The following is a 72,089-nucleotide window of genomic DNA, read 5'->3' as shown; positions in this document are numbered from 1 at the left end:
AATTGTGCATATGGTAGACACCATATTACAAAGGTGTTCAGGAAATAGAAAATATAATGCCTTTACATATATGCAATTAGCAATTTATGTTAAATTATATAGATCGTCAATTTGGTTTTGTCTGATAAACTTCTTCCTTTAACAATAATAGATAATTTCAGTAAAATTGTGCACAGTCAACTCAGTGCTAACTTTACACTGGCAGCTAGCTACTACTGATACGGATTTACAGAGTGCAAAATCATGGCATTGTGTGCTCTTTACCCATGGCAGGTTAGATAAATGAAGACATTTATTACCCTCACATACAGCAATTACATAAGTAAATAAATCTGCATGGGTAACATGCAATTATCTCATCAGTAAATAAATAAGCGCAGTCACACAACACAGTTACATAAAATAAATGTGTGAAACTCATCCACTTTATTTATATAAGAAATAGAAATAGAATAAATGAGCATGAGAAACATAAGGCAATATTCAGCTATAAATAGAAAATACATAATATGGAACAATTAGAAATCTATGTAATGATATAAACGACGTATAAATCTCATATTCTCAGCTTGGTTCATCTGGTAGCACTCACAGCTGAATCATGAGATTGCAGGTTCAAGCCCCAGAAAAAGACTTGAGTACACAATGCAGGCTGACACTTGAGTGCAATACTGAGGGAGTGCTGCATTGTTGGAGGTGCCGTCTTTTGGGTTTTAAACTTAGGTCTTGTTCTGCTTGTTCAAGTGGATGTAAAAATCCACTGAGGAACCAAAGCAGGAGACATGGAGACTGAGACACAAAAAAACTGCCATTACTTTTCACCAACATGGTGGCACCTCTCTCCTCCCTCCAGTCGCAGTCTTCATGTCTCCTGCTCTCGTTCCTCAGTGGCTGTGACAATATAAGGAGGTGACTACCTTGGGTTATTGTGAGGAACAAGTCAGCCAGGGGAGTGCAGGCTGAGGCCAAAGCTCAGCTTTGGGTTGAGATCCGGTATTGGATCAAGGCAGGGGAGGAGATGGGATGAGGTTGGCTGCAGAGTTAGACTGGATGCAGTCACTTGAGGACACTGGTTGCAAGTTGGCAGGAGCATGGATGCTGGTGTGGGATCAAACATGGACACCTCATTTTTATATCTGTTGAACTGCCTGTCCTGACTAACTGCAGGCCTGATAATACTGAGTGGTTAGCATAGACAGCAAGGCCCAAGGATTTAAACAAAACTACATTGTACAAAGACACACAGATACAAGACTAAAGATAGGCAGACAGATAGATAAAAGGCTTATTTTAATTAAAAACTCTCTTAACTGCAAATCATATATTTAAATATACAGCCAGTCCTATGTGTGTTCTAGCAATCGGGTTGATCAATACCTAACTGTATGAAGTGCCCTTTGCATATTCTGCATTAACCTTTTTGGAAGTAATTTCTCCGTTCCGTTACCTTTTCTATTATGTAAGTTGTATCACTCTTTTCTTTGTCTTTTTTCCACACCTCTGTTTCTTTCTACCATCCATTTTTCTGAATTTCCTCAATCCTTCCTTTTTCATTCAATTTCTTTTCCTTCATTGTTTCTCAGATTTATTTTAAGTCTTCCGTCTGTCATGGTTCTCGTCTCCTGTCCTTTACTTCCCAATCCCACCCCCGTCCCCCTCTCCTCCATTTTCTTTTGCTTCCTTATGTTACTTTTCGATGCATTCCTTCCTGTTAACAAGTGGAATCTGAAGTGGCTGCAGCTTCTCTTGCTAGCAAACAACAGCAAAGGAGTGAAACTCTACTGCTGCCTGTTAATTGCAATGGCTCAGAGTGCACAGATTTACTCACAAAACAATAGGTCTTCTGAGCAGGTTGAAAATTGAAGAGGAGAGGATTGTGTGTTTACAAGGGAGTGGGGCACATACATTGCAAACTGTGAATAAACCAGATGGTTTGTCTCACTAACACGATGTGAAGTATGCTCACTCAAACACTAACAGATTTCTGTCAAGTTTCCCTCATGGTCATTTTATTTTTTGAAGTTATTATTATTTATGCTTTCCAGAAGTTAAAGTCCACAATTACAGCCAGAATGAATTCATGTTTATCTAGCAATGATAACACAAATCTTCTGGAGCAAAATCAAATCGTCCTTCCATTCTCGATTACAGATCACGGACATCAACAACCACAGCAACTGCAGCAAACAAACACCTTAGAAATGTGCAGCCTAGAATTCAGCAATCTTTAACATACTCCACTCAAACACCAGGGAAAGATTGTATTACAGAATTGACAAAGACTAATACTAATACTGAAACCAATAGTGTTTGTAGCTCCTGGATATATTTATAATAAATATATACAGCCACACTGATGTGTGGGCACTTCCAAAGAAGTAACCATTCATGAGTTGTGAATAGAAAAAAAAGTCTAAAATATAGTTTCACTTTTCCAATCCTCTCACATTTTGGATACCCTGAAATATTCCTTTGCAAACGAGTTCTAAATTCTCAAGCTAAGAAAGCCAAACAATCTGTACTTCCTTCCACTGAAATATGAGAGGTGTTTGAGAGCAAACATATCACTTCTTCCTAGCAGCAAGCCCTGTGTGTGTGCAATTAGCACAGAAGGAAAGTGAAACACACCGCAAAGCAAGTCAAGAAATGTCATCCGCAAAGTGCTTGTGGATTATTTAACAAATCGTACATTGGCCATCAGATCTGTTTAGGCATTAGCAGCAGATCTAACCACAGCACTACAGGTTTAAAGAGCAGAGGCTGACTTTGCAAAGACAGCACTTAAGTTACAATGAATTATAAATCAGCAAAGAAGTAAACCATGCAAGATTTAAAAACAAACAGAAATGTGCCAAATGCAGTCTCCTGCTCACAAACCTATCAGGCAATGCACCAAGCATCTGCTGTGACTGTGAGACTATGTAACAGGAGATGATGAGGAGACAGCAAATGGGAATGAAAAACCTCAACACAAAAGGTCTGCAATATCACCATATCCAGTGTCTTTAATTTCATTTCAAAGAAGTTAATTAAATCACATCTGATTCCCAATTGCCTTGTCCATGTCTGTCCCCTGCAGAACAAAGGGACATTAAAATCTGGAGCCTGGGAGGTGGGGAGACCTTTAAGCATGCTACACAGTTTTGATTTCAATATCCAAAGAGACAGGTATTCTACATTAAACTCATGACTGCTATGGGCTGAAGCGACACGAACTCAAATTGAGAAATGAAATATTCCCTCCTTAGTAGACAGATCTAAGGAATGATTCAAAACATATCTGCTTCAACATTGATTTGCTGTCATTTGCGTTCCTCCTGTCCATTTGTTACATCTTGATCATACAAGCAGTAATGTAATCTGTTGCTGGGTCTGACCAATGTAACTCTTTCTAAAAGGCTAACCGTATTACAGATGCAGGGAGGAACAGGCGCTTTCCTATCATGTCACAAAACCAGAAGCCTCCAGTCTTCTGACAAAGCTTGACCCTTCGCTGGGAGACAGAAGAGGTCAAGACCCCTGCAGTGAGCTGCTTGGTAAAACACTAACGTAGAGCGACGAGTAGATATTGAAAACATATTCTCAAGGCTCTGGTTGTAAAAATATTAGATGAACATGATCCATTTAGTCAGAATACTTTGACCTTTTTTTCCCCTTAAACTGTTCAGATAAATATGGAACCTCCTCAACAATAAAGAAAGAAGAAAGCCATGACAAATAAAACATAATCTCGTTAGCAGCCATGCATCAACGTACACAATATTTTACGTACAGAAATAGAGAAAGGTATGGTATTTTGAATACTTATTCCAAATCAGAATTTGTTCTTTGAATCCAGCTCAATACAGAAGCTTAAATAAGAAGTCACTGTGTTTATTACTATCCCCAACAAAATAATTTAAAACCATAAGTCTAGAGTCACAACTGAAGACAGAGAGATTCAAAATGTGAATCTGCCATCTCCTCTCTACACATGTTGATTGGCAGTTTCTGGCCAATTTCTATTTTTGTTTCATTTGCAGCTTTTTCTTTCTATTTGTTCTCCTGCCGTTTTGGGCAGGCAGCTGATCGGCGGCATGCAGATGAGGACCGAAAGTTAAAATCACCCGGGTCTCATGCTGCTGAGGTCTGGGGGAGCGGGGAGCGGGGGGCGGGGGGGTTTCATCCAGCCTCCGCCCACTCGAATCCCATTCCAAGTTAAAAATCGGGCTACAGTGTTCAAGGACAGGTCGCAGCAAATTTCCTTCAACAGCACTTGAAAGCTTTATACCTGTAATATCCTAGTGAAAATGGCAGTATAAGCACAAATTCACTAGAAACAACCCAAGCTGGCTTCTGTGTATGCAACAAATAACAGTCATAACAATATTGAGAAGCGACGTTGCCCAAAACATTTTAGTAATCCTGCATAAGAGCAAGAGATCAAAACTGAGAGATTTAGACTACTGAAACATCCTAGGAATTAAAAGGGATCTGAAAACAAAATGTAGGTCCATATCGATGGTGCTTTAGAAGGTGAGATCAGCATTTAATTCTCACACTGTTGGCACTTTACAATCTCAAAGTATGAACGCAGTGACTATCAGGCCATCCTCAACATTAATATATGTAACTTAAGTCATTGTCATTGGCGGCGGGAGCAGCCAAATCTGCTCTCCTATAACTATTTTGCAGCAACAGTATACTAAGTAACATTTTTATGTGGGGAACGCTTCTATAAAGGTCCTTAGGACTATTCATTATACCTTCCTGTCCATCTTTGGCAAGTCAAGCCAATTTTTGTAATTAGAGAAAGGTTCCATTCAGAAGCTACGTCAAGCAAAATGTGCTGTAACAAGTTAAGTCCAAGCATGACTGTTAAATTAGTGCCAATTCTGCTTTGGCTGAAAAAATTCAAGGCTCTTGTGATTGGCACATGTGGGAAAGAGATAGTTTTGCACTTAAATCCATTTTGGAAGCTATAACAAGCCAAACAACTGCTTTCTCCCTTTATATTTCAGGGGACAGTGACAGCAAAGGTGATTGAATTCTCGACACCTACCCATAAAGATATGATGAAGCACCATTTTCCTCATTTTTTGATTTAGATATATTTTGGCATCTTGAAGATGTGTTTCAAATGCTTGCTGGCATGCATCAATATAACCATGGAAAGTTTTGCCAGATCTTTGTAGCATAATGTGTGCTATGTCCTGTGGGATTTCGGGGAGATCTTGGGGAGGGTAAGAAGGTATAAATCTGAAGACAGAAGTGATTCAGATCCTATCTACTGATGAAACCTCTGTCAAAACTAGAAATAGAAGTGCAGATGGAGTAAATTACAAACCCTTTCCAATGAAGGTAACCATTACATGATTAACAAATTGAAACCTTCCCACTACAAAAATAATAAAAGGACTACAGGGTAAAAACATGACCCCTCAGATGAAGTCAAAAATGCAACTGGCCTGGAGCCAGGTGATGTGTTTTCCAGGAGACTAGTGCTGAGGAAGGTTGTGATCTCCCAGCTCCCATCAGCCTCTCGTTACCCATTATTCAGGGTTTCCAGTCTTGCTAAGTAAGATATTACTTTACAGCTAAGAGTCACTGATACATTCCTTCTCTTGCCCGCATCTTCACTGTGTTGAAATCAAGACTGATTTCCGACTTTAACCATTCTTTGCCCAGACCTCAGAACTGTTGAATTCTTTGCCTTTCCCAATCGTTCCTTCCTCCTACAATCCTCAAGAGTTAAAAATAAGCTTGAGATTAGCTGACCAACATTTCTTGTTTGATATTCCCTCTCAAACTTTTCCGACCTTTGTTTCCCGATTAAAAAGACTTGAGGTTCTTTGTTTTCAGTTTGTAACTAAATTTCTCTGATGGGGTTCTTGGATTTCAAATTGATTTCTAATCAGTTTTATAGAAATGTAAAGATTTGCTAATGCTTGCGATTTCTTGAAATCTGATTATTTTTTGTGAGTCTTCTGAGAGTTGGGTTTGTTTATCTTTCTCAGCTGAACATGAGAGATTGTATCTCAACTCATTGTTGCATTTTGCTTCTCTCCTCTCTGCTACACAACAAAAAAATACAAATATATCTACATATTTTTAAAAATCTACACAATAAATGAGAGAGACTCAGGGCTACATTTTTTCAATGTTTAATAATTTTAATGAAAAAAGTGGAAATGATTAAATTTTAGAACAATATAACTACCCTCCAAAAATAAATTAGTGAAAAGCTTTGAAAAATCTCCATGCTCAAATTCAAAAGTGAGTACACATTTCAGGCCAGACTTGAGGAGGAAGGGGTGATTTTAACACTACCCGCCTGGCAGAAGCCGAGTGGAAGGGCAGTTCAAATCGCCCATGTTCTTTCATGACCTCGAGTAGCTGAGATCCCACTGACCATGATTTTTACGCAGGCTTCTGGTTAGGCAGCTAAGCCACCTTCCCAATGTTGGCAGGGTCCTTCTTTAAATATGCAGGTCGGGGTCCGATGATGTCATCAGGCGCTGACTGCAATTTTAACTCAAGCCTGAGTGGAGGAGCCTGCAAATGGGGTGATAGTGGGATAAAAATGGCCAGAAAAAAAGACTCCACTGACTTACCACTGGAGGTCTGCCCATTCTGATCTTCAGGAAGACTTCGATTTAGGTGGCCAGTGCTCTTGTCAGAAACAGGTGGGAGCCTCATTAATATATGCGAAAAGGGGTCAACTGACATTGTCAGGTCCCCCAATGCCATTTCATCTCAACCAGCACTGCCACCACTACTTCCTCAACTAGCCCACACACCATGGGGGGGGGAGTACAAGCCAGGAGGTGGCCATTTACAGCAGGACATAAAGGGATCCTAAGCTGTAGTCAGGGAGCGATGGGAAGCAGATCTGGCACTCATTTTTTTCATCAGTCTCGTGAGTGTTTTGAGCCTTAAAGGCTTCTGTAATTTCATCTCCTTGCTGCTGTGGGTGCTGCTAAAATTTCCCTGCTGCTGAAATCTGTTTTTCCATTTCACTCCCAATGTTGGCCATTATTGCAAGGGGGTTGGAGTATAAGAGTAAGGAAGTATTGCTGCAATTGTACAGGGCTTTGGTGAGACCACACCTGGAGTACTGTGTGCAATTTTGGTCTCCTTACCTAAGGAAGGATATACTTGCCTTTTATGGTGCAACAAAGGTTCACTAGATTGATTCCTGGGATGAGAGGGTTGTCCTATGAGGAAAGATTGAATAGAATGGGTCTATACTCTCCGCAGTTTAGAAGTATGAGAGGTGATTTCATTGAAACATATAAGATTCTAAGAGGGCTTGACAGGGTAAATACTGAGGGTGTTTCCCCTGGCTGGAGAGTCTAGAACTAGGGGACATAGTCTCAGGATAAGGAGTCAGACATTTAGGACTGAGATGAGGATGAATTTCTTCACTCAGTAGGTCGTGAATATTTGGAATTCTCTACCCCACAGGGCTGTGGATGCTCAGTCGTTGAGTATATTCAAGACTGAGATCAATAGATTTTTGGACTCTAAGGGAATCAAGGGATATGAGGATCAGGCGGGAAAGTGGAGTTGGGGTTGAAGATCAGCCATGACCTTATTGAATGGCGGAGCAGGGTCAAGGGGCATATGGCCTACTCCTACTCCTATTTCTTATGTTCTTATGTTCTACCCCTCCCCTTTAAGGTGCCTGCCGCAGGTCCATGATAAATGTCTGCCCTGCAGGATTTCCTGCCCTCCAAAAAAGCAAGCTGCTTATAAGTGGCGCGATTAACGCTGGCAGCTCCCCTTTTGAATGTAAATGAGAACCGAACACCAAAATCAATGAGGCTTTCTACCGACTTCACCGGGCGGTCATCCTGCCCACCCCCCATTAAATGCCGCAGAGAAAAAAAATTAACTCTCTGTAGTTTGTAACTGTTTGAATTACACACAGTTCCTCTGGTTTTGGCATGATAACAAACCTTGGTTCATAGTGAAACTACAGGAAAGAAAGTATGACTGAACTTTGCTCATCGCTACAAAGTTTTACAGCATTGGTATTCGGATAGTACTTAATATTTAAGGCCAAGGTAAAGAAGAGAATTACATAGAGACCGGGCAAACATGAAGAAAAATTTAAATGGAAACAAGAAAGACAAAGTAAATCCGGATGAAAAATTATTAAAGAGATAAAAGAGTTTGTGCTGAGGATATCATATTTTAAGGGACAATAATTTGTATATTAAATAAAACACACTTCTGTACTCTTTCAATGATCATCCTGCTGCATTAATGTAGGCGATCAGTGGCACTCTTATATCATCTACAAAGATGAATCAGTTTAGTGACAGAAGTACGTTTTAGGTAGGATATATACAGGTATGAAGCTGAAGTTTGTTATGAATTCCTTACGAACCATCCAGACATGCAAAATTACCAACATATAGTGACTGGATTTATTCACAATGTTTCATGCAGAATATTAACTCAATGTGATCTTTGATAGGGTTTCATAAAAGCTTAAGAAAACTTCTGCACATCACTGCAAAAATTGGATGTACAAATACATTTAACAAGCCATTAAGCTATGGAAAACTAGTGGAATGAAAATATGGGTAGACTATCACTAATAGTTTGTATCAAATGATGTCCTACAATACTTTACACTTATTGGTTGCCAAACATGCCACTTTCTTATCAAGATAGCGCTCTGCATTCCACATTTCTTGATAAAATCATAATTAAAACTAGAAGAGAATCACATTACAGAGGTGGTGAGTTTGTGGGGATTACAGGAGGAGTGCATTGTTCATCATGAGGGTAGCTGAGAACTTTCATATCTGACTCATTTTATCAGACTGTGGACGTGGGCCTCCAAATGTAATGACCTCTGGGTAAATTGGGATTTTTCTCAATTTTAGTTCAGGCATGTCACACACCCTCTACACCTGAATTAACAAACTTTCCAACTTTTGTACCATTTAATTGGCTTGTTCACTACTTGAGAACTGTTAAATATTATTACTGCTGATGCATCATGAATGGCCAGTTTTCTTCATTGCAACATAAAAAAAATCAGTTTCAGGCAACGTACATTTCAAAACCACACATTACTGAGATTTTATTGGCAGGTCAAAAAAATGAATAAAAAGGGGACTTTTTTTTCCTGTTTTATTCAATAAAGAGAGGGAATTTTAAACCTCAGCGGAAAGGTGTACAAATGTTTTTGCTGCCATTTTTTGTGACATTTACAATTATTACATCCCCAATCACATTCATTTCTTTTGAGTAACATGCTGAGAGCAGATACCAGCGCCAGGAGATTGCAACCCTTCCTCTGCAGTTTCGACTTGATCTGCTGAAAAATGTGTTGCCTCGCTTCAGGCTAATCCCCCCTGGGGGAAATGGAATGGCGAGATGCAATAATATAACAGCTTTGCTTTATTATAAAGTAAGCAAACAATTTGAATGCAATTATAGTGAGCAATTTACACCTTGTTGTGACACGTTTTTGGAATTGATAATTTTACTCATAGTTAGACTTTGGGATAATTTTAGTGAGGACATTGCCCTGAAAACATTCTAATTTCGAGATGGCTGCCCTATTGTTTCAGTTGAACATATATTTGTATTTCATCCTTTCAGTAGTCCTAGTGCAAAGAATATTGTTTATTCTTTGGGAGGTAACCACCTATTTAGTAATATTAATCAATCATGATTCCTTAATATCTTAAAATAGATTGGTTCCATAAATACCTAAACAAAAAAAAATGGCTCACAACACAGACCATATTTTCTATTTAAGGAGCACAGAGCCATTGTAACCTTTAGAGCGGTGGAGGGTCAATTGTCATCAATGGTATGGGACCTTCTACTATAGGAATGAGTCTTTGACAAGGATTTCCTGGAAGAACAATAGGAGAATTGATCATCCTTTTGGATGAACTTTATAAGCTTTTTGCCAATTCTTACTAGATTGTCAGCAATTGTTTTCATAATCTCACCAATGTATGCTCCACTAGTTGTTTTGCTTCTCCCACAGGGAGAATTTTTTGAATCGTTATAGCAAAGGTTTCTTTTACATTCCTCCTTTTAAGCCTACAGCATCTTTTAGAAAGACACATTGGGGTTAATTTTAGCTTTGGGTGATGTTGTAAAACAGGCGAGATCGAATCGCCGTTCGTTGTACACCTCGCCCAATTTTCCCTTTCGTTGACTTCAATGGAAAGGGAAATCAGGCGGGGCATTTAATGGGCGGCTAATTTGACCTTGCCAAAGTTCAAATTACCCCCATTATCTTCAGCCACTCTTTTGGGAGGGAGTTGATTCTGCTAGGCAGTGGCTCTTGGTTTGGGCCTTATATCCTGTGTGGGTGGGTGGAATATCTTGTTGTGGGGTTTCGACTGATTTTTAGTTCTGAATCCATCTGAGATGCTCATGTGAACCTTCAGCCAAATAGATCGTGCTTTCCATGATTCATTGTCTTAAGATGGAGGAGGGTGATGGCTCTCTGAATCTGAATGTAAACTCCAATTCTCTTTTCTATGAGGTATTGTAAATCTTAAGATTTTCTTGTTGTAAGTCTTGTCAGAGTAGGAGGTTCTGGGGTTGCCCTTTATATCTGAAGCATTCAATTATGGATCTTCCTTGAATCAATTCTCCTTGATTTCCTTCCCATAACTCAACCTTGCTTGATATCTGCCCTTTGATTTAATACATCCTCTCGACTTAACCTTGAATGTTAATGGTTCTAATGAAGGTCTTTCCTTGTATCCCGCCATTCTTGGTTATGGGAGTGCCAATTTTTTTCAGAATGTCTTTTCAGAAGATCTCAGCTCTTTCACTGTGCATTGAACACTGACAATTCTACTTAACATGGAAATGAAATTTAAACCATGAATGCTGGTTAATCTGAAGTAGAAAACAGAAAATGATGAAAATACACAGCAGGTCTGTTGACACTTGATACAGAAAGAAAGGTCACCTTTCAGGTGGGACCTATCTTCCTCTTTCAGATGCTGACTGGCTTACTGTACATTTCCAGCATTTTCTTGTATCTTGAAAGTACCTGTCACATTTTGTCTCTAGCTTGGAAAATAAATCTTTTGTTAGAATAGTTTAATTTGCTAATCTTTTTTTTACTATCCAGGAGCTCCAACTCTTCTGGTGCTCAGTTTTCTATTCTTCTCTTGTATTACTGCCTTTGGTGACAAGACATAGTAGAAAGGAAACTACCAGAAAAATGCCAATGGAAAAATAATTTGCATGCAGATATTATTACTGCACACATCTCTGTGGCAAAAATAACATTTTTTAATATAGTTTTAAACAGTTAGGGTAACTTCATATTGAAAAAATGCCATCAGCCAGTAGTTTTTGTGAAACGGCCTTTGTTCTGTGGTAAAGTTAATCTGCGGTTGGCCAATTCACATAATTGGCTGCACAACAAACAACCTTTGTTAGATGAACACCTTGTATTAAATGTCCATCTGAGCCATCTGTCAATTGAATTCATCAACCCGTTAACTCATCAGCTTATTCAATGTGGATGTCTGATCTAAAATGTACTTTTGTTAATTCATACCTATATCAGACTGGCCAAAACATAACCTGTTGTTTGCTTCCATGGGATCCTCAGCAGAACTATTTTATGTGAATGCATCCTGGTGATGACAATCTCAATGTACAATTTACAACTGTTGTGTGTAGTTGAAATGTGTAAATGCCACTGAGAAGAGACATGATTCCCAGGCCATGGGATTCTGTTTCTCAAGGACATTCTTCAAAATGGCTGCTTCTACATCATAACAGTCCATCATATAAATGTCAGGCCTTGTAGCCATTTGTTAGTTTCTAATCATTATACCAGTATGAACAGCTGGAAATAGATCCATAGGTACCCCTAACAACCAGGCACTAGGGACTGTCAGTTCAACTTTAACCCTACCCAGCCAGTGGAAACCGGCCGGATGGGCAGTTAAAAACGAGCAGCTTACTTACCCGCTCAGGTCCTGACTGTTTGCAGTGTTAACCTGCAGGTTTTTGTAGGCAGATGAGGTGCCCACCTAAAGCAGGCGGGAGCCTCACAAATTTAAGCATATCGAGGTACTAATAGGTAAATAGGATACTGATGCGATTTTAACCGGGGCCTGAGCGGGGAAGAACCGTTCGGCAGAAGCAAGTCTGCAGCTGGTCAGGAGACAGAAGTGGCTCTTTGGGTAAGTCCAAAACGTTCCTATTCGGGGCCAGAAGGAGCAGGAGTTTGAAAACCAATCAAAAAGCAAAACTATATTCTGGTTTGAATGAAGTCAAGAACTTGGGTATTAAAAGCCTGTAGAGTGTTGGAGAAAGAAAAAAACTGATGGGGTGGAGAGAAGGGGGGGTGGGGAGGCTGGTGGTTGTGGAGTTAAATAATTTTGAATTCCTGGGCAAGAATGAGTTGCAGTAGGGGTTTTCAAACTGAAATTCGCAGGCCCTGAGAGTCTGAGAGGAGATCCCAGGAGGTCTGCTGGGTTATCAGATTTGAGTCTGGCAGAAGCTGAACATCCTATGTGTCATAAACACAGCCTCTCGAGAATTCTGGAATTGATATTTTTTCTGTATTTGTTGATGTACTTGCGTGCTTTTTTTTTTGCTCTATTGCTGTATCCTAATAAAAATGTTTGCTGGAATGATAGCTCTATTATCCTTTGACTAGTTGGCGCTGTCTTTCAAAAGCTAGGACAGGAAGTCCCTGGGGTGTGTCAATATTTGCAGAGGGAACCTCCGGCATAGAAAAGTTTCAAAACCACTGAGTTAGAGGAGCAGACAATGCAATGAGAGACATACATGTGGACCATACTGAGCTGAGGAGCTGCCAACTGACAATATGAACTGTGTCAACCACTCTAGGCTGCTGCATCTCTATTTAAAAATGTAATAACTGTGAAAACTAATGGAATTAGAAAATCACATGCACACTCCCACAGTTCATATCTCATCTCCGCTGGCTGTCTCTGAATGCTAATGGTGGGGATGATAAGATTACTTGGCTGCACATGACAGTCGGGTTTGAACCTTATATTACAGGCAATGAGAACACAACAGTTATTCCCAAACGTTAATGATTAAAATATATTACTAATAATATTTGACTGGTGGTCGGGGCAGAATATTCAACTTTTACTAAAAGTAGTGTAGACTACATTATTAAATTCGGTTTATTTTGCTGTTTAAAATAAAAAAGTGACAATTAGAATGTGCACACTACCGTTTTATGATGTAATAAAACATGCAGTTACTTTAATGGTTTCAATCGTCTGAACTAGTGTTTGTAATCTATTTGCACTATAGAAGAGAAATATTTTGTTGGTTATGCAGCTTTTGATGTCACTACGACTGAGATATCCCACAGTGCAAGTTGTATTAAAGCCAGAATTACTTTACCATATTTTTAAAAAACTATTGACGACGTACCTTAAAGTGAGGTGCAACAGCCTCGAACTGTCAAGCCTTTTTTGACTGTGGACTGGCAGCTCATTAGTTAAGTAAGGTCCATTATACATGGAACACCAGTGGGTCTCCGGTGATGTTGTTCTTCCTACTTTACAACAGTGGCTACACTTCTAAAGTACTTAATTGGCTGTAAAGTACTTTGGGACGTCCTGAGGTCATGAAAGGCGCTATGTAAATGCAAGCCTTTCTTTTTCTTTTTCATGAATCAAAATTGAAAAAAATGAGGCAGGATTCCCGCAATAATTCCAAGGAGGCCATCCAGGAAGACACTGGATGAGGAGTCAATGTACGGGTAGCTGTCCTTTTAAAAACTTTGCTCGCTTTTTTCCTTCTGTCTCTGACCTCTCACCTTTCCTTCTTTCTCCCTGCTTTCTCTTCTGGATTTACTGAGAAGCAAATAAAAAAACAACACCCAGGCCATTCATGCACGGAGATGTGCAAAACATTATGACCCAAGACATAGCTCAAGCCTTGAAGCTCCAGGAATAGAGCAGGGGTAGGCCCAACTCTCCTGAGAAAGGGGAGGTCTATGTGGGTGAAAGTTGTTGTGAGTATTGAAGGATGGTATAGTTGAGGTTATTGGTGAGTTCGATTTTGCTTCTTCACAAATGTTGAATTTTACATGTATGTTGGAAATATAATTTTTTCAGGTATTAGGTGGTGCAGTCTTCTTTGTTACACAGACGGTCCAAGAAAGACGACTGCGATGATTTGGGCACATTTCAAGAATGGAAACAGCTAGAACACCTTACGTGGCACTGAATATAGAGGTACATGGAACAAGAAGCCGAGGAAGACATCGGAAGTGCTGGATAGACAAAGTCAAGAGTGACTTGTCACAGAGAGGGATACAGATTACTGAAGTGACCAGGGTAGTCCAGAACCGACAACAATGGAGTGAATTCACTCGGCCCCATTGTCGCTGCTGAGCTGACGGACAGGAATTTAGAAGTTAGTAGTAGATGGTGCAGTGGGTTAGATACTGATCTTTCATGTCTGGGCCTGGGTTGAAATCGAACTCAGGCTGATGAATTGCAAGTCCCCTCCTTTTGGTGGCTCTAAGCGTCCTATCTAAAATGAAATGACTAAGACCAATCCTAATTCATTACCTAGTGAACAGGAGCCGACAGAACACTTTTGTCGTAATTGACAAACTCAGAGGCCAAAGGTCGGCTGAAAGGTTAATATATGCCACATTGGTGCAGTAAGAGGTGTTCTCTTTCTTGTCAATGGCAGATATTTTGAGAGAAAGTGTGAAATAAGGATTGAACATTTTTTTTGATTGCTTGCTTTATAGTGAATGTGAAATTTGAGCCATGCAGTTTTCTTTCTTCCCGATAAATATATTGTCCTACAGATATGTCATCCTATGGACACTTGTCAGACTCAATACTTTTAAATATATCTAGATATATTGATCTCATTTCACTTTCTTCTACTCCAAACTCATTCTTTCTAACCACAATAACAACTTGCATTTATATAGCGCCTTTAACATATTATAACGTCCCAAGGCACTTAATATCAAAATATCAAATATTTGACACCAAGCTACATAAAGAGATATTAGGACAGTTTGGTCAAAGAGATAGGTTTTAAGGAGCGTCTTAAAGGAGGAAAGAGGGGTAGAGAGGCAAAGAGGTTTAGGGAGGGAATTCCAGAACTTCGGGTCTAAGCAGCTGAAAACACAGCCGCCTATGGTGGGGCGAAGGAAATCGGGGCAAGAGACCAGAATTGGAGGAGTGCAGAGATCTCAGAGGGTTATAAGGCTGAAGAAGGCTACAGAGATAGGGACCTTAAACTGTAGAACCCAAGTCTGACATGATTTACCACATCGCCCCTCCCAAGGGAGTCAAACACTTGCAATTTCTGAGCCTTCCTCCAGTTCATGTCATTCCTTTGTATTATGTGCCTTCTTTTAATGCAAACAGAGAAATGGAAGCATTCTACTCTTGGGGACGGAGTTTCTGCAGGGTGAGACTTCCTCCTGCCTCAGCCCTGACCAGTTTTCCTGGGCCAGGAATCATTAAGCATGTATGGAGGGCACCCAGTGGGATTCCCATTGTCAAGAGGGAGCTGACATTACAAAGGAGCAAACTCCAATGGTCCACCTGCCGGGACGCTGTTGCAGCACTAGAAGATCTGCAAGTGACCTTACAGGGGCAGAAGCGCCCCAAAGATAGGGAACCAAGACCCACTGAAGGCCCGGGCAGAGACTGGGGCCTTCAACAGGTAGGTTGCTGGGGACAGAATGGAAGGTGAGCAGGCTGCTATAAGGTCCTCTCCCTCCATGGTAGCAGTTACCATCACTTCCCAGGTCCCACCGCCAGCTCTCCCATGGTGGCCCAAGGATGCAGCGATAACACGGGTAGAAAGAAGGAAAATCCACCTAGACCTGGGCCTCGCACCCTCCTCCCTGCCAAAAATTGACTGCAGTGGGTGGGGAAGGAGCAGGCAGCGATGGTCCTTGTAGGGACCGGAGGAGGGAAATCCCAGACAGGGAGGTGATTGAGTAGCAGGCCATAGCACCCAATTTTCCTGCCATTCTGTCCGCCTTTGGATGGGGTCAGAGGAGGAAATTCCCCCCCCCCATTCTTTATGGGGAGAGAGCGGGAATATGGTATTGAGATAGAGATCAGCCATGATCATATTGAATGCCAGAGCAGGCTCGAAGGGCTGAATGGCCTACTCCTGCTCCTATTCTCTCTGTTTTTTTTCTATGTTTTGACTTATATTTTAAAAGGACACATAAACAATGATAGACATGTAGCCAACCTGTATCCCATTGTGGGTAGTAGAAAATTATCCCAATGCATCATATAGCTAGGTTGTGTTACAGTGATTTTCTGTGTGAATACCTTTGAAGATGTGTGTTATAATTGTAAGCTGTGTGCCCTGCTGGAGTATGAGTTTCCATGATAAGCAATGAAACAGCTGCAAGGCTGTGTGAGGGCTTGGCATTGACCAGCCGTGAATGTGAAAATGGTTGAAGGGCTACCCTTTTGTGGCATGCATGCTTGGGCCATCTACCTGGTAAATGGCACTGTTGGGTAGTCTTACCTTGACAACTTTTTTAAGGTTCACCACTTCTTCTGCATCTGATCCAAGGTTGTATGGGTAGTGTGCACCTGGTTAGCCACCTTTTGCAAGGCATGCTGCACTGCTTTCTTCTGGGGATGGCATTCTCGAATGTCAAACAGCGAAACCGTCTTGCACTCACCTCATGCTGAAACACCTTCACTTTGCCAGCTATCAAATGGGAGCCTGCCCTATTTCATCACATGACCACAGACTCACTTTCCCACCTACTCATTTGTTTAGCCTTCTCTTGGTATTTTTTTTTTGTCATGCAGCCTTTACAAAGGCTGAAAAATTAATTTTGGAAAGACTGAAATATTTTTGGCCCCATATGCTGCCACATGTCATCCCTTTAATTGTGGCCCAAAGTCCTTCATGGGCTGAAGACGCGTACAATTTTCCACCCTCCCCTTTGGCAAGCAAGCCCAATCCAAGCTAGGGGCCTCAGCATACTTAGCTAATTAGGGCTGACCCAGAAAATCCAGTGGGCTTGGCTCTGTGCAACTTTGGTGAGGAGAAACGTTCACTGCCCTCCGGTTCTGCTGCTTCAGTGCTCAGACAGGAAGAGTATATCCTATAATTTTATGACCACATTGCAGGAAGAACTGGTTTGTTTCAATTAGTACCATTGATCATACAATCAATAGTTGTTGAGACTTACTAAGTACTATTGAAGGCCATTGTTGACAAGCGTGAAGGATAACATAGCAATATTATTAATCACTGGCGGCATCTGTATTATTCTTTATACGTGTTACTGTCAGAATTCTGGAAGAAAGAAAGGTCAGTGATGGGGCTCTCCTTATAGCTCAGCCAGTAAATGAACTGTACAATGTGGGAATGAGTCAAACAGCCCAGAAAGCTCCCATGTTGGATCCCTGAGTTAGTTGTGCACTGCTAGGTTAATGGTGGAACATCGCAGTGTCTCCAGGGTAGGGAGAAGGCAGAAAGTAGCAGGGTACCTGCTCCAGATTGCTATCCTGTGAATCTCCTGAAAAATGGTTGTGTGTGAATGTCGGGTGATGAAAGGATCAGGCTCAGCTCTAATGCCTCCACATTGAAATAACATGCCAATAGTCTCCGCCTATGTCAATGGTTTTCAAACTTGTCTATGTGGGGAAACCCCTCTAAATATTGCCGCAGTCCCAGGACCATTTACAGAAAATAACGCACTCTCAGGGATCCCTGTCTTAACTTTTAAAAGACACTGTCAGGTATCCAGAGGAAACCAGGGCTATCATTGAAGAAAATGATTTAATTAGTCGACAGCAAAACCAGCAACTGTGATAAGAAGTCAACAAATACAGAAATTTAATGGCAGAGAGCCAAAAATCAGGAATCTTGCAGCTTCCTCAAGGACTTTCTAGAGTTAGGTACCCCAGTTTGAAAACAAATGATGGTCGGTCTTTAGGTCCACACATGGATCTGGCAGGAGAAGGACGCAGCGGGATTTGTGTGTGCCCAATTGGAGGACAGCTGATCCTGCTGAAAATTCCAGCAGTTTGGCTCAGTGGTAGCACTCTTGTCTCTCACTCAGAATGTTATGGGTTTAACCCCCGCTGCAGTACTTGAGCATATAATCTAGGCTGACATTCCAGTGCAGTACTGAGTGAATGCTGCATTGAAGGATGTTTCATTATTTGGATAACGTGTTGAATCGAGGCCCTGTTTGCCTGCTCAGGATGCAACAGTTCAAGAAGATGGCTCACCACCACCTTCTCAAGGGCAATTAGGGATGGGCAATAAATGCCGGCCTCGCCAGCGACGCCAACATCCCATGAACGAATTTTAAAAAATTCCATGGCACTATCCGAAGAAGAGAAGGGGTGTTCTGACCAACAATTGTATCTCAAGCAACAGCACTTAAAAAACAGATTTCCTGGTCATTTATCTCATTGCTGTTTATGGGACCTTGTTGTGTACATATTAACTGCCACATTTTCCTTCATTACAACAGTGGCTACACTTCAAAAAATAATTGGATGTAAAGCACATTGAGACATCCTGAGGACATGAAAGGTGATTTATATATAAGATGTCAGCCTTGGCCCAGTGGTAGCACTCTCACCTCTGAGTCAGAAGGTTGTAGGTTCAAGCCCTGCTCCACAGACTTGAGCACATAATCTAGGCTGACACTTCAGTGAAATACATTCCAATAATGACTACAGTTCAAAAGTATTTCATTGACTGCAAAGTGCTTTGGGACATCCTGAGGTTGTGAAAGGTGCTACATAAATGCAAGTTCTTTTTTATTTAAATAAAAGCAATTGTCTTTCTTAGTCTCAGCCGACAAAGTGTATTGGGAAACGTTGACGGGATTTAACCACTTAAAGGTAAGTGGCTGCACTTTGGAGGCAAAAGTTATGTTAACTAAAAAGGCTGGAAATATTTCAGATAGTTACTTCAGCCTTTCCAAGGGCAAAAAAGTGGCTGACTAAACTCATAGCTAGTACAATAAATGTACAGGCATGAAACTGGGTCTGTTGGTAACTAATGGAACTGCTCAGCACTTCAACCTCCTGCTTGATGGCTGCAAAGTGGAGGTGGTGCCCCATGAGGTGGCTGTGAGGGGTACTGCAGTCACTCCAGGGCACTCTCCCCAGAGGATAGCATGGCAGCATGACTGGCAGCAGGTGGCAGCCAGGCTCAATGTTGCATACACAATCCACAAGAAGTGTCACAGAAGAAGATGGCACTCCTTGAACTGTCAAGATAAGCCTGCCCAACAGTTCAATTTACCATGTCCATGGCCCATATATGCATGCCACACAATGCTGTCAGATAAATTGTTGCACATTTATCGTTGGCCCATGTAATATCCTCACACAACCGTAAAGCGTTTTCATAGTTGATCATGAAAATGGATAGGGCACACATTATAGCTGCAACTTTCAATTGAAAGCTATGACACACTCACATTTTCAAAGGGCTTCACACATAAAAGCACTGTAACACAACCTAACTGTAAGATACTTTGTCTCCTACTGACATCCAGTATGGGCTCAGTTTAGGCATATGTCTATCCTACTTTGTGTCATGACTAATTCTCTGCTTGCACGGTGAAATGGCATGTAATACAACAGAACAGACCGAAATTGGAAAGGACCTCAGAAACAACAAGCCCTTGACTCCCAGAAAGAGACCACCCTGGATGACCTTGCCTATAAGAGCATCAAGGAGCTAAACGGCGCTCTCAAACTATGGGTGAGTCCTATCCACTTCCTCTGTTTTGTCCCCCTTCTTGCTCACTCCCACATACAATCACATAAACAACATGGTTCGTATCTTGAAATGTGAACGCTGTTGGAAGGTGAAACTTTGAGACAGTATATTGACATTGGTCGCTTTTCTGTCATTGTAGGTATATAACAGCAGCCTGCCAGTGGGCCAGGACAAGACAGCTCCTAACAGCACCCTGGGGGTGTAATGGTTTGTACCAGTAGCGCGAAATGGGCTCAAAGCGAATTGGTAGCCAGTTTTACACCATGTCCAATTTTCTTTTTCATTTACTTCAGTGGAAAAAGTAATGTGCGTGGTGTTAACCCCCCCATTTTTATATCTTTCTCACCAAATTCTGTGAGCACAGCTATACACATCCAGGAGGATGCAGGAAGTGAGCTTGAGGAGGCGGTGCCTGATGACTCACTGATCACAGGAGAGGACGAGCAGCTGGGGCCTGCTGGTTGCTATCAAGGACTCTCTGTTCTTTGAGAAATACAGCGCTTCAGAAACATTGGGAAGTCTGTTCCTGTTCCTAGTCAGTGGGAAAGATGAAATAGCTGGCTATATTGACTGATGTTTCAATCAGTTTTGTCATACATCTGTGCGTAGCACATTTGTTGATAGGGCAGATGATGTCTATGCTAGACTGGACGAAGGCAGAGTCAAAAAACTTAAGTACGTAGGCAACCTTGCCTCCTACTGACAGTGCCGACCTTATGGTGCAGGTTTGCTGCAGCTGACCTTGCAGCACATGGTACAGCTCTGCAACTAGCTTCCTCCTAACCCACCGCCTGCGGAGCCAGTTCCCCATGGTCATTGCCAGGGAACTGGATAAGTATTTGAAAGGAAAAAATTTGCAGGGCTACGGGGATAGGGCAGGGGAATGGGACTAGCTGGATTGCTCTTGCATAGAGCCGGCATGGACTTGATGGGCTAAATGGCCTCCTTCCGTGCTGTAACCTTTCTATGATTCAATGATTTGTGCCTGGGCCTGTAGATATGCTTGTTGACATCATGGCAGGTGCAACCAATGTGGCTGTGGTGCCTTCTGATAGCCCTGTCATGCCTTATTTTATCCTGCACCACTTAAAGCATGATGTTCTATAATTGGGCTGCTGTCAAAGTCCTCCCCAGCAACAAGGGAAGCATGTCTTGCTAATGGAAACTCAACTTGGCACAGCCTCCAGTTAGATCAGTGGCTCACCCTGAGTTGATATGAACGCTGGCATTCTAGGAGGCGATTTCTAGGTCCTGCTTTCCTTCAGGATCTTCCTGTTCTGCTGAACTCTTGGAAAGAGTTTCTGTATAGTCAGTTTCTCTGTGATTTCAGGAACAATGATTCTGCTGATTCTTTTATTATGTAAACATTCCCACCAAGGCTTGATCCAGAGACACAAGAAAAATACATTGAACATTAGTTGAAAGTGTTCTAAAGCATCATTACCTGAAAAAAACCTCTGCCTATTTATTCCTTCTGTTCCTTTAAATTGGGATTTTAACTAGTTGTTTCCCATTAATGTCCAATCATCATGGGCAGAGGTGCCCCTGGGTGAAATGAGTCTACTGAAAGCCTTCATTGGCAAGATTAAATAGGATCCCACTCAAAAGGAGCAGGAATAAACTGCACCAATGTGCCGCCCCAATGGAAATATGCACTGGACCCATTTACAGCAAAGACCAGGCGGAACCGATGGCCACACAACTCCCCGGCCCCTGCTTGCCTGAAGCCCACTGGTGGTCACGATATCACCAGGTAGAAAATCAACCTTTTGATGTGTGCTCACAGGTTGTGAATGACTCCTTGGATAAGATGCTGGAGAGCTGCTAGGATGCAGTTCTACTGATTTTAATGTGAATGGTTGTCTTCAGGAGAGGAGGGAGGATTACAAATTAAAACTCAGTGAAAACAATATTTATGTTACAAAGGATAGGTTTCATGATAACACGCTGTGAATGTGTGAAATTTGACTCTAGTTGGAATGCTGCTCCTGACTTCCCTTTATGTAAAAGTACTAAGATGTGTTTTACAGTCGCGTGGGCTGGCTTTCTGCTATTTCGTTGGGTAAATAGACTGTAGAAAACCCTAGTGGTTCCTGGCTGATCCGATTTCAGTATCTATGTCCTATCCCCAATCAACAGAGATCTCACTATTACAGAATATCTAAATATGCGCTGTCTGCATCATAGATATCTTAGCATTAGGTCTTCACAGATACTGCAAATTGCAAAGAATACTTAACAAATCAGAGGTCTATTTTCTGTAAGTTATGACTTCAATGCCAGGACGCCAAATCAAAATGTTCACTTTTCAAAAGGTTTATGTGGTGCATACACCATCACACAGACAGCAATACTTATAGTTCCTCACTGTGTAGGTCATCAGCTGTTGCTGGGCGGGAATCATCACAGTTTCAGCCCCTACAACACGCAGCCTGAAGAGCCAGTGAGTGCGGTTGTCGACTGGCTCTCTGGAAGAACAAAATGGAGTGTGAAAATAGCCAAGTAAGAGTGTAAAAAGACATGAGAAAGACACACACAAAGAAAACTCCAAAATGGGAGGGAAGAAGTGGAAGGTGAGAAGAATAGATGACCACAGTCTGACATTGCTAAAATCACTAATCAGATCAGAGGACTGCACAGTGCCAAGGAGGAGTTCAGGTACTTTTCACAAAGTTTATATTGAGCCTGGTTGGAACATTGTAAGAAGCCATAGATGAAAAGGTCAGAGTGGGAATGGGAGGGAGAATTGAAATGGTGAGCCACAGGCAGATCAAGATCATACTTGCAGATAGCACAGGGATGTTCAGCAAAGCAGTCACCCATGATGTTTCCATGTAGAGGGCAACACAATGTGAGCAGCAAATACAATATACTAGATTGGAGGAAGAACACACAAATTGTCGTCTCACACTGAACATTGATATGAGAGGAGTTAATTGGACAAACACTGTTTGTGCTACTGGAAAGTGGCAGAGGAAGGGCAGCCAGCAGTCCAGGTAATGGACAAGTGAACTAAGATATCCCAGAGGGAACAACACTGCCAAATAAACAGAGAGATGTGTGGAAGATTTGCTTAGTGGTGGGATCATACTGTGGAAATGCTGACTTTAAATAAAAACTGGCTATTAAACAATGAACTGCTTCTCTGTGACAGGATTCTGGCTCAGGTTTCCCTCCCCAACTCTCCCTTTCATTTTATTTCACTCTTGAAAAGAACTTATTTATTTTACAGTTTCCAGTTCTGGGAAAAAAAAGTCTGTACCCAAAATGTTAATCAGTGGGGGTTAACCAAGATGCTGATGGTTCTGCTGTGTATTTGCAGCATTTTTTTTTGTTTTTATTTCCCCCTTTCATAGCATATAATTTGGGCCACTTAAGTGTAGAGTTTTATAGCTGAGCCCAGTTACACAACTAAAAGCACATTAATGGTCCCATTTTCACTTTCACAAATGCTAATATCAGTTTAATACCTTTCACTAATTACAAGTTTAGGAAATACAAATCCTCTACTTCTAAGATCTTGAAGCAATCTTTGTGATGGAAACTCAATGACTATTATTGTAAATATACTAGATTTTGAAATGAATTAGTTGGTGTCCAGCATATTTTATACATGCTCTTCTAAACAGCATGTCCCGTGGAAGTGTCTCCAACACTACAGAACAATCAATTGTACATTTAACAGCAACGCACAACACAGCCACTGCTGGGCTTTTTTATTCCCAAGGGAAGTGAAGCAATCTATCTTTACTCTTAAAGCACGACTGACTGCATTTCAAGTGCTAGTATTTGTCAGAGGCAACTTTGTATTTTAACACTATCACATGGGTGTCAGCGGTTTACTGAAATGACCAGTCTGCTTCTTTTGAGGTGATCCACAATACTGTAACAGGTGTTTGCATAATATTTGTCTGCATCTAAAATGTCTTCACGTTTCTTGCATGTCAAAATAACAGCTGCCTCTTGATGGTTTCTCCCTTAGTCCTTCTTCATCTATCGGCATTTCGGCCTCATTTTCTCCTCTCACCTCAAATAGAACTTCAAAATTGCTTCCATTACAACAGCTGCTTTCAAACAGCTCAATTTCCTTTTGCCCTCAATAACTCCTAATTCCCTATTAAGCCCAAGTCCACCCAAGAGTAAAATATTTCTCCCATATCTGGGGAGGATCTTCTAACACCTCTTTTGTACTCTTGTACAGGATACAAGAAATGACTGGTATGATATATCCTGATAGATGATCAGCTTCTCAACTCTAGCCCCTAACCTCTCTCTCCCTCACAACCTTTCTTATCTCTCTATTTTATTGACATAACTGTAATGTGTGCCCCTCTGAAATTTCCAATCTTGTTCCTTCCAAGCTGCAAATACACAATCCTACATGTTTTTCACTACTCCCTACATTCTCACACTGTTTAAATCAAGACTCAACACAGTCTCCTACTTTTAACTCATTCTTTGCCAGGCCATAATTCTGTGAAATTCTTACCACAGCCAATCTTCCTTTTAAATTAAAGAATAGCATTACCTAATCAATACTTTCTGATTCACCTCATCTTCTCATTTCCCCTCTTTAGCCTTAGTGGTATCCTGCACTATGGGCCTTGACCTTTCACCTTAGTTACCCCAAAAAGTACTGAAGTTTAGCACCACAGTGCTGGATTGAAGGGTAAAAGTAACATTAATACTCATTCCTATTGCTCCAACAGCAGAGCATTAATTGTCCAAACCCTCAGCTCTCCATTGTCAACAGATTGTTCATCCCCCAGCTTTCTATGAATAATCCCAACCACAAAATATCTATCAACAGTCAAAGTGAAGAGTGTTGAAGAGATTTTTGAAAGCAGGGAAGAAGGTGGAAACGGAGAGATAAGTGGGTACTGGGTTGCTGAGGACAGGAGTGTAGTTGATTAACAAGCAACCACCAGTGGTGGAGCATAGGGAGTAAAAGGAGAAGCCAAAGAGGATGTGGCTGCAACTGCAGAGGTTAATGGAATCGAGGCCAAAGGCATGTTGGTGCTGGTGGAGACAATGAGCATGGCTTCAGTTTTGCTGAGATTAAACTGCAGGAAATTTTGACTTATCCAAATCTTAATGTTGAAAAGGCAGTGGAAGCATATAGCATTAGCATTCAATTCATTAGAGGAGGCAGAGATACTGTCATCAGTTTATATGCAGCAGTTGATCCCATTTTTATTGATAATGTTGCCAAGGCGTAGCATGTAGCTGCTCAAGAGGAGGGGGGCCAAGGATGGACCCTGATGTACCGAGAGGTGAATGTGCAGGCAGAGGAGATGAAGCTGTTGGAGGTGTTGTACTGCAACAGATATGAGTGGAACCAAGCAAGGGCAGTGGCATAGAGGTGGACTGAAGAGGAGGATTAAAATCATCAACAATGTCAAAGGCAGTGGGGAGGTCAAGGAGGATGAAGAAAAACAAATGGGTAGGTTTTCAATTTGGCTCTCGGGCACAAAACTGGCATTACAGATCGGCCGCCCACTATAGAAACTGATCAATTTTAATTTCCATTGAAATTAATGAAAATTAAAATCAGGTGGTTCCTATAACAGCTGGCCAATCCACATCGACAATTTGAAAATCAACCCCAGGGAGTCCTAATCACATTCACTCACGATGTCATTTGTGTCTTTGACCAGTGTGATCTCACTACTGTTGGTGAATGATTGGTGAGTTACAAATAAGGAGAATTGCAAGTATATCTGCAAGACAACAATACATTCCAGGAGTATGTAAAAAGAATGAAAGGTTGGAGATGGTGCATTAGTTGGAGAGAATGGAGGAGTTCAGGATGAGTGTTACAAATTTCTGGTCAGTGCAAATATTCATTCAAGTTCAGCATCACCAGTCAATCCCTTAAGCAGACCTCGGTCCCTTATGATCTGGAGTGTGCCGTTACTGCCCAATATCTAAATAAATGATAGCATGACCTGGGAATGCTAACAATAGACTCCTTGTTGCCTGGCTACTATGATCTTGCAAACACTGCCTGTGTTTTTGGAAGGTGGACTAAAAAGCACACTAATGAGATGAGGTTGATTTTTAAACAACAAACTGATTTATTTTATGGATAATATGTGAATAAACAGAATACAATACAAGTGAAATTAAATCAATTTCCTACCGCTCCTTGTAGCATAAAGCATAATGAACTACACAACTGTGCCCCTATAATGGAGTAAACTCACTTTTGAGTTAGCAGTCCCTAAACTAACTGGCAGTTATCTTTTCTCTTACAAGTTGTATGTATTCATACTTCAGCCTAGAGATTTACTGCCTCCCTTATTGACTAAAGAATGAGATATCCCAGTCTCTCTGACTGTTCCATACTCCTTGCTACAGAGAAAGAACTAGAGACATTTCCACACCGCCTGAGGAAGGGGAAAGCCCCCGAAAGCTTGTGGGATTAAAAATAAAATCGTTGGACTATAACTTGGTGTTGTAAAATTGTTTACAATTGTTAACCCCAGTCCATCACCGGCATCTCCACATCATAGAGACAGAGGGACAGAGTTTGACCTCTGACCCCTCCCTCAACTGTATGATGAGGATTGGTTTGCTGAGCTGCTAATCAAAATTTTCTACCTTGAATGAGAAACCCTCCCCTTGATGTGGAGATTTAGAGCACACGTGTGCCTTATCAGCCAAAGGCAGGCATTTAAATAAAAACCCATTCTAACATCAGAGGGGTAATTTTAACCCCCAAGAACGAGTGGGTTGGGGACAGGTGGGAGGGTAAAATAACAGCTTTTTGGAGCAGCCCGGCTCCAACTCGTCCACGTCTGGGTTTAACCCAGGCAGGTTTGTACGTGTGTGCACACCAGAACCAGGAAATCCCGCCCCCACTTAAAGCTGGTGGGCTGATACCTAAAGGGGCAATGTTACTCATTGAAATACTTGGTATTTTGTGTATTGGACAATTAAAATGAATTTAACCTTACCTGTTTGGGTTTCCCATCGCTTCCAATTCACGTCAGATGAAAGCAGGTGGGAAGGGCCGGATCCATGAGGTGTGTGCCTTTATTGCACTGCTTGTGGGCCCGGAGGAGCAGGAGTGCATCATCCAGGCCCAACAAGCTCACCTGGTTGACCCCCGCGATCGGCCGTCCCCCCCGACTGATGGTGGACCCACCCTGATAGTGAACCCCCACCTACCTCCGACTCTTCACCCGACCTCCAATGAACAATCTCCAAGTACCGACCCTCTGTTCTTCTCCCCGGCTCATCCAAACTCGCCCCGCCAATGTCCTCCCCGGCCCATCCAATCTCCTCCCGGCCCATCCGATCTTCTCCCTGGCCGATGCGACCTCCTCCCCAGCCCCGCTATCTTCTCCCTGGCCCATTCGATCTCCTCCCCAGTCCCGCGATCTTCTCCCCGGCCCATCCGACCTCCTCCCCGGCCCACGATCTCTCCCTCCCTCCCTCCCACAGATCCCCAGCTGCGGCCTGCCAGTGCAGGCCTTCCTGCCCGACAGCCAACCAGTCTGTCAATCAGGCTGGCTGCCAGGCGCAATGCCTGGAAGTAAAATTTGTTGACCTCATTCAGCCAAATTACCTTCCGGGTTTTGCACCAGAAAATATTACTCCCTGCTCCCTTCCCGGCTTGAGGTCAAAATTCTGCCCCAGGATGTGAACTGCTCTGGGATGTGTTCAACGACTTCTCATTGTCTCAAAACTAATGTAACATGCAAAAGTCAACAATTTGATCTTCCATCTGGTCCTCCACCTTATTATTCTAATCAACATTTTAAATAGTTCCTGTATCAATGGCGCTAGCCCTTTATCAAATGAACCTAACCATATATCAACAAAACAATATAAATTAAACGAAAATCCCTTTTAAGTCATCCTGGTAAAAATCCCAATGGTTTTCCTGAGGCGGGGCTAATAACGATTGTCTTGAAGGAGATGGGGACAGTGCTGGAGGAAAGAGATAGGTTGATAATGTCAGCAAATTGGGGCTGAGGAAGTAAAGTTGAAAAGTCAGGAGCTTGGATGGGAGAGGATCAACTCTAAACTCTAAACAACTCTAAAAGGGGTACAGGGACAGAGAGGTCTGGGGGTATATGTGCACGAATTGTTGAAGGTGACAGGGCAGGTTGAGAAAGTGGTTAAAAAAGCATATGGGATCCTATGCTTTATAAAAGCAAGGAAGTCATGTTGAGCCTTTATAAGACACTGGTTCGCCACAGCTGGAGTATTGTGTCCAGTTCTGGGCACCGCACTTTAGGAAAGATGTGAAGGCCTTAGAGAGGGTGCAGAAGAGATTTACTAGAATGATTCCAGGGATGAGGGATTTTATTTACGTGGATAGACTGGAGAAGCTGGAGTTGTTCTCCGTGGAACAGAGACGGTTGCGAGGAGATTTGATAGAGGTATTCAAAATCATGAAGTGTCTAGACAGAGTAGATAGAGAGAAACTGTTCCCAATGGTGGAAGGGTCGAGAACCAGAGGACATAGATTTAAGGTGATTGGCAAAAGAACCAAAGGTGACATGAGGAAAAACTTTTTTACACAGCGAGTGGTTAGGGTCTGGAATGCACTGCCCGAGGGGATGGTTGAGGCAGATTCAATCATGGCCTTCAAAGGGAACTGGATAAGTACTTGAAACGAACAAAAGTGCAGGGCTACGGGGATAGGGCGGGGGAGTGGGAATAGCTGGATTGCTCTTGCAAAGAGCCGGCGCGGACTCAATGGGCCGAATGGCCTCCTTCTGTGCTGTAACCTTTCTATGATCCTATGATTCTATGATTTCCATGAAGCTTGCCATTGGCTAAGATCAGTGTGTTGAGGGCTGAGGTGGATCTGTAAAGAATGAGATGGGCAAGGCAGTGGCAACTCTGGGGGTGGCCTTGATTTTGGACATAGAGGAGTCAAAACTCTATAACGGTTGAGCAATCCACTCCACCAGGTTATCACTCATGCCACGAAAACAAAACTTTAACCCCACATCTTCACACATTACAATCAAACTAATCCCCAAAATTACCGACAACACGTTGTATTTCTGACTGCAGCACGTGATGCTGAAGCTGCGTGCTGGCAATGGAATGTCTGGACCACAGCCTTAGGCTTTAGGCCCACACAACTCCATAAGCCCTTCAGTATTAATAATAAAACCAGCCGAACCACCCGGCATTGGACCACTAGGCACCGGACATGACAAAGGCAAACCAAGCCCAGTCGACCCTGCAAAGTCCTCCTCACTAACATCTGGGCACTTGTGCCAAAATTGGGAGAGCTGTCCTATAGACTAGTCAAGCAACAGCCTGACATAGCCATATTCACAGAATCATACCTTTCAGCCAATGTCCCAGACTCTTCCATCACCATCCTTGGGTATGTCCTGTCCCACTGGCAGGACAGACCGACCAGAGGTGGCGGTACAGTGATATACAGTCAGGAGGGAGTGGCGCTGCGAGTCCTCAACATTGACTCCGGATTCCATGAATACTCATGGCATCAGGTCAAACATGTGCAAGGAAACCTTTTGCTGATTGTGGCTCGGTAGCACCACTGCTGACCGAGCCGGCCGAATCCTGAAGGACCTAGCTGTCAGATGGGCATGCGGCAGGTGGTGAGTGAACCAACACGAGGGAAAAACCTACTTGACCTCGTCCTCATCAATCTACCTGTCACAGATGCGTCTGTCCATGACAGTATAGGTAGGAGTGACCACCACACAGTCCTTGTGGAGACAAAGTTCCGTCTTCACACTGAGGACACCATCCAATGTGTTGTGTGGCACTACCACCGTGCTAAGTGGGATAGATTCAGAACAGATCTAGCAGCTCAAAACTGGGCATCCATGAGGCGTTGTGGGCCAACAGCAGCAGCAGAATTGTATTCCAACACAATGTTTAACCTCATGGCGGCATATTCCTCACTCTACCAAGCTAGGGGATCAACCCTGATTCAATGAGAAGTGTAGAACAGCCAGGAGCAGCACCAGTCGTAACTAAAAATGAGGTGCCAATCTGGTGAAGCTACAACACAGGACTACATGCATGCTAAACAGCGGAAGCAACATGCTGCAGACAGAACTAAGCGATTCCACAACCAACGGATCAGATCAAAGCTCTGCAGTCCTGCCACATCCAGTCGTGAATGGTGGTGGACAATCAAACAACTAACGGGAGGAGGAGGCTCGGTGAACATCCCCATCCTCAATGATGGCAGAGCCCAGCACGTGAGTGCAAAAGACAAGGCATTTGCAACCATCTTCAGCCAGAAGTGCCGAGTGGATGATCCATCTCGGCCTCCTCCCGATATCCCCACCATCACAGAAGCCAGTCTTCAGCCAATTCGATTCACGCCACGTGATATCAAGAAACAACTGAGTGCACTGGATACAACAAAGGCTATGGGTCCCGACAACATCCCGGCTGTAGTGCTGAAGACTTGTGCTCCAGAACTAGCCGCGCCTCTCGCCAAACTGTTCCAGTACAGCTACAACACTGGCATGTACCCGACAATGTGGAAAATTGCCCAGGTATGTCCTGTCCACAAAAAGCAGGACAAATCCAATCCGGCCAATTAGCGCCCCATCAGTCTACTCTCAATCATCAGCAAAGTGATGGAAGGTGTCGTCGACAGTGCTATCAAGTGACACTTACTCACCAATAACCTGCTCACTGATGCTCAGTTTGGGTTCCGCCAGGACCACTCGGCTCCAGACCTCATCACAGCCTTGGTCCAAACATGAAAAAAAGAGCTGAATTACAGAGGTGAGGTGAAAGTGACTGTCCTTGACATCAAGACAGCATTTGACCAAGTGTGGCACCAAGGAGCCCTAGTAAAATTGAAGTCAATGGGAATCAGGGGGAAAACTGTCCAGTGGCTGGAGTCATACCTAGCACAAAGGAACATGGTAGTGGTTGTTGGAGGTCCAATCATCTCAGCCCCAGGGCTTTGCTACAGGAGTTCCTCAGGGCAGTGTACTGGGCCCAACCATCTTCAGCTGCTTCATCAATGACCTTCCTTCCATCATAAGGTCAGAAATGGGGATGTTCGCTGGTGATTGCACAGTGTTCAGTTCCATTCGCAATCCCTCAGATAATGAAGCAGTCCGAGCCCGCATGCAGCAAGACCTGGACAACATCCAGGCTTCGGCTGATAAGTGGCAAGTAACATTCGCGCCAGATAAGTGCCAGGCAATGACCATCTCCAACAAGAGAGAGTCTAACCACCTCCCCTTGACATTCAACTGCATTACCATCACCGAATCCCCCACCATCAATATCCTGGGGGTCACCATTGACAAGAAACTTAACTGGACCAGCCACATAAATACTGTGGCTACAAGAGCAGGTCAGAGGCTGGGTATTCTGCAGCAAGTGACTCACATCCTGCCTCCCCAAAGTCTTTCCACCATCTACAAGGCACAAGTCAGGAGTGTGATGGAATACTCTCCACTTGCCTAGATGAGTGCAGCTCCAACAACACTCAAGAAGCTCAACACCATCCAGGACAAAGCAGCCCCTTGATTGGTACCCCATCCACCACCCTAAACATTCACTCCCTTCACCATTGGCACACCATGGCTGCAGTGTGCACCATCCACAGGATGCACTGCAGCAACTCGCCAAGGCTGCTGCCCTTGTCCTTCTAGGTGGTAGAGGTCCCAAACCCACGACCTCTACCACCTAGAAGGACAAGGGCAGCAGGCATATGGGAACACTACCACCTGCATGTTCCCCTCCAAGTCACACACCATCCCGACTTGGAAATATATCGCCGTTCCTTCATTGTCGCTGGGTCAAAATCCTGGAACTCCCTACCTAACAGCACTGTGGGAGAACCTTTACCATACGGACTGCAGCGGTTCAAGAAGGTGGCTCACCACCACCTTCTCAAGGGCAATTAGGGATGGGCAATAAATGCCGGCCTCGCCAGCGACGCCCACATCCCATGAATGAATTTTAAAAAATGAACAGACCCAGCTCCAAATGACTGTAAGGCACTTGTATTGCTGCTGAATACAACTCTTCACTCTTCTCACAAAAATGTAAGATAGGTCCTCAATTTCCTTCATATTGCTTAAAACAGTTTTTTAAAACTTCAATTGGTTAGCCATGGCAATAATACAATTATGGAGAAAGATTTCCTTTTTGCACTAGGTGCAGAAAAATCATAAAGCTGTTCAAAAAGAATGGGGTTTACAATTTCACTGCACTTAGTGCACAGAGGAAATGTTCCCATATTGATAATTCATTTACCGCAAGATATATCTCAAAAAACTGTTTTAATTTTTTTTCCCTTCAAACCTCAAAAAGCTCTGAAGCATCCATTTTGTGAAACAGAGATTAAGGCATTTTCCGATGACGTCAGCCAATGTGATTCCCGTTGGAGTGCATTCATTTCCCAATATTTCTACCGTTGTGTTCGGTCTCTCTCCAGACTGATGGTGAGGCTCTTTCCATTTTCCCCTCAGTTTCTGCTGAGTGCAGTGTTTTAGCAAACAGAGACCAAGGAGGGAAACAAAGAGGTAGCTAATGACCAGTTTGAAGAAAGACAGTATAGACTGGCACAAATATTGGGAAGTGAATACGTTCCAAGAGGATCCCTTTAGCTCATGTCACTGAAATTTATTCCCTCTCACTTAGCAAATGGAGTTCTTACAGGGCTCCACTGAGAAGCCCTTAAAATGATTATTTTAAAATCAAATTTGAAAAAACGTGATAAATAATACATGGAACGTGTCTAGGGGCAAGTACTTGGTATTCATCGAACTTACCCCAAGAGCTTCCTTCTCCTTTCAAGGGCTCTGCTTTTCTTTGGAATAAATAGAAGATATTTTAAGAGTGTCCTGCTGGAGAGAAGGACCCATACATTGTTCTTCCATACTGCAATGTGCAATTTTATATTACAGCTCATGAAAGCTGACTGGAATTCTAATCTTAAATTACAGAATGTTGAAAAATAACCTCAAATGCCATAATTTTCAAGGCAGAAACTATATGATCTTTTACATGTGTAAATTACAGTACCTCTTATATTGTGGTGCCTGAATGTCTGGATGTATGGCTGATACAGAAATGTAGGCCTCAGTGTAGCTGTTGGGGAGAAGGGTCTCAAAATTTACTTTAAAACTGTCTGTAATAAGTGAAATTGTATTACTTTCAGCATGCCAGTGGTACAGCGGCATCAACGGGAATTTTTTAAGTAATTGTAATGTTTGCCCGCACCATTGGGCACCATTGCATATGTTTGTCCTTCTTCTGCATGATGTGAGTATCTAGTTGAGTAGTATTATTGATCATGTACACCTTCCTTTTTCAGTAGACGGCAGAGAGCTTTGAAGACAAACAAGAGGACTCCAAAATTCCAGGGGGTGGGGGGGTGTCAGTTATGCCGGCGCAAATGTGACACAGCAGAACCCCGTCTGCCCTAGCCCAAATCCAGAGATCCTATCCCAAAACCTGGCAACTATGTCAATTGTATAACTGGAGCTGATGTATCACATCTGTAAGGGCACTTAAGCGGTGCCCACCCAGATACCCCTGACACAAGGTGGAGTGATGTATGGCCATGCTGCCTGAGATGCCACGGGGTCTTTCTGGAAGAAGCAAAAGAATCAGAGCATCTTTCCTTCAGACCAAGGTCCCTCCAGGACTGATTACCTAAATCCAGTAAAAGCTTGGGAATTTTGTGAAAACCTCAACAGGGCTCACATCATCTCTCAGCTGACAAGAGTTCCATTGAGGCCTAAGCGGGTGTAATGAGCAGAACTCTCCATACATGTCTGTCTGATGTGGGGGTCAGGCAGAAGAGCTACTCATGGACAAGCCCACATGACTTTAAAGGGCCACAGCAAATGGGGCAGAATCCCAGCTTCTGAGGGAGCATTGCATTATTGGAACTGCCATTTTCCAGTTGAGGCATTAAACTAAGACCCCCATCTGCCTTTTCAAAAAGGTGGAATTAATCCCATGGCACTATCTGAATAAGAGCAAGGAGTTTTCCTAGTGCCCTGGCCAACATTCCTCCCTTTAATCACCATGACCAAAAATGGATTAACTGGTCATTCATTTTATTTGCTGTCTGGGGGACCTTTCTGTGCACAAATTAGCGACTGCATTTGCCTGCGTAACAGTAGTGTACAACCTCAAAAGTAATTTGTTGGCTCTGATATACTTTGGGATACACTAAGGATGTGAAATGCACTATATAAATGCAAGTTATTTTATTACATTTGCAAATGACTCATGCTAACAGAAAATAGAGCAATTAAAGTAGCACCTTCACCCTTTTGGGAAGTTTTTAAGAGAGGCTCAATTCAATAGCTACCATGTTTGCTATCTGAAAATTCTGCATCACAGCCAATCAATTATTTGCTGTAAGACAAACTATCATGCTGCCAGTTCCAACAGAACTTTTTAATTTTCTTAAGAGGTAATTGAAAAGGGACAAATTTTGTAAGAACACTACATCTCAATGATATCAATGGCATCTGTTTACAAACATCTGATAATTACTCATTCTACCAGAATTGCAATCAGCCCTTTAAGTACCACACCAAAATGTAGTTTACAAATTTTTACATTGTTTAAAGTACAGTCAGTTTATATTATGTGCAAATACAGAAATTTTGAAGTTAATTGAGCATTTCCCTTCCAAATAGGCATAAATATAATAGAACATATGATTTATGTTGGGAAATTCTAGTAGATTGTAACATTATATTCAGTATCTGTAATGGCTTGTCAAAATTCTCTATATGTACATATAAATAGAAAAGATATGAAGTTCCTTGGCAGACAACCAGAAGGGATATAGGCCCTGAAACAATGCCGTGGAACACTCGTGTGCCAATGCTTAAAGTGTTCATCTGAAGTTCTTCTCTCTGCTATTTTAGCAGAGGAATTAACCCAATTATTGACCAACTCAACTAAAATAGTAGAAAGAAGAGTTTCAGAAGAACAAGTTGAGTGTTTGTTACGTGAGTCTCCCATGGCTGTATTTCAGGAGCATGGAGAATAATGAACAGACAGGAATGATAAGAAGACAGTGAGATCATTGGGTATTCAAACAATGTCACAAGTTGTGACAAATGTAAGGAATCTTACAATACCAGGTTATAGTCCAACAGTTTTATTTGAAAATCACAAGCTTTCGGAGCTTACCTCCTTCGTCAGGTGAGTGAGTGAAGGGTTCTAAAATCGCATAGCATATATTAGGCTGGGAGACGGTCACAGCAATCAAAGGTGTTGTTGGTGTTCAGACAGGTTAGCCACGGAAAACATTACATCCCAGTATACTGAATACACAATGGGTCAGATTACACAGACAGAGACCCGAAAGGCAGAGTGAGAGAGAGAGAATGTCCAGTTGTATTAAAAACAGATAACTTTTTTTTCCCGCTGGTGGGGTTACGTGTAGCGTGACATGAACCCAAGATCCCGGTTGAGGCCGTCCTCATGGGTACGCTACACGTAACCCCACCAGCAGGAAAAAAAAGTTATCTGTTTTTAATACAACTGGCCATTCTCTCTCTCTCTCTGCCTTTCGGGTCTCTGTCTGTGTAATCTGACCCATTGTGTATTCAGCATACTGGGATGTAACGTTTTCCGTGGCTAACCTGTCTGAACACCAACGACACCTTTGATTGTTGTGACTGTCTCCCAACCTAATATATGCTATGCGATTTTAGAACCCTTCACTCACTCACCTGACGAAGGAGGTAAGCTCCGAAAGCTTGTGATTTTCAAATAAAACTGTTGGACTATAACCTGGTGTTGTAGGATTCCTTACATTTGTCCACCCCAGTCCATCACCGGCATCTCCACATCACAAGTTGTGACAGGCATCACCTGAACCATGAGATAAGCTTGCAGCCTTGAAATCCCTCCCACACAACCATTCCTTTTCCTATAATACATACACGAACGCTTGTGGAGTGGTTTTGCCTTGTTCTTTCTTGCCACAAGCAGGTATGACAATGGAGGCAACAGCCACTGCACTGTGTAAGTGAATGTGATGGCATCCCCATCAAAGGATCAATGATTGCAAAGCATTTACTTCAAGTTTACTCATTGATAAACCACAATTGATTACAGGGAAATAGCACAGTTAGTACAAATGTTTAACACATGAAGTGCCGGCCTCAATGCTTGTGCTAGCCATATGGAGTTCGTATCAGTTCAGTGCGGTAGCATTTAAATAATGACACTGATGACTTAAGCGATTGAGGTGTTGACTCCCAACCAGAAGGTGCCTGGCCCAGGATTGCTGTCACTTGAACTTGCTTGCCTTGATTTCATCAGCTTTCATCTAGATCGTAACAGAGAGTGCCATGTGGTAGACATTCAATTATCAGGCAAGGAAGGCCTGCCAGAATATGACTCATTCTGCTTGAATTATGCCTCCTGTTGACTGATTACAGGACAGCACAGCCCTTTTGACAAAGGGTGAGGAAAGGCCGGATGTGTGTGGTGAGCAGTTTGTACTTCATACTTCTCATTTAAAAAAGGCAAATATATAACTTCCCATTAAAGATAGAACTGATTGACAAAGTGGCATAACTGAAGAGTGCTAAAATAATTTGCTTCAGATCTATACAAACATTTCATGCGGTCCCTGTTTAAAACCATCTGTCATAAAAAAAAGTATTTCTTTCTTTTAACGATCGGCTGATTAAACTTCTGTAAAAAATGCTTTGATTCGAAATGTTTTGGTCCACGACTCTCAGCCAAATTAGAAAAAAAAAATATGAATTGATAAAGGCTGGGTAAGTAATTGGAGATGAAGCAGTCTGCTCCGATAAAGGAAACAAGCTGATGATGAGTCGCTTGGCATTACTGTCTCCGGCAGTTCCTCCAAAATGTAAAGGCAACTGTATCTCTGGGGGGAAATACACGGAGAAGAGAGAAGAAAAGGGCAATTCATTGGTGTTTGAGACATCTTGACAATTTACTCGGATCTGCTGCAAGCAACCTCAGTGCTGGCAACGTGTATCTTCTCCTAGCCACATTAGTCTTCATTAAATAGATTTTAGTCTCTATTCTGCAGCTTGTGCTCTTGGCCTTTGGTCCCTCTCCTCTCTGTCTGTCATGAGAAATCCCCATTTTTTTCTGAAAAGACACAGCTTTCAGGCACCTCCGAACACAATCTGTCCACTGCAGTAATCTAATGCGAGAGCCTTAACTCTCCATTCTAATACTTTCATGGGTGAGATCTACTGTAAACATTTAATTATCCTGTTTAAAGTCACCTCCCGAATTTTAGTGATGTGTACCTACTTATGTCAGAATATATACAGCGAACATTTTAAACCCACTCACATCAATGTTCCACGCAGTACTGGTGAAAATGAGTCCAATGAGATTTTTGTATACCAACTTTCAAAGTGGCTAAAGTAGACGGGTTAAAAAGAGACTGGTTTCTAGTGTGCTAGTGTAATGAGGTCTGGCCAGTTCAAATGATCACAACCACTATAGGTATGTGTACAACATCAGCTTCTCCACTCTCTACTTATCTTGTATTTTCACTTTTAAAGGACCAACTAAGAGCTCAAGGTGTCAATGAATATACTGCCTTTCACTGGATGCACAAGAAAGAGCTGACATCCCATCAGCCACGGACAGGCTGGAATGCTGATTTGAAAATCTGTTGTTTCCTGTGAGAGATTGCTTTGCATGAGCCGAGCTTTCAACTCCTTCAGACAACAGTGGAGTCCTCCACTCTTTCATGACTTGAGCTTTGTTGGCCCCCAGCTTAGGTGCCGGAAGCTGAGGAAGCCCACTAATAGTTAACAAACTTTAGGGAGTAGTCTAAGCTAAACTTGCTGGGCAGATGTGAAGTCAACGTGTGACTTTTTGACACAAGCCAGCTGCTGTTACTCCTCCGGATTCAGCCCATTGCTCCCCTGATAAAAACAGCAGTTAATCCTTAAACTGGGATATCAGAAAGTACATGTAGTACCAAGAGATAACTAAAAAGTACATCACAGATTGTTTATTCCAGACAAGTATGAAACAGATACACTTCGAATGTCTGCTGGTCAAGAACGCAGAGACAATATCATAGATACTGATTTTTAAAAAATAATTTACGTCAGCATAAAATATTGGAGTAGAAATCCCTCCAGGGTGGTAGTGCAAAACAGACAGTATCGCATCAGCTGCCCATTGTATGCCCCACTCGATATTCCGTTCCATTGACTTCAATGGATCTGAATAACAGGCAGGGCTTAGAGCAGGCGGCCGATATGATTCCGCCTGTTTTGTGCCACCGTCCCAATAGGAATCTCTACTCCAGTATTTTATGCTGACGTAAATTATTTTACGCAACCCCATTGTGTTTTGTTTCTGATATCTCATTTCACCTCAAATTTTATTAGATGCGCAGTGAATACAGGAAAATCGGGCAAGGAGGAAAGCATTCCCATTACACCCGATTTTCCTGCATTCACCGCACCCAGGCCATTCAATAGCTTCGCTCACAAGTCCAGGAAATTCTATCCCCTTGCCTTTTGTACGATAACCTAATGGTTATGGTCCTGGACTAGCAATCCAGAGACGAGTTCAAATTCTAACGTGGAAAGCTCTGAAACTTAATTCCATGAATCCCATAATTTGTGGGCTAGCACGAGTAAAAATGACCATGTAAGCTGCTGGATTGTCACAAAAACCCAACTTCTTCACTAATGTCCTTCAGAGAAGGGAAATTGCCACCCCTACCCTACAAGTTACTCCATTCCCAAACTACGTGGTTGACTATTAAAGCCCTCAGGGCAACTAGTGATGGACAATAAATGTTGCCTTGCCTGTGTCACCCTCATCCCGAGATTAAGTTTTAAGCACAACTACAAACCCATTGCAGCAAAGCTGCTAAAATTGATATGTAAACACAGAATTATATCATTGGCCTCTCTATTTCATTGGTAACTTAAAAGTGACATTTCAAACTCAAACTGCAACTCCTTGTCTGCAGTGCAAATGCGGTCTCCCTGACCCGAGCAAACACAAGAGCGATTCACTCTCAGATCACAGTGTGTAATATAATTGCACCCTATGTCACATTGGCACAGAGTCTAATAATATGCATAACCTCCTTTAGTAAATAAAGTCAATACATTTTCTGAACCTGTGGAATTTTCCAAACAAAGCTAGTTGCAAACCAAAATATAGCAATTATCAAGGTTTCGTGGCTACTAAATTATTGCAAAACTTGGCACACGGGGGGGGGGAAATTACTTGAGTTAAAAGAAAGTGGATTTAAACCACAATGCACAGTATCCTTTTACTTAAATAAAAAGCAAATTTTAGATAGCCGACAGATGCAGAATTGGGGAAAGGTGTAGAAGGCTCACCAGGTGTGTAACATTTTATTGTTCTTGAAAATAAATTGGCAGCAGGAGTTTCTGCTCTGAAAATAAGTAACTCCCAGATTCAGTTGTTATGCCGTCAATAGCATCAATAAGTATTTACGTGACATTGTTTGGCTCCATGTCTCACTTTGATGAGGATGTTCTGGAAACTATTAGATTTGTAAAAGCTCAGGAAGGGAGTAGATAAATTACTGATACACTGACATGAGTTTGACGTAGAATTGAGTTCTGTTTCTATCCTTCTCCTAGCTTTTTGATTGCTTTTGCTGCCCTCTTGTTTGCTGAATCCATTTCCTTGTTTTATCCTCGTTTCTCTGAACTTTATGATCTCTTTTCCAGCTTTCTCTGTTCCTCTCGCTGTCCCTCTGCTGCTGTTTCAGCTGCGCCAAGGACTATGATCTGTAAGTTCAGTCTCTCATAGTGACTCCCTTAACAGCAAGTTAGAGATGGATAAAGTGTGAGAAAACCTGAGTGGGGAATTGGACTGAAAACTGTGAGAGCGATGGAGAGCGTGAGGAAAGGAACAGAAAATGAGAGGAACCAGACTGAAAATTGAGAACAGAGAAAGCAATCAAAATGAGGGACAAAGCAAGACAAAGGGATCTTCTTAGCGAGGTATTGTCCTCAAGAAAAGGGTTGAGTGTGAACAAATGACAAAAAAAATTGACGAACACACAATGCAAGGATATAAATCATATCATTTATGCATGCCTCATATGAAAATGACAAAGATATATGGCTCTGCTGATTTCTATATCTCTTTCTTTCTCCCACCCACCCCCCAAAAAAAACATTTTTCCATGAAGGTAGTGCCCCATTAACTGAAAAGTGGAAAGCGACATGTGTAAAAGGTAACAGGTAAAAATCTGAAAATACTGAATTATAGAATATATGAATGCTTGCTAAGATCATGGTGGGAATTTTAACTCCTGGGCAGGAAAGCGGCCTAGCAAGCAACAGCGATAGGTCCTGTCAATTTTAACAGCCGGCCCTCATTAACATGATGCTGGCTAACTTCTCGCCCAAAATGGGAGGGAAGTCGGCAGAAATTGGCGGAAAGTTAGGCAGCCCATTGGGCCCATGGTGAGTGCAGGCCCAGGGGGAGGTAAGGGGGGGGGGTTCAGGGCGCTCAGCGGTTTGCAAAGGGCGGGGTTGTCTGGGGCAGTGGAGACCTACACTTTCCTTTGCTACTCCTGGCCCCACAAAGGAAAGTTTTAGATTTACCTGCAAAGGCCTTTTCGGTCTCCAGACCTGGCTGCAGCTGCGGGGCGACCTCTGTTGATGCCCTACTCTCTTCTGGGGTTCTGTTGATGTAATAGGTCCCCTGTTTGTATAAACATGATGTGTATTTCACCCACTCCATTTTAACTGCCCGCCTGTCCAGTTCCCAATGGGCGAGGGAGTTAAAATTCCCTTTCATATAAATGGTTTCAATAATGCCACTGCTCATGAGGTACCTGTTTTGTATCTTCAAAGTGATGGTTCCAAATTTGAGTCCACCATGAGTTTTACAATAAAGTTATTTTAGACAGTCTCAGTGGTATGGTTGCTTTTATATTACAGATATACTGAATGACCAGAGTTTAGTGCTCCAGGTGAAATGAAGGTACAACTGCTTTGATAATAATATTAGTGATGAAGAACTGTTGCCAAAATCACTCCATCTCTCACTCCTGCAGGAATGTATAACTCTTTAAGGACCATTTTAACTGTTCTCTATATTTGTCAAACTGTGACATTTTAACCCTCTGACTGATTCATTTCCTTTGTGCCTTAAAGCAGTTGTTTTTTTTTCAGCACTTTCCATCTGCCAAATGTGCTGTACATCGAGACATCCTGTGCTTCTACTGAGTGCTTGACAAGATCTCGCCATTGATCAGGAAGACATACAAAGGGGCCCAATGCTATGTGCAGGTCAAGAGTACTAACTTTTATTGGCTCACAATAGAGACCAATATAAAGAGTTGGATGCGTGTGGTCAGCAGTGCTATTTGGTGCGTTGATTGACTGAGTGATGAAGTAGGCTATCAAACAAGGCACAAGTCAGGGCGTCCTCACTGAGACTAAAATATGTTGGCAGCACTACCAAGCCTGATAACTCGGACTTGAAGATTAGAGATTACTTCACATTGTTCGTGAAGAGTGGAAAGGCGCAGCGAGGAATGCCAAAATGTAGTGTGTGCGTGGGATGGATGGGTCAGCCTGGTAATGAGGAAAGAAGTGAGCAAAGTGATGAGTGGATGGACAGCTTTTACTGTTTAGGAGCCAGTAATGTTGTTTGACAAATTGCAATAAAGTGTCACTTTTTACTTTGTATATTGTAGTATAGGGGTGAGCATATGATCAACAAAAATAAATCAAGCTTGCATTTATATAACATCTTTTCCAGGATGTCCCAAAGGATTTCACAGTCAATCACTTTTTTTTTGAAGTGCAGTCACATGTTAAATAGGCAAACGTGGCAGCCAATTGTCACACAGCAAGATCCCACAAACAGCAATGAGATAAATGACCAGTTCATCAGGTTGAGTTACTGTTGGTTGACAGAGGGGTATTTGTCGTTACAGCAGAAGAACTCCTTGCTCTTTTTCAAATTGTGTAATGGGATCTTTCGCATCCACCTAACAAGCAGATGGGGCCTCAGTTTAACATCTCATCCGAAAGACAGGACCTCCAACAATACAGCACTCCCTTAGTGCTGAACTGAAGTGTCGGCTTAGATTATAGAGTGAGAGTGTTAGCTTGAATGCACAACCATCTGACTCAGAGGCAAGAGTGAGCCAAAATGATGCATTAATACATGAAATGGTAAACATGAGTGCATTGTGTGGATACAAAATGATGTACCCCTCCCAATTCTCCAGCAGTAGAAAATTGATGCCACTGATTACCATTTCTGAAGCATTGTAACTAATTATGGGCACAGTGTCAACACTGGCAGACTAATTGCTTCTTATGCAACGCACATGTCAATGGATTACCCAAATGCCTGGAGGTCTGACAAGGTAACACTGGAACATAGCTAAGAGAGGTGGAGCTGCCCCACAAGCTGCTCGATGGTCCACATGACCAAGGATTGGGATTTTAGCCAGACTCAGTCATCAGCCAAGCCTGTAAACAGCGAATCTCATGGTAGTTGAGCGTGCCTGCTCAGGGCACGGAAAAGAATTCAGTCAGAGCAGCTACGTCACCTGGAAAACATATCTCCTTTCAGCTGATGCAGAACAACATTGACAGCCATAGCTGAAGTCAGAGTCAACAAAGGAGCAGAAAAAATGAGTTCTCTGTTTTGAAGCGAGGCAGCACAAAACCTGAGTACAGTGCTGAAAATACAGTGTGTAACTCCCCTACACATTCCCCTGCTGAAGTGCCACTTTAAGGCTTCCTGCTCCTGACAGACAAGGATTAGTAATGAATCCGACTAGGAATCTCACAGAGCAGTCCCACTGGGGAAGTCCCATACTGAACAGCAAATTTTAGAAAACTATTCAAGGCTATTAAATAACCTGTATGAAAGACGAGTGCATCCTTTATTGGGAAAACAGGTTTTCACTATCACACTCTGCCTCGTCATACAAAATGCTCATTAAGCAAAGGTTTAAAAACATTGAACAGTCTTTATATTTTATTGTCATCAGCAGAAACAAGTTTACTCCATAAATATTAAGATATAAAAATCAGCTCCCCTGATGGTTCAGTGGGTAATTGTCTCAATTGCTTCACAGCAGTTCCCTCAATGTTTGGTCCACATGTCTGCTGACAACACCCAGCTCGACCTCTCCACCAACTCTCCCAATCCCTCCACTGCCTCTGTGATGTCAGACTACTTTTCCAACATCCAGTCTTGGATAGCTGCAATTTCTTCCAACTAAACGTTGGGAAGGCCGAAGCCACCACCACAAACTCCATTCCCTTGCCACTAACTCCGTTCCCCTCCCTGGCCACTGCCTCAGGTTGACCCACATTGTTCACAACCTCAGAGTCATATTCAACCCTGAGGTGAGATTCCGACCCCACATCCTTTCCATCTCAAAGACCATCTACTTCCGCCTCCATAACACGCCTGCCACTGCTCCACCTCAGCTCATCTGCTGCTGAAACCCTCATCCATCCCTTTATCATCTCCAGACTCAACTATTCCAATGTGTTCCTGGCTGGATTCTCAATCTCCATGTTCTGTAAACTTCAGCTCATCCAAAACTCGCTGTATCCTATCCTGCACCAAGTCCCGCTTGCCCATCACTCGTGTTCTCACTAACCTATATTGGCTCCAGGTCCCCAATTACCTCAAATTTAACATTCTCATCCTTAAGAGGAGATTTGACAGAGGTGTTCAAAATCATGAATGGTTTTGATAGAGTAAATAAGGAGAAACTGTTTCCAGTGGCAGAAGGGTCGTTAACCAGAGGACACAGATTTAAGGCGATTGGCAAAAGAACCAGAGGCAACAGCGAGTTGTTATGATCTGGAATTCACTGCCTGAAAGGGTAGTGGAAGCAGATTCAATAGTAACTTTCAAAAGGGAATTGGATAAGTACTTGAAGAGAAAAAAATTACAGGGCTAATGGGGAAAGAGCAGAGGAGTGGGGCTAATTGGATAGCTCTTTCAAGGAGCCAGCACAGGCAAGATGGGCTGAATGGCCTCCTTCTGTGCAGTACCATACTATGATAGTTTAAATGCCTCCATGCTGTCACCTCTCTTTATCTTTGTAACTTCCTCTAGTGTTACAACACCCCTTGAACTCTCCATTCCTCTGTCTCCAGTGTTTTGTTCATCTCCCCTATTGCCCCACTATTGGCAGCCGTTCCATCAGCCGCCTAAGCCTCATGCTCTGGAATTCCATCCCTATACCCTTCGGCCCTTTCACCTTCCTCTCTTCTTTTAAGACCTACCCTAAAATGCAACTCTTCGACCAAGCTTTTACTTAGTGAATTTATTGTAGTTTCACGCTACAGTGTCACTCTCATTTCACATTAGCAAAATATTAAAAATGAACCTACAATTAAAATATTATTTTTCAAATCAACTGAACCATGAAGCACAAAAGAATTTGGCAAAAACTGCTGATTGCAAATATTTAATGTAAACACAATAAAAAAAGTGTGTAAAGTGTCACCCATTTGCAGAAATGTTTGGATATTAAGCATTTGAGAAGGGTAGATAGAAACTATTTCTTTTGGTGGGGGAGTCCAGAACAAGGGGGCAGAACCCTAAAATTAGAGCCAGGCCATTCAGGGGTGATGCCAGGAAGCACTTCTTCACACAAAGGGTAGTGGAAATCTGGAACTCTCACCCCCCAAGAAGCTGTTGAGGCTGGGGGTCAATGGAAAAATTCAAAACTGAGATTGATAGACTTTTGTTCGGCAAGCATCTTAAGGGATATGAAACCAAGGCAGATAGCTAGAGTTAAGATCAGATCAGCCCTGATCTAATAGAATGGCGAAACAGGCTCGAGGGGCTGAATGGTGTTCTTATTTTTCTATGTTCCTAATAACAAAGTCTCTGGATTGGCAAATTCCACCAGCCTTCAACTTTTAGTCGAGGCATTGACTGGAATTGAATCACAATTATCTGTTAGCAGGAGAGATTGTTTTTGGATGCTTTTAGATATGTCTGTCGGCAAATAAACAAGGCTTAATGAAAGTACAATTCAAAATACAAACCGTTTCCCACAGCATTCAATTCAATACAGTGTGCTACAGAAGCTAAGTGCAATATTATCTGCCCATTCCCACACCATTTACTTGTTACCAGACAACTACAATGGATAAACCATTTAGAAAATAACATCCTGCTGTTTACATCTAGGCGACCATTGGCAACACAAAACAAAGGCCACCGTTTGAACTTTGTTTTAAACTGCCACAAGTAAATGCACAGATTTGTGACACCCTAACAGAAATAAATACTATGGTTATAAAAGATGACATTTTATACCATCAACCATCTGCAAAATGCCACAACAAACCTGGAATCAGCCAGATTTCACTTTTGACCTGTACACTGCCGATGAACCTCTGTGCTGCCTCCAAGCTAATATCAGCATAAAGAAACAAGCCCTCAGGGTAGATTGCATGCTAGCAAAAGTTCAGATGCAGCACAGAGAGAACACTCATGGGATCCAGGCAATCTCTCTCAACACCCTTGCCCCCCCCCCCAACCTCCTCATGATTGCCAATTAACCACAGAAACTAAAACCCAGCCAAAAGGACAAAATTGCCAGCAAAAGGAAACTGCCAACGCACCACAAATGTTTGAATTTCAAGAGTAAAACTTCATTTTGGAAAACAGGAATTGCAGACGGCAGCTTTATATTTTTCACATTGAAGATGCTTCATATTAAAAATGACCCATTTCTGAGGAGGCAAACTTATTTTGCCAAGTAAAAAAATGGAAAGTACAGCCAGCAAATTTTTAAATTGGATCTAAAGCATATGAAGTGAAACCATTCTATAATACTCATGTTCTCAAAGGCTGGAGGAGCTGGGTTGTAATCAGTACCATTTGGATTTCCACGGTATGAAAATTTCTCTCTGAGAAACAATAGAGTATTCAGTATTTGTTATTTGAAACGTCCCCACCAATTTGCACACTGAGGACACATTCTTTAAACAGGTGTCCTGATGCAGCTCATCGGATTGAGGCCTCAAGATTGGTCTGGGGTGGCCACCAACATGGAATAAATTGCAGAGGTGAGGGTGGGGTGGCCTGGGGGTCACGATTGCGGAAGGGGGGGATCTTAGGGTGGCAGCGGGCCAGATAATTACTCCTGCTCATCTAGGACAGCCAAAAATGATTTGATACTAATCTTTGGCCGGGCCTCTTCGGTTCCATCGCCCGTGGAACTGGTCAGAGCATACACGGCACGGACTCCGACTTGTTCCGAGCTAAAATGGCAATCGGGGTCCTAGTTATGCCATCGGACCTTGATTTCCACCTTAAAAGGGGCCTGACGCCTGAATGGCGGGCACTTTGGACATCCAGCAGTAGGTCCCTTTCAAAATGGAGCTGGCCACATAGTTGGTATTAACAGGGGCAGTAAGGCTTCCGATCCCATTTTGAGGCCATTTCCGCCCCATTAATGCCAGGCGAAGGCATTGAATATCGACGGCTGTACATTTGATATGGGAGATGTGTATCTGAGGCGTTCTATGCACTTGATGCCCGATGTCGTCTTCAATGAAGGAAGAATTCTGACTTGTCATCGCTGCAAGTTTATCGCTGCAAGTGCTAATCTACAGTTAATTACCAGGAAATAATCACAGTCTGTTCATATTATATGAAAGTGAAGTCGTTTATTAGGACAGAAAAAAAATCAAACACCAGCAGTTGTTTGAATGTATTTTTCTCAGAGTTGCCTGCTTCAGTTGCATTTGCTGCTCCTGTGTTATTGATTTTACATGCATCCTCATTGAAAGAACTGGAAATATTAAAGAACTAAATATGTATGACTGTTTCTTGCTCCTTGTCCAGAACACTTAAGGCAGCACACGTCACTTAAGCAGCCACATTTATTCAATGGATTACGATTGCATGGTCTGCAATCTAGTGATTTTTTTGACATCAAATAATAGTAATCCCTCTGACCTGTAGCGCAGACTGATCAGTTTAAAAGAGGTAGGTACACGACCATTTAAAAGTACGGAGATAGCTCCCCAATGGCTTAGTTGGGAAGTGCACTGTCTAGCACAGATCTGAGTCTTATAGATCAGGAAGGTTCCAGGTTTGATTCCCCCTTTCAGCTGAGTTGGCTGATCTTAGCCAAAGCTACAGTAGGCCCATTACAATTAACCTCAGAATTACTACCCCTAATCACGACCCACTAAGACGAGTAAGTGGCCTTGATCTAACAGAATGGCGGAACAGGCTGGGGGGATGACTAGCCTACTCCTGCTCCTATGTTTCAGTAACACTTGCAGGAACATGTACCTGTGTTGATACCAGGTGAGGATAGTCATTGGGATCAGCAATAACGTTCCCCACGGTCGAAATGCTTGTCAACACTCAGCAATGGCCCACTGATGAAGCACCAGAGAGCTGCCGGCAACTGTGGAACCGTACCCGGTAACTGTGGAACCGTACCCGGCAACTGTGGAACCCTACCCGGCAACTGTGGAACCGTACCCGGCAACTGTGGAACCGTACCCGGCGACTGTGGAACCGTACCCGGCGACTGTGGAACCGTACCCGGCAACTGTGGAACCGTACCCGGCAACTGTGGAACCGTACCCGGCACAAATCCGGGCCTTCAGGAAAGAGAATTGGAGAGGACGATAAAAGTGTAAAAAATACATTTATCACATAGCCTGGATATTTCTTTTTAAAAAAAAGCAAACTAGGTGGGGAGGTAATGAGATGGATATAATTAGTCCCGGGCCTGAAAGTGGCTTAGGCCTCACGGCAGCAACAATGAGCAGGCAGCGGGCGTGCTAAACCGGCCCAGCACACATTTTGCACCAAAAATTTAAATAGGCCCCATAATGTTTATAAACCATTTTTTTAATGTATATTAGTTTAACTGCAACAAGGACAAGCATTCCAGGCTCGAAGTTCTAGGCAGAATAACAGTGTGGGAATGAACAACATACATATTGAGCAACACAAAACATCTTATTTTCTTCAGACAATGTCCAACAGCTCTGGAAGCACACAGGGCTCTGTTATCATTAACAACCGGATTCGGGCCAAAAGTCGAGCGCCAGCCTGTGACTAAAGCTGCCAGATTTATTTTTAGCTCTGGTTTACCAGACACCCTCCCCATCGGTTAGAATGAAAGAAACGGCTTGATTCTCGGAAGCATTTGGTGGTCTGGTGCAAACAGAAAAGGGATGCCTGTAATTCACTGTGATTTTCACTGTACATGTAACAGGACAACCTGTAAAAAAAAATCAAACCCAAATGAAAGTTTGCTTTTTTAACCCCAAACATCTGTTACATAATGGAGGAGACAACAGAATGTATGGCACAGCAAACTACCCCGATGGGCTAAACTGCTCAGATGTCACAAAGTGCAGACCCAGGTCACTGCAATAATAACTTGCACAGTCAGTCTCAACTGCTTGCAGATGGGCTGGGAAGATGATACACTTGCAAATTGCATCTGGCTCCCTAACAGCACGCCATGGGCCTCGTGGTTTTAATAATGCGCATATCACTGTCAAATCCTGTCTCCTGCATTCCCATTAACTTCCATATCTATTTTAAATGCTTACCTGTCTACTGGAATAAGGACGATTTTGAGTAAAATCAATATTGCACTTCCACAGTTTCTGTGGATCAATATTTCTACAGTGCCGTGTTTGTATGTGGGCTGTTTCAGACTCCCTTCTACTTTCCTAGGTCAGTGTTCATTTACCTGGGTAGTTTGTAGTTTAAATTATTACTTTTGTTTCACATATACTGCGCGAAAACTATAAATAAACCAGAGGCTGAACCAGCAATGCTTAAATAATAAGATATATGAAATACAAACATTAGCCGTACGCATGAGGCTCAAAGCATAAATACTACTCTTGTCTGAAAACTTAGAATTTAATTATAATTAGGGGCAAAGATATCCTCTGTGTACTATTATAAGAAAATCATAAACTTGTTCTTTATAAACAAATCCTACACCTAGAGCACAAAGCACATTTTCCCCCAAAAAGGCAACAAGTCATTTTCAACCAGGATTAAAAATTTGTGTTTGTTATTATACAGGGCATAATATATATTTTGTGTGCAGTATAATTATGTATAAACGGTGCATGTATTATGATCTACATTACATATTACATTGCTTATATACTGTAATTTTTTCCATACAAGTTACATCTGCAATTAATATACACCTTTCCCAGTCTCTGTAAAATTTGTTTGCACAAATCATAGTTCTGTGTTTTACACCCTTTCTCCTATATAAGGAGCGCATGTGATGTGACAAAAGTATACTGGCAGATCCCCGTGGCATTGCTTACAGCGGGTCAGAGGTTAATTGCGCTGAGTGGCAAACGAACGTCGCCCGCCGCTCGTAAGTGACTAACTCACCCACAAACTTTCCGCGGGCTTATGAGTGCCAACTTGCTTCAATGGAGACCTGCAAGAAGTGCAACTTCCTTTCCTGGGCTTCTCTGAGCTGTGGGAACGGGCGGCGGAGCTTGCTCTCCCCTCAAGCAATCGGCTGGAAGCATCATTGACAAGCCGCGCAGTCAAAACCAGGAAGTGAAATCTTCCTTCACAAGCCACGAAGACTCAGAACCAGAAAGTGTCAGGTAGATTAGTAGCTTTGCTATAAAATTAGTTAGAGAAAACAAAATAAGGAGAGAGTAACATTAAAAGACAGAGGTAAAAGAGAAAGAAGAATAAGTAAAAAAAATAATTTAAAATTTTTAATTTTAAAAAAAATTTGTTCCCAACAACAATTAATATCAGGAGGAATGAGATTCCACATTTTTAAAAGTAAATTTTCAATGCCAGAGAGGTTGTTTGGCAGTCATTAAGGATTACCACGCTGTTACAGGTTAGTTTAGATCCAAATAAACCCAGCGTAATTTTGTATGGAGAGATTAGTTTGTTTACAGCTGGGCAGTGCAGCAAGTTCACACTGAATTCATTCCGCTGGCGAGATCTCTTTAATGTGGAGCTTTCTAACGAGCAGGGCAAATAGTAGAGCAATTTCCAGATCTCTGCATTTGACTGCACAAATGCGCTCTCCGGAACTTACTTTTCAATTTGTCCTGAAATAATGGTGAGCCCTCTTAGCCTCGCCATTATTACATGAGCATTTTCAGGGTCAATATGTTGTGTTATGAGGTGGGGGAGGGGGGGACACGGGTGTGTGGAAATAGAGATATGGTGCACATCGCCATTGACAAAATTTGGAAAGAGGTTTATAAGAGATCTCTCCAGAGATAATGAGCTGTTTAAATAGTATTTTTGTTACCAAATGTAAATAACGTTGTTACCCCACATGCAAAGTTTACATAAATAAATACATCTTTGTGTGTAACATGGGGAGCAGCTCTTTACCCTTGCCATCCAATTGTTTAGGGTCTAGCTTTTTTCTGATGAAGGCCAAGAAATTGAAAACACTTCAGTTTAACCTTTTGTCATTTAATGTTTCCTTCTTTCTCAAATATCTCTGAAATTGTACTCAGTGTATTTAAGCAGAAACTTTTTGTAATATATTTTCAATTCAGGCCTTTCATTCAGATTATCTTTCCAAACTTGAATTATGGTACAATATTTCTGACATTACAACAGTAACTACACTTCAAAAGTACTTCATTGGTTGTAAAGTGCTTTGGGACGTCCTGGTGTTGTGAATGGGGCAATATAAATGCAAATTTGTTCTTTCTTTTCCGTTCTTCCAGAAGCTGCTCAGTTTATTGCATTCAGCACAAGTTTGTCCATAATTGTTCAGTCGTCACATTTTGGCAGCATTTCTGTATATGTGCACATTTCTGTGTCATACCGGGACCTGATTGAGCGAAATTAATTAGACACAAAGGAGCAACAAATCACAACTGAAAAGGTGGGAAATGTGAGTTGAAAATTTCATTGCTTTTGAATGTTTAGTATAAACACAAGTGAAAGAATGGGGCAGAAATTGCTCGCGAAATAACGGAGAGCTCAACAGCGCTCACCGTTGTTAGTGGCGAAATGGAGGAGCAAGTTTCGGCGTTCGCACATGCTCAGTGAAACGTGGAAATCCAGTACTTGCTCCCACTGGTTCGCCGGCGATGTGACAGTTTCGAATTAAAGGTATATCGCACGCTGCAACCAGGGAAATCATTGAAAAAGCGCCAACTTGCTCATCTGCACAGCTGTAAAGTAACTAATGTACGCTTAAAAATACCAGGGGTTAAATTAGTTAACCCCGAAAATGGGAGCTGGGATCACGGTGTGCGATTAACCTGCGCCTGGTCACTGAGATGCAAGCAGCATGTAACATTCGTGCTGCCTGGTGATTGCAGTGATTGCTGCGTGCATCCAGCGCTACTACCTGTGCTATTGATAGGCTGCACGCACCAGCAGGACGTCTCGATATCGGAAGTGGCTAGCACTACTTAAAGGCAGCCTGCACCTCTTAAATGGGAGGTGGACCCTGGCTGCAGGGAGACCTGGAATTGGTGTGACAACAAATTCTGTTCTGGAATATACTGAAGAATGGCTGGGCCTGCGAGAGAGCATGCACCAAGGTTCTCGGACGACACACTAGAGGCCTTGGTGCAAGAGGTAGACACACGGAGGGGCATCCTTTATCCATGGTGGGGGGCAGGAGACCCTCCAGGGGGCAGTGGGAGAAAATGGCGCACGAGGTGAATGACAGGAGCATTGCACCATTCACATGGATGCAGTGCAGGAAGAAGTTCAATGATTTGACAGGAGTGGTCAAGGTGAGTGACTTCAACTGTCAAGTAGCATCTCCTACCAACTGCACCACCAGCCTCATCCACTGCTCCATGCACTACACCCACCGTCACCCACCTACCAACAAACTCTTTTCATCGGTACACAACTCTTCAAATCAGATGTTGCATCTCACCCTCACACAGTAACACTCTTGCAAGTCGCACATCCATAACTTACAGGTCACACACACTGGCAGCTATTAAACCATGACAGCCACATCACCCAAACATCTTGCAGGACACTCACTGACACACTTCTCTCTTTCTTGCTGGAGAAGGCGGCACATAACAACAGGCAGCAGGAGAGACCTGGGGGAGGACAGGCACGCCTACACGTCCTCACCCCCATGGAGGAGACAGTGCTGTCGATCATTGGGCAAGCCATCGCTATGGCCGTGGCCACTGGCGGTGCTGGAGGTATCGATGATGAGGGTCTCTGCATACCTAAACCTCCTTCTCACTTATCCCACAATCTTTTCTGACTCACGTGCTGCAGATGGTGTGAGCAAGCACGTCTTACTTTCTCCTCTCCCCTCACCACAACTCAACCTGTGTCCCTTTGTCATTTCAGATAACCAAGAATTGGAACCTGCACAGTCAGAGGAGGAAGAGGCAGATGACAGTGATGATGAAGACACACAGTCACTCGATCTTACGCTCGCAGCCACCAGCTCAGAGGCTGACACTGCGCATACTTTAGAAGTTAGGTTAGAGGAGGGATCCGCACGTGGTGAGACACCAGGCACGAGTGCGCAGGAGCTGGGGTGGGGGGAACGGATACCGGAGGTGCCAGTTCGCCGGAGGGCAAAGTCACACACTAGTTCTGCTGCAGAGAAGTCAGATGATGGCTTCGATAGGCCTGTCTACAGACGAAAGCTGATAGGCGTACACAACCAAATGCTTGGTGCACTGGAAAGCCTGCACGCAATGTCAAGGGGCATGGAGGAGTCCAGCTCCAACTTGGCACAGGGCTTTGCGCAAAGCTTGGAGCCCATCCTTTCCCACATGGAACAGGTGGTCACCTCCATCAGCACACCTGTGGAACCCACCATGATGCAGCATCTGATGACCGATGTCACAGCTTCCATTGCAGCACAAACATCTGCCATCCAAGGTCTGACTGCTGTTGTGGAAGCTCAAACTGCTGTTATCATGGCTCTGGGTTCCACTGTGGAACGGGGCTTCCAGGGCATCACAGCAGTCCAGCAATCAGTTCTCCAGCAGATCACCAGGATTGCTGAAGCGCCGCCCTGGGAGAGTGCCAGTGGCGTCATGGAAGATGAACCTGCTGTCTTCTCTCAGGACGACAAAATTCCTGCTCCCACCCCTGCCACTCCGCCAGTGCCCTTGCCGTTTCCTGTCAGCCAGCCAGACCAAACTGCTGCAGCCCAGATAGAGATGGTGCAGTCTGAAGCCGGGCCCTCCTGGCCCAGAATTGCTTGAGGTCATCCTCCAAGGCCATCTGCACTCTCCTCAATTGAAGGTCAGCAGCCTTCCACTACCCATGCTCCAGCCACTGGGGATGCACCTTGTAGGAGCACTAGGAAAGGTAAAGGCACACGAATGACAGGCGCTAAGGGTGAATAGTTCCATCTTTTTGAATTATTACGTGTTTATTTATAAATGTGGATTTGAATTTGTATTTAGTGTTGGTTTTCATTTCTGCGATGAGCTGAGGGAGGAAGCAATATGTAATCATAAGGAGGACTATTTGATGGTCATGTGGGAGTGGAAAGGTAAGGAGTGTGGGACTGTTGGTGAATGGGGAGGTTACTGGTTTTACTCATTAATCAGCTGATCACACAGAGTCCTGGCAGACAGGATCCGTCTATCTTGTTGCCTCTCTGCCTCTTCCTCAGCTTCTTGCTGCAATTCATCCCCCTCCACCTCCACTTCCACTTCCTACCCCGTCTCTTCCTCCTCCTCCATCTCTTCCACTTCCTCCATCTCTTCCTCCTTCGCCTCGTCCTCTGGCTCAGGTTCTCGCCGGGTAGGCGGTGGTAGGGGCTGTTCCCTCATAATGGCGAGGTTGTGCAGCTTGCAGCATACGATGACAAATCTTGATACCTGCTCAGCTGAGTACTGCAGGGCTCCTCCAGATCTTGAGGATGCCTATGGTGCGCTCAGTGATGTTCCGTGTGGCAGCATAGCTCTTGTAGTCCTGATGTGCACGTGCGCGTGCGTTCCAGACCAGAGTCATGAGCCACTTCATGAGGGGATAACCCTTGTTGCCCAGTAGCCAGCCTTTGACTTGCGGTGCTGGTTGAAATATAGGTGGCACATTGGACTGCCGCAGAATGAAGGAATCATGACTGCTGCCAGGATAGCAGGCATTCACCTGCATGATGCGCTGCGTGTGGTCACACACCAACTGCACATTGGGGGAGTGGAATCCCTTTCTGTTCATGAATATGGCCGAGTTCAGATGTGGAGCACGCAGGGCAATAAGCGTGCAGTCAATGGCTCCCTGCATCATGGTGGAGCCTGCAATGCGAACAAACCCTCATGCTCACTCCTGCTGCTTGTCTCTGGCAAGAGGGAATGAGATTAATCTGTTTCTGAGTGTGTACAGAGTCTCAGTGACCTCCCTTATAGTGCAGTGCACTGCAAACTGCTAGATGTTGCTTATATCGCCAGCAGCAGCCTGAAAGAAGCCAGAGCTGTAAAAATTAAGCACCACGGTTACCTTGACAGCCACAGGCAATGCCGTCTTTGCCCCGCTCTGAGCTGCAGTTGTGGCTGCAGCAGTTGACAAATTTCAGTCACGACCTCTTTCGTGAACCTCAGCCGTCGGATCCACTGGCCGTCGCTGAAGTTGAGGTAAGAGAATTGGTCCCTGAAGACCCGCCTTGGATATGGTTTCCGACTGAGTGGCCTCCTCCTCCTCCCTCTTCTGGCAGCTTGTCCTGCTCTGCGTGGCCTCTCTGCATGCTCCCAGTCATATTGAATTCCCAGAGGAAGCCCTAGCAGGCCATCCATGTCTGACTGCAACCTTGTTCAGCACACTATTTTAAATGCTGCTAACAGCACTACACGACCAGCCAGATCACTCTCTATGTAATATAGCAAGTATAGGAAACTTCCACAAACACCCACAATTGTACCAGCAGCCATAATAACTGATCCAAACTAACCTGTAACTCCTGCATGCTCCCTTTAAATAGCGCTGGTGGGGGAGTCCTTCATGCCCTTTAACTCCTGTTCAGCTGTGCGAGGTTAGGGCAGTGCGTTGACTGGAGCAGGGAGTTCGAAAATGCCACTGGTTGTTTCAAATCAGCATTGCGCACTGATTAACGTCATAATCTCCCTGCTTTACAGGCTGCCGGCGTTCGTTAGGTACGCGTGCACAAACGCCTTTACCAAGATGGCATCCTGCGCATGTCACGCCAGCAGTGTGCGCATCCATCTCGGACGCCATTTTCGGGGCTTAGGTGTTTACATAGTGCCAATACAATGGCTCAATTTAGCCCCCAATAGGTCTAAAGTTTTAACGGTAAGTCTTAATGACTGCCAAACAACCAAAAATTAAGTTTTAAAAATATGGCGTCTCATTGCTCCTTATTGTAATAGTTCTTGGTCACTAAAAAAAATTTTAAAATGTTATTTTTTTTTTTACTTTTCCCTTCTCTTTTATTTAATTCAATTGTTTCTTACCCTCTCTTTTTTCACTGTCTATTACTGTTTATACAATGATTTTAATGTTGTACCTTTCGCTTCCTAGTTTAACGTTCCAAACCTGCAGAGACAGTGAACGCAGCGTGACAAGAATGCTGCGATCTGATTGGTTGAGGGGAGAGATCGATCCTCTCGCTTCTCCTAGAGTCCTAGGTTCACTTGAACTGACACTGGGCTCTTCTCTGCTTCCTATTCGAGGAAGTGCCCAAAGTAAGTTAGTGGGTTAGTAATAATCTATAGAGCGGTGAGCACTGTCAGTTCATCACGACGAGCAATTTCTGCCCTTGTGTTAGCATTTAGAATACATTACAAAATATATTTATTCCACCTTGAAACTTTGCAGTGTTTAAAGTCTGTTACATATGTAACATGCTGTAAACAACCCCTTGAATATTATAATGTATAATTTTGCAGGGAAAAAGAATTGGAATTCATATTTCTTGTTTTTGATGATTTATATTTTTTAAAAGTGTGATTATTTTCACTTTTTAAGAAATGATTTCCCTGGGAGCTTTCCTTCTCAGTAATTTTCCATTGACATGGGAGGGGTGCAGGGCTTATAAACAGCAATCCATGGCATGATCTGTGAATGGCCAGTCTTCCTGTCAATCATTTAAACAATCCTAGAACCTGGTACATAATCCTAGAACCTGGCACATAATCCTAGAACCTGGCACATAATCCTAGAACCTGGTCATAATCCTAGAACCTGGTACATAATCCTAGAACCTGGTCATAATCCTAGAACCTGGTCATAATCCTAGAACCTGGTCATAATCCTAGAACCTGGTACATAATCCTAGAACCTGGTACATAATCCTAGAACCTGGTCATAATTCTAGAACCTGGTACATAATCCTAGAACCTGGTCATAATCCTAGAACCTGGTACATAATCCTAGAGCCTGGTCATAATTCTAGAACCTGGTACATAATCCTAGAACCTGGTCATAATCCTAGAACCTGGTACATAATCCTAGAATCTGGTACATAATCCTAGAACCTGGTCATAATCCTAGAACCTGGTACATAATCCTAGAATCTGGTACATAATTCTAGAACCTGGTACATAATCCTAGAACCTGGTCATAATCCTAGAACCTGGTACATAATCCTAGAATCTGGTACATAATTCTAGAACCTGGTCATAATCCTAGAACCTGGTCATAATCCTAGAACCTGGTACATAATCCTAGAACCTGGTCATAATCCTAGAACCTGGTACATAATCCTAGAACCTGGTACATAATCCTAGAGCCTGGTCATAATTCTAGAACCTGGTACATAATCCTAGAACCTGGTCATAATCCTAGAACCTGGTACATAATCCTAGAACCTGGTACATAATCCTAGAACCTGGTACATAATCCTAGAACCTGGTACATAATCCTAGAACCTGGTCATAATCCTAGAACCTGGTACATAATCCTAGAACCTGGTCATAATCCTAGAACCTGGTACATAATCCTAGAACCTGGTCATAATCCTAGAACCTGGTCATAATCCTAGAACCTGGTACATAATCCTAGAACCTGGTCATAATCCTAGAACCTGGTACATAATCCTAGAATCTGGTACATAATTCTAGAACCTGGTACATAATCCTAGAATCTGGTACATAATCCTAGAACCTGGTCATAATCCTAGAACCTGGAACATAATCCTAGAATCTGGTACATAATTCTAGAACCTGGTACATAATCCTAGAATCTGGTACATAATTCTAGAACCTGGTACATAATCCTAGAATCTGGTACATAATTCTAGAACCTGGTACATAATCCCAGAACTAAACTATAACCTGCTATCTTGAGTCTTTTCAGCTAACAGTAATAAGTCTGGGAACATGGAAGGACTTGAGGTCCAGGCTTCTAACATGCCCACGGGTTTCTGATCGCAAACATCAAACAGACATTTGAAACACTGCATAAGTTTCTTGTAAATGTTGTAATTGTACATGTCTTTATTATGTTACAAATTATTTCCAGTATTAAGTTCTCAGCTTAGTAGAGAATGCAAGATGACGCCAAAAGGATTTTCAAAAAATTAATTCATCTCCTTTCTTTTATCAGTAGATTTTGCCAATGTCAAAAATTGTGCTGGATTGGTGCCCCATTTCTGTTACAGTGCTGTCAGCGAAAGCAGCGCTATTATACAAAGAAAGCAGCCTTCAAACTTGCACATGCAGGGCCTACACCTGATGAGATGATTTTGATCCCAGGCAAGTTCCACCAACAGCAAAAGTAAGCTCTTGGTACCAGTATCTGTTTCACAATATGCATCATCTTGTATGCAGTACCTTACCGTGTAATTTGCTTCTGGAGAAAACCAACAAAAACAATACTAGAAATCCAACTTGCACAGTTCTACATCACTTCGGTCTTCAGCATCATTCATGTATATCACACTGCTTGTATCAAATACATTGTATGACAGTAAAACTCAGAAGGCAGTAGAGTATTATACATATAACATGAAGATCAAGTAATGTATGGCAATGAGTTTAATTCTTTAATTCACACCCTGTTAATGGAAGCAGCCCTGCGACTTGTTAATTAGTCAGCCAGAGTCTCCTGTGCTGAGTAGCACACGAGGCAACACATTTCTTCCAGAGCACAATATTTGTCTCCATCAGTGCATCATCTTGCCTTTCATCCAGCAGATCATGGTTTTCCACAGTTGATGTTTTGTAAGACAGTAACTCGTGGTGTCACTGGGCTGTTTCTGTAATGAAAGGCATTTTTACACAGACAGGTCGTTAGCCTGACTTGCAACCTCTCACCAGAAGGGCTGATGGACTGCCTTTAGTTTGGCTCCTGCATTTCGACACGTCCGACTTAGGTGGGCCTACCAGGAGTTATATTCTCCCCAGCATAGTTCTGAGGGTTATAGGAGCATGCAGGCCTTCCCACCAAGTCAAGGTGCAGTCCCTAAGCAAGGTCTGCAATGTGACCCATTAAGACCACAGGGCATTATACCATTGGTAATGCTGGAACAATGTACAAGATTTGTAAAAGTTCAGTTGCTCAAACCATGACTTGACCATTCTGGCCACAATCCTTTTGTGATGTCAGAAGAAGATCGATATAAGCCATATCCTAAATGAAAGGGCGGACCCAATGGCAAGTGGGACTGACAGTACCATCTACCTTTGCTGCTGGTGAGAGCTTTGCAACCAGAGGCGGGGACAAAACTATGTCATGAGGTGGTCTACCCTGCCTGAGAAGATATGTGGGCCATTTCAACTTATCTCCAGGTAGCAGTGGTAAAGATGGCGGTATCATGGGCTAAACTATATAAATGATACACCAGTAAGAAAGGGTGGGACTATGAGGGGGAAGGGGAAGATTGACAATAAATGGTAGAGTGCAGAATTCAAGTAGGCAGCACTGAAATATAAGGGGACATTAATCTTGCATTATTGTTGACATCATCAGAGTCTCTCCATTGCCGAACCTCTATTGTCCTGCACTTACTTCACTTATTCTATCAAAGAATCTCAAACGAGAAAGAACTACCAAAGAAAAATCAAATTCAATAAACTAAAATTTAAATTACATGACCTGGATATGACAATTGGGTGTCATGAATAATGATAGATTATCTCATTAATAAAGACATAAAATTCACCAACGTCATCCTCCATTTGTGGAATTTGCTTCATGTTCTATAATATCCTGTATATCGTGTCCAGGTTAAACAGTAACAGAATGTCCTTTTCTGCTACATGGCACTGAAATGAGTAACATGTTGGGTGGCATTTCACCACTATCTGCTTTAATTTCACTATATATTTAGAAAGAAACTCCCTGACTTGGCATGAATTTGACGCAGGCAATAGGAAAAAGGTTTGTGCAAAAAACCACATTGGCCCTACATTTACTGTGAAAATAATGGTGAGGCTAACAGCGCTCCTCGGTATTTATGCACAAATCGGGTATCAACTTCCAGCGAGCGCACATGTGCAGTTAATCATGAAAATCGTGACGTTACTGTCCGAGATGCGCTGCCCCTCCATCAGCTTCGCAGAAACGGCATCTCACCATCTGACTCACCGTTTAAATACATTGAACGGCATGAAGTTCCTGTACTGACATCAGAGATACGGACTAAACTCATCACAAAAAGTTAGGGCTTGTCCATTCCAGTCTAAGTACTCTTTTAACGACATGATCAGTCTTAATTACTGCCAAATAACCTCTTTTGGCACTGAAAATTAACGTTTACAAGTGTGGAGTCTCATTCCTTCAGCTTTTAATTGTTGTTGGAGATTTAAGAAAAAAATCTAAATACATCGGTTTTTACTTTTTCATTCTGTCTCTTTTATTTCTCTCTTAATCCTATCTTTCTTTCGGTCTCAGTACCTGATTTGACATTGAATTCACGATTCGAACTTATACTTCCTGGTTCAGACTCTGCGCTGTTCATTAACAATTCTTCATTCTGATTGGTTAAGGAGATACACAGTTGCTTGACCTGTTCACACAGGTCCCAGATGCCCTGTAGAGGGCGCCGTGGTGAATGGCTCTCTAACTTACAGCAACTTTCAAAGCAAAAGCACATGGAAAGTCTATGGGCAAGTGCAAATCTAATGAATGGCATGCCGTTCATTCGCTGCTCACAGTAAATCCTGGCTCATTGCGAAATAAATCGAGTTGTTTCAGTACATAATAACATCGAGCCCTTCGAGGCCTGAAGTTGTCTTTTAAATCCGAGAACTGTTTTCGGTTTACACAGCGATTTAAAATTTTAAAAGATGTTTTGTGGTTTTGTAATCTTAAATTTAAAATGTTCAGCGTTTGTACTGATGTTCAATGTGTGTTTAAGATTTCTCACTACCAGTCTTCCTCATCCCCATGTGGTCCCACCTTTCCTTACTGGAATAATGGTGGATAGAACAGATTTGTGCCCCAAGTTATTTAGCCCATGATATCACCTTCGCTGCGGTCATCTGTAGATACACTGGTAGAACAAATGGGTGTTTCTCCCTGTTCACTGGTGCCCTGCCATAGTGGGGCAGAAATTGCTCGTGAAATAACGGAGAGCTCAACAGCGTTCACTGTTGTTAGTGACGAAATGGAGGAGCAAGTTCCGGTGTTCGCACATGCACAGTGAAACGCGGAAATCCAGAACTTCCTCCTACTGGTCCGCCAGCGATATGACAGCTTCGATTTAAAGGGACATCGCACGCCGCAATCAGAGAAACCATTGAAAAAGTGCAAACTTGCTTATCTGCCCAGCTGGAAAGTAATTAATTATGCCACAAAACAGGTACGCTTAAAAATACCAGGTCGAAACTAAGTTTTAACAGCACGGTAAATCTTAATGACTGCCAAACAACTAAAAATTAACTTTTAAAAATGTGGACTCTCATTGCTCCTTATTGTAATAGTTTGTGGTCATTAAAAAAAAATTTTTAAATTAAAAAATTACTTTGATTTTACTTTTCCCTTCTGTCTCTTTTATTTAATTCAATTATTTCTTACCCTCTTTTATCGTTGTCTCTGACAGTTTCTACATTGATTTAAAATGTTGAACCTTTCACTTCCTGGTTTTCATGTTCCAAGCCGGCAGAGAGAGTTACCGCAGCTCGTCAAAAGTGCTGTGATCTGATTGGTCGAAGGGAGAGCTCGATCCTCTCGCTTTTCCCAGGGTCCTAGCTTCACCTGAACTGATGCTGGGCTCTTCCCCGCTTCCTATTCGAGGAAGTGGCTGACGAAAAGGCTGCGGTAAGTTTGTGGGTTGGTATAAATCTATGGAGTGGCGAGGAGTGTTGGTTCACTGCTCCGAGCAATTTCTGCCGCAATGCCTCCAGCATTAGTCAACACTGCTTAAAAACTCACTGTTCTATCACTTCACAATACGTTGTAATTGTTGGCAGTATCAAAATGGTGGCAGAAGTGAGGTAAAAATGCCTCTCATCAGCCAGGGAGAGAGAATCTTGTTCTAACAGCGCCTTCATTATGTAACCAAAAATGAACAGTTGGCACATTTTCCACCAGGAAAACAGACACACATAGTAGACTGCCAGGAATTTGATGCTTTCCTTGCCAAAATTTGCTAAACTAGTTAAGTATCTCCTCCCACAAAAAATAAAATATTGCATAAAGAATAAATCAGTCACCGACAGAAGCTCAGAAGCTGGAATGAAGAAATGGCAGCACACACTGTACTGGGATTTTGGTAGCAGCACACATAATCTTAATCATATTATATAAAGGGTTGTCCAAAATTTGAAAGGACCCTTTTGCTGCTCATGTATTAACTGCAGGTTTCTCAATTTAGATGTCTGGGGTTTTCACTCTATCTAAAAACACTAATTGTCTCCAATAAATACATTAATAAATAATATTGTGTGTAAAAATCTGACAAACAACTAAACTATGCCAATTTGGGCAATGGGCATTAACTAAACACAGTGATAAAATATTAGATCTGTATGACAAGGCCATACCATTTGTGAATTATAGTGGTAATGAAACTCATAACCGACTTAATATGCGTATTCAAAATTACATTATTACCATGACCAAGATCAACAGAACACACACAGCCTCAAAGCCTTGTAAAGATAAGATATTGTATGAATGGCGTTGTGGTACATTTACACTATCGGCAATGTTAAAAGAAAGAAAGAAAGACTTGCATTTATATAGCGCCTTTCAAGACCTGAGGAAGTCAATTTGTAGTCATTGTTGTAATGTAGGAAATGTGGCAGCCAATTTGCGCCCAGCAAGGTCCCGCAAACAGCAATGTTGGCTATTTTCACTGCTCCCCACACTATTACTCTTTATCTATTAGTGCAAAGTGACAATGAAATCATTTGAAGGTGTTAGGAGAATAAAAACTATATCTCAGAGAACATTTTATTGCACAGTTCCTCAAAAATATGTAAATTGTATTAGATATTGTTAATAATACATTTACATATGTTGCATTCAAAAGACATGATTTTGGATCTTCCAAAGTAAATCACAGACTACACATTGACTCAATTCACTGTTAATTTGTTGTAGTAGTGGGCTTGGCTGATGTATAAGAACATAAGAACATAAGAAATAGGAGCAGCAGTAGGCCAATCGGCCCCTCGAGCCTGCTCCGCCATTCAATAAGATCATGGCTGATCTGATCCTAACCTCAAATCTAAAGAACACAAGAAGTAGGACCAGGACCCGGCCACTCAGCCCCTGGGCCCGCTTCGCCACCCACAGGGCCTTGACCGATCCGAACTCAGCTTCATGTCCAATTTCCTGCCCGCTCCCCGTAACCCCTAATTCCCTTTACTTCTAAGAAACTGTCTATTTCTGTTTTAAATTTATTTAATGATGTAGCTTCCACAGCTTCCTGGGGCAGCAAATTCCACAGACCTACCACCCTCTGAGTGAAGAAGTTTCTCCTCATCTCAGTTTTGAAAGAGCAGCCCCTTATTCTAAGATTATGCCCCCTAGTTCTAGTTTCACCCATCCTTGGGAACATCCTTACCGCATCCACCCGATCAAGCCCCTTCACAATCTTATATGTTTCAATAAGATCGCCTCTTATTCTTCTGAACTCCAATGAGTAGAGTTCCAATCTACTCAACCTCTCCTCATATGTCCACCCCCTCATCCCCGGGATTAGCCGAGTGAACCTTCTTTGTACTGCCTCGAGAGCAAGTATGTCTTTTCTTAAGTATGGACACCAAAACTGTATGCAGTATTCCAGGTGCGGTCTCACCAATACCTTATATAGATGCAGCAATACCTCCCTGTTTTTATATTCTATCCCCCTAGCAATAAAAACCAACATTCCGTTGGCCTTCTTGATCACCTGCTGCACCTGCATACTAACTTTTTGATTTTCTTGCACTAGGACCCCCAGATCCCTTTGTACTGCAGTACTTTCCAGTTTCTCGCCATTAAGATAATAACTTGCTCTCTGATTTTTCCTGCCAAAGTGCATAACCTCACATTTTCCAATATTGTATTGCATCTGCCAAATCTCCGCCCACTCACCCAGCCTGTCTATATCCCCTTGTAGGTTTTTTATGTCCTCCTCACTCTCTGCTTTCCCTCCCATCTTTGTATCATCTGCAAACTTTGATATGTTACACTCGGTCCCCTCCTCCAAATCGTTAATATAGATTGTAAAGAGTTGGGGACCCAGCACCGACCCCTGCGGAACACCACTGGCTACTGGTTGCCAGTCCGAGAATGAACCATTTATCCCAACTCTCTGCTTCCTGTATGTGAAGTAATATTTTTTTTATACATCTTCACTAAGTGAGGATGATGAAGGCCATTCAGCCCAACCTGGCTTGTCCATCCAGAAAGAACAACAGAGCATGTAGCTGTTTTTTACATCCTTCCATGGTTTTGTCTTCACTGCTCTACCCAAATGTCAATTCACTACCACACAACTTTATTGCTTACTGCTATGTGTGCTTGAACTGACTGCTGTGTGATTGAAAATGAAATGGTGGGGGATTTGCTGACATTGCATGTGTCACCTGGCTGAATCATGTCTTGGAATATCTCCCCCCCATCGGATATCAGAAACATACATCAGAGTAGGACACGCAAGACTGCACTGAATGATAGTCATATCTGTGTGACCTTACATTTGTTGAAATTTGCCCTTCTACACATAGCATTGCACATTGTACATTTCTTGGTTACTGAGGTTCAATAATCAGAGTATTTGCATGTTGAGATAGAAACACAAGCAAGTTCAGTACACTCTGAGATTTAGTCCATATTTAGCTTGAGGTAATGCCAGGTTTTAAAGCTACCATAATCGTCTTGAAAATAATGATTGAAAATCACACCTTAACTAAAATGTATATTAAAAATGGAACCTAGGCAGTAATTTGGTGGAGCGGATCCCTGCCCGATTATCATTCCATTTAAATCACTACTCTCCTTTACCTCTTAACCTGTCCCTGTGTCTCCGTTACTCTCCTTTCTCTCTTCGCTGCCCTCTTCCTATGCCTGTTATTGCCCCCTTTTCTCTTTGCATGTATCTTTGCATTAGTCTTCCATTGCTCCTGGTGTTTTCTCTCTTACCCCAGCAATTTCTGACAACTTTTCCTTCAGTGATCTGCAAGTGCCTTCTTTTTATCCAGCAAGCTCTTGCAATGGAACCAGAGATATGGAAGCTGGGATCAAAAGCATGGGAGGGAACGAGAAGAGCAGCAAGCAGCTCGGGTTAGGGAGAGCATGGGAAACACAGAGTGACCAAGAGATGGGCCGGCATGCACATGCCTATTGTCTGCTATGCATGTTCATGTGTTCTTCATTTCAAGCCTTTAGGATGTCAGGTCTGAGTCAGATCAGAGTTGCAGGAGGGTTCAGGGCTGATTGTTAGTGGGACCATGTAGTTAGGTTGACATTGTTGATTTTGCATTGGAGGGAAGAAACAAAAAGACACTGGAATGATTCGGAGGTGGAATGGGAAAGATTATTAGATTATTGACTTTCTTACTGTGTAAATTATGTGATAAAATTCATCTTTGGGGACATATGGATGGGTGAAGAGTTGATATGACAGCAATGTCATGGAGATTTTTTTTTGCCTCAATATAATTGTCATATTGTTTGTTGCAATGTGACTGGACAGAAATTTTTGGGGATGGGGGAATGGTTTTGTGCAACAAGGTTGACGAATAGCAAAAGTAGAAAATAACCAATTGGGAAGGAGAAGAGACGTAACCAATGAGGAAGAAAATTGACAGGCACAAGATTCAAACCTGAAACTTTTTAGTATGTAATTTCTATGTAGGTCAACAAGAAAATGGGGGATGTAGCTTTAACTCTCAAGTGACATTAGTGCTTTTACAGAACCCTTTGCTGCAGTGATAACATAAAACATTCAAAGTGAAGTTTGAACAAATTTCCTTTACATTAGCTTTACAGCATATCAATCTATTTTATATCTGCATATACTTTTCAGTATGAAAACAGAATGGAGTCTTTCCAAGATAGCTTCATTTACTTTATAACTAAGTGCATGTAAGTTAAAGCATGCATGCGTAAACACATAACAGCAAGCTCCTTTCAGATTAATATACTATGGAGGGAAGTGGATAAGGTAAATTGTTAAGCATGGTTTCATCAATTTTTTATGAATTACATTTCATTTGGAATTTTATTTTATTTAAAGCTACAATGCTGTGTAATTTTTGTAACTGGATATAACAACAGAAGTAATAGTTCATATCTTTGTGAATCATCTGTACTGAAATGATTGATCAATTGAAAGAAAATTTTGAGGTTTGGATTGTAGATAACTTCTAGTTTTGGGAAGAGCCAGGGCCAAGTAAGAGAGGGAAAGAAAGAGAGAGAGAGAGAAAGAGGGAAAAGAGAGAAAGAAAGAAAGAGAAACAGCAAGAAAGGGTGAGAAAGAGAGAGGTGTAAAAGATTCAAAAAGCAGTCAATACGTCATGCAACCTTGAAGCGGGAAAGGGAAGTAAACAGGCTTGTTTTTAAACAAATCTGGTAATATTGAGATTTTGGAGTTGCTACATTATTTTACAAAGACAGCCTCGTAATTCTAAAACATTCTAGCACATCCTCAGACTGTCCCAAAGTACTTGATAACAAATGAACTATTTCAGAAGTGTAGTCACTGCTGTTACGTAGGCAAATGCAGCAGCCGATTTGCCAAAAAACAAGGTCCCATAAACCAGCTAAGCAGTTTTTGGTGGTGTTGGTTGAAGAAGCAATATTGGCCATGACACCAGGAGAACTCTCCGATCTGCTTCAAATAGAGTCATGGGATCTGTTACACCCACTTGAACGGGTAGACGGTGCCTTGGTTTACCATCTCATTTGAAATATAGGTATAGGCAAACAGGAATAAGGGGTCACAAATGTATTTACACAACTGTCATTAATTCAATAGACAGTTGTGAAATGCATTTATGAGATATATTTCCTATCTGTCCGTAAGATTAGCTAGATATGAGTTTGTAATGTATTTGAAAACTCAGAGGGTGAACTTAACCCTAACTGTCCAGTGGAAACTGGGGAGGTGGACAGTTAAAATCCCCCAGGTCAGCTACCCACCCTGGAGCCGCCAGGAGCTGACATGCTGGGATTTTCACTGCTGGCTGCAAGGACACCTACCCAAAGCCAGCAGGGTCTTTTTTAGCATATACGTTCGGGATGATGTCTTCGGGTCACGACTGCAATTTTTACTAGTAGGCCTGAGCAGGAAACAGCAGTGAGTTTCCCACCAGGCCAAACCAGTGAGGAATCCGATCGGGGTCAGAAGAGTCCCGAAAAGGTAAGTTTACATTTATTTTTAAAATTTCCTCATGGGGCCCCAGAAGGCAGGAATGCTCCTCCGGGTCCTCACAAGCAAGTCTGAGGTCTCACCAGCTGTGATCAGCCCCTTTGCCCCCAATCACATGGACTCCCGCAGGACAACCCAGCAATCAATCCCGAAGATTTACACGCTGTTGGTGGGCAGACTCTGGGCCATGCGAATTTGCAGCACTTCCCGTTGGCCTTCCCGGTGGGAAGTCGGGCAGGGGGACTGTTAAAATACCCCAGACCTCTTTTTTTTCCTAAAGCAGGTGAGTTTTGAACTGAAATCGAAACTCAACAGCCGAAAACTGGCCCCAGAGTTATAATCAGGGACACTTTTATTTACGCAAAGTGCACAACTGGTATTCTCCAAACCTGCGGGAGAAACTATTTGCAAACCTTGGGTATCCACACAGATAAATTAACCTTTACGTATTGATAATATTTCCCCATTTGTCATGAAAATTGACCCAGCCATGTTATGGCGAAGACATTTTGAATGAGTCTCACACTTTCTGTCACTCTCTTTGGGAATGAAATCTGCTGATATGATGGCAGTCTGTACGCTGTGATAGAATTTCTGTCAGGCTGACGGTTATATGCCTGAGGGACAGTGCTAACAACATGCAGTCTGCTACTGTGATGTAAAACAATTAGTTTTGCAACATTCATTTTCAGCACGTCTGCAATATCTGCCGGCTACAGTTCAAACAGCATGGTCTGTTTACAAGAATCGTGTGCTTAGTATGAAACAATGGCATGAATATGACACAGGACTGGAGTTTAGAAGAATGAGAGGTGATCTCATAGAAACATATAAAATTCTAACAGGACCTAGACAGACTAGATGCAGGGAGGATGTTCCCGATGGCTGGGGAGTCCAGAACCAGGGGTCGCAGTCTTAGGATATGGAGTATGCCATTTAGAACCGAGATGAGGAGAAATTTCTTCACTCAGAGGGTGGTGAACCTGTGGAATTCTCTACCACAGAACGCAGTGGAGGCCAAGTCATTAGATGGATTCAAGAAGGAGATAGATATATTTCTTAATGCTAAAGGGATCAAGGGATATGGGGAAAAAGTGGGAACAGAATACTGAGTTAGACGATCAGCCATGATCATTTTGAACGACGGAGCAGGCCCGAAGGGCCGAATGGTCTACTCTAGCTCTATTTTCTATGTTTCTATGTAAATAACTGGCACTGAATGAACTTGGTGACAATATGGATGGTCGGGGTCTAACTCATTTTTGGTCCCTGTGTTATTATACGTTCAGCTACTTAACTATTCTACCTATTCTCAAATGCAGTGACAATTTTTATCTTTGAAGTTGAGATAAAATATCTTTTAAATCCTTTGCCTGGAACATTTGGCTACCGATTACCTTATCTCCTCTATTCTCTGAACAGTAAACCCCTCTGAACGATACATTTTAATATCAGAATACACCAATGTTTTGCCTATAATTTACAACTCCAACATTAGGCGTCCTTTATAATGTTTCATTTGTGATTATTGAGGAATTCAGGTGAAGGGTGAAGAACTCCTAGTATCGGGAGCAATATAACAATAGAAGAAGGTAAATCAAGAAGTAAATTAATTTTTTTTATTCAGTAAAAACTACTAATTTAAGTAAAGTAAGGAACTGGTGAGTAAAGGGGCAGAGACTCGTTCTGCCGGGGCTCCAACTCCTTTATGATGCACTAGGATTTCTCGGACTTCCCCTGAGGGGAGGACCAGGGCCTGCACCTGCAATAGGTTCAGGCCAAGAGTTTCCACGGAAATAAGGCTGGAAAAGTGTTTTCGGCCCTTTTTGATGGGCGGGCAAAAGCAGCAGCATCTGACAAAAGCTGATTTAGACCCTGCGCCTGGAAAGCAGGGTCTGAGGGGGTCAGGAAGCAAGACAAAGAAGGCCGAAAAGGGTGATTTTGTTGCAGGGATTCTTCCACCTTTGGGCCTGAAGGCCTACTGGCTGCTGTTTCCCAACATTCGCTGAAGAACCCGGGGCCGGTGGGCAGTCCTGCAGCTTCAGGCCTCTCAAGCCTCCTTGGTTTCTGGTGCAAGACTCTAACAAGGGACGGGCCTAAGTTGGGGATATAAGTGGGTTATGTGAATGATATGGTCCATCAAATGTGGGTGCACAGAGACCTGGCCAGGCAGCTGATCTGCAACACCAATTTTACGCACGATTCCAAGTTGAAAATCTACCCCTTAGAATTGGTGAATTACGCTTTTCTGGAATGTGCATGATATTATCCACTGTTTTCTGGACGGGATACTTTAAATGAAAATGTTAACCATAATTTGCCGTAGCAGGGCATCTAATGGTATCTGCCTTTAGTTAGACTTGCCCTTGCATGTTTAGGTTTTTTAATTTTTTGTGTGGCAAGTTGCTGAAAGTGTGAGCTGATGACGTCACAGCGAGGGAAACCGGGCATTTGGGACCTGAGTGAACGGGGCAAGCAACTGTGTATTTCCTTAACCAATCAGAATGAAGGATTGTGAAATTAACAGTGCAAGGATTGAGAAGGAAGTGTAAATTAAAGTGGGTGAATTCAATGTCAAATCAGGTACAGAAAGAGAAATAAAGAGAGGGGAAGAAAGATTGGATTAAGCAAGAGAGAAAAAAGAGACAGAAAGGAAAAGTAAAAAAAAATTTTAATTTAAAATTTATCATTTTAAAATCTCCAACAATTAAAACCTAAAGGAATGAGACTCCACAAGTGTAATAGTTAATTTTCAGTGACTGAGAGGTTGATTAGCAATAATTAACACTTATCATGTCGTTAAAAGGATACTTAGATTTGAAATAACAAGATTTAACTTTCTGTGGTGAGTTTATTTTCTACCTATCGCGCAAATACAGCATCTTGACGCCATTCAATGCATTTCAATGGTGAGTCAGTCAGCGAGTTGCCGTTTTCGCGAAGCTAACAGCAGAGCAGTGCAACTGGTACAGCAACTTTTGGATATCCGCGTTTAACCTCGCATCTGCCCCTCACCTGAAGTTATTGTACCATTTGCGCATAAATAATAGCGAGCGCCATTAGCCTCACTGTTATAGCGACGGCAAATTCTGGTCCAGTGCAATCTTCTGGAGTTTTGACTTCCTATGTAACATGACAAAGAACTCTAAGCATCTGTACTCCCATTACAACATAATGACTGGTAAACAAGTTTGAAATATTTGGGAGCAGATGAGTTCTCTTAGTGTCCTGGTCAACATTTATCCCTCAACCCACACCACTAAAAACAGAAGAACTAGTCTTTCACGTCATTGCTGTTTGTGGGACCTTGTTGTGTGCAAATTGGCTACTGCATTTGCCTACAAAACAACAGTGACTACACTTCAAAGGTAATTCATTGGCTGTAAAGTGCTTTGGGAGGCCTTGAGGATGTGAAAGGCACTATATAAATGTAAGTTCATTCTGGAACATATATTTTATGCTATTCATATTAATTGACAAATGCCAATCACCCGTAACTAACATCTCCTCATGGTGACAATCTGAAATTGACAAAGAAATTACACAATATATGGAAAACAAGTTAGCAAGCAAGATCCAGAATTGTTCAGTTTATTTTGTGGATTGTGATAGAAGTCCCTGCTCCAGTAGGTTGAGGAACATATTACATCACTAGACGGACACTTCCCTTTAATGCCAGACATTTTCTGTCAACACTTCATCAGCTGGACTTGGGGATCAGTGGAACTGTAGTCTTCCCCATAGCTCACTGGTAAAGGAGAATTTAGTCACCTAACAGGGAGCTGTTCACAAGCTTCTAAGGGATTGAGTTCTTGTCCATCAGCTACTTTGTTTGGGGATTGCTTGCTTAACAGAACTGTAACTCCAACAAGCAGCTCCAATGAACACATTCAGTAGCCTACTGAACTTAGACATTGCTGGGATTTAAATCCACAGCCATAAGTACCATTTACACTGACACCTGGTGGTAATCTTAACTTTCCCTGCCCAGCGGGAAGCTGACAGGATCGGATCAGGAACCTGTTTTACACTCCGTCTGATTTTACTTTCCACTGAAGTGAATTACTCCAATGCTTTCCTGGCCGGCCTCCCACCCTCCACCCTCCACGAACTTCAGCTCACATGAAAGTCTGCTGTCATATCCTAACCTATCCTGCACCAAGTCCCACCTGCCCATCAAAGCCGCCTTTGCTGGTCTACACGGACTCCTGGTCCGCCAATGCTTCAAATTGAAAATTCTCATCCTCATGTTTAATTGTCTCCATCACTTTGCCCCTCCCCACCTCTTTAACTTCCTCAAGCCCTGCAAGCCCCCATCCCCGAAATGCTCCTCTGACTCCAACCTCTTGTGCATTCCCTTCTCCCTTTGCCCCACCATTAGAGGCTGTGCTTTCAGCTGCCTCAGTCTCATGCTTGGAATTCCCTTGCGCAATCCTTCCATCTCGATCTCCACCTCACTCTCCTCCTTAAAACCCCCCTCTTTGAGCAACCTCTAGGTCACCCCAATCGTTGGCTTACCATTAATTTTCCTAATGCTCAGTGAAGTGCCTTGGGACATTTCTCTATGTTAAAGGCACTGCGTAAATGCAGGTTGTTGTATCTTTCTCGTGTTGATGCTGTTCGACTTGATATGCGTTTACAACAATTTCTGTTCTGATTTCAATTGACCAGCATTCGCTGTTCATGAAGTGTTTGCAAACCACTGCACCAATAGTTACACCAGGAGTAACTTATTGTGGCTGAAGATGGACGAGGAAGGCATCCCTCGCACATCCCGCATGTGGCTGTACCACAGCAAAACAAATTGGGGATGGCAAAACTGGACAGAAGCATAAGAAGTCGTGCCAGACTGACGTAGATGGAAGAATTGATTGCAGCCTCACCTGTCACTGGGCAGGAAGGAGATGAATGTGAGCGAATCATCGAACTGAGACGTGGAAAGTTGCAATTTTAAAAAAAGTTAAGAATTTAAAATTCCGTACATGCAACTTGATTTTGCCAGGGAGGGAGCAAACAAAAATTTTGGTACCAGACTTATTTCCATAGCCCAGCATTCTTTACACTTCAAGATTTTGAAATATTCTTGATTAGCAGAATAATCATTTGTGGAACAGGCTCCAGGAGCTAAATGGCCTACTCCTGGACCTATGATCCTATGATTTGTGACTGCAGAAAGCATTCCACACAAGTGGGACTAAAGAGGCATAAAGTGAGTCGGCTATCAATACTGGAATATCGCCCAGGTTGGTACAGCCAATTCTCAACATAACATAACACTAAAACAAAATCATGAACTCTTTATGCAACATGTTTGAAAGATTTTAAGTGTTACAAGTAAAATAAACATTTTAATTCATCCAAATTAGTAACATTTGAATCAAATGGTGCTATAAAATTATCCTAATATAATTCAATGACTGAATCCTTACAAACTTATAACTAATTTGCAAATAAATGTTGTGCTTTGTTAAAGCGTACCGTTGAATGATATTATTACTAACACATAGTTCTCATCAGATATCTTCTATTGGTCATTATAGGCCCTCCCTGTCTGCCCTCTCCAGTGGATGTAAACGATCCCATGACACGATTCAAAGAAGAGCAGGGGAGTTCTCCCGGTGTCCTGGCCAATATTTATCCCTTAACC

General features: G+C 42.6%; 1 long non-coding RNA gene across 1 annotated transcript; it reads right to left on the bottom strand.

Moving 5' to 3' along the window:
• Positions 1-47,583: 47,583 nt before the first annotated feature.
• LOC137342366 (uncharacterized) lies at positions 47,584-61,097 on the bottom strand. Its single transcript, XR_010967240.1, has 3 exons — positions 60,655-61,097; positions 49,129-49,369; positions 47,584-47,977 (listed from the first exon to the last, which is right to left on the bottom strand). It is a non-coding gene; the product is annotated as an uncharacterized lncRNA (long non-coding RNA).
• Between the last annotated feature and the right edge of the window lie 10,992 nt (positions 61,098-72,089).

The sequence above is a fragment of the Heptranchias perlo genome, chromosome 25 (genome assembly GCF_035084215.1).
Source record: "Heptranchias perlo isolate sHepPer1 chromosome 25, sHepPer1.hap1, whole genome shotgun sequence".
NCBI classification, from domain to species: domain Eukaryota; kingdom Metazoa; phylum Chordata; class Chondrichthyes; order Hexanchiformes; family Hexanchidae; genus Heptranchias; species Heptranchias perlo.
The sequence above is the reverse complement of the archived record's forward strand: the minus strand, read 5'-3'. Positions and strand labels throughout refer to the sequence as shown.